At 35.1% G+C, this 72,089-nt stretch overlaps 5 protein-coding genes across 6 annotated transcripts; 3 read left to right on the top strand and 2 right to left on the bottom strand.

Moving 5' to 3' along the window:
• The first annotated feature begins 10,400 nt into the window (after positions 1-10,400).
• On the top strand, positions 10,401-14,321 carry LOC136219846 (uncharacterized). The gene is made up of 2 exons (XM_066007403.1): positions 10,401-12,208; positions 14,184-14,321. Exon 1 carries the CDS (start codon positions 10,537-10,539, stop codon positions 11,674-11,676), a length of 1,140 nt encoding a protein of 379 aa, XP_065863475.1. The 5' UTR covers positions 10,401-10,536; the 3' UTR covers positions 11,677-12,208; positions 14,184-14,321.
• A 5,073-nt stretch (positions 14,322-19,394) lies between these two features.
• Positions 19,395-20,984, bottom strand: LOC136219847 (uncharacterized). Its single transcript, XM_066007404.1, has one exon. The coding sequence runs from the start codon at positions 20,824-20,826 to the stop codon at positions 19,654-19,656; it is 1,173 nt and encodes a 390-aa protein (XP_065863476.1). The 5' UTR covers positions 20,827-20,984; the 3' UTR covers positions 19,395-19,653.
• Positions 20,985-30,141: 9,157 nt separating this feature from the next.
• Positions 30,142-39,188, bottom strand: LOC136219848 (uncharacterized). 2 transcript variants are annotated; one of them, XM_066007406.1, is made up of 11 exons: positions 38,888-39,188; positions 37,945-38,109; positions 37,733-37,851; positions 36,993-37,067; positions 35,031-35,124; positions 34,865-34,924; positions 34,459-34,524; positions 34,278-34,376; positions 32,035-32,079; positions 31,232-31,275; positions 30,142-30,604 (listed from the first exon to the last, which is right to left on the bottom strand). In XM_066007406.1, exons 1-10 carry the CDS (start codon positions 39,008-39,010, stop codon positions 31,252-31,254), a joined length of 870 nt encoding a protein of 289 aa, XP_065863478.1. In that variant the 5' UTR covers positions 39,011-39,188; the 3' UTR covers positions 30,142-30,604; positions 31,232-31,251. The 2 variants fall into 2 exon arrangements, with proteins under 2 accessions (XP_065863478.1, XP_065863477.1); XM_066007405.1 differs by having other exon boundaries at positions 31,232-31,334.
• A 17,301-nt stretch (positions 39,189-56,489) lies between these two features.
• Positions 56,490-58,452, top strand: LOC136216724 (F-box protein FBW2-like). Its single transcript, XM_066003280.1, has 2 exons — positions 56,490-56,888; positions 57,866-58,452. The coding sequence occupies exons 1-2, from the start codon at positions 56,548-56,550 to the stop codon at positions 58,377-58,379; spliced, it is 855 nt and encodes a 284-aa protein (XP_065859352.1). The 5' UTR covers positions 56,490-56,547; the 3' UTR covers positions 58,380-58,452.
• Positions 58,453-64,408: 5,956 nt separating this feature from the next.
• Positions 64,409-65,822, top strand: LOC136216726 (F-box protein FBW2-like). Its single transcript, XM_066003282.1, has 2 exons — positions 64,409-64,743; positions 65,161-65,822. The coding sequence occupies exons 1-2, from the start codon at positions 64,409-64,411 to the stop codon at positions 65,672-65,674; spliced, it is 849 nt and encodes a 282-aa protein (XP_065859354.1). The 3' UTR covers positions 65,675-65,822.
• The last annotated feature ends 6,267 nt before the right edge of the window (positions 65,823-72,089 follow it).

Below are 72,089 nucleotides of genomic sequence, written 5' to 3' on the forward strand. Positions count from 1 at the left end.
AAGCTGACAATTGGCGCACATCACGTATGTCACTCGCGTCTTCCTTATGCCTTAACCTGTTTGAGGCACACCCCGTGTGTTACCATTTTCTGCATAGCATGCCAAGGTTCAGTTACGTCTACGTATTTGTATCTTGGGTTTAAACTAACCATTGACCCACGCCCCATATGTGGTGGTCTCGTCCCGCTTGCTTCTAGTTTAGGACACACCCTCTATGTCGGTTTGTTTCAGGAAACTTGTGTTTCCTAGAAAGGCGATTCCCTGCTATCAGTATCGTTACCAGGTAAACTATGGACACATGCCCCGCACGTCTCCATCATGGTCTGTTTAGGTCTCGGACATACCATGAGCGTCACATCAGCCCGTGTAACGACCCGTATCTTCGAAGTACGTCATTACAACCGATGATGACAGTCCCTAACATACACCTCATACATAGTCGCTTATGTTTTTTTTAGATCGTGAGTCATGTCGATGCACCAAGTATGTCATCCCCCCACTCATGTCGCTACCCCTCGAATGTATCTACACGTCACGGATATCATCGGGGTACACTCTCATCTACCTAGCGTCCTAGAGAATTTTACTCATCATGAGGGTCGTCTCAATCTCACAAGTGTCAGTCGTGTCAAGCGTCATTCAACATTGTACATCTTGTAAAGTATTGCAAGGTAAACTTACAGGGTTCGTACTAATGTGTGCATAACAGTTGAAATGGTTTAAGGCATTCGCACTTCCAAACAGGTAAGTTAGCACAGACGATCGAAGTGCTACCGACGACTCTGGTAAAAAAAAAAAAAGGAAAAAGAAGGGGTTTAGCTCCAGTCAAATCATGTTTATGTTGTAAGAAATAAAGCGCAGACCACGAATCATGCATAAATCATACATCCATCTATAGGAGGCACAAGTAGATAGCTTTAGCATTCGCATCGCACGTGCATTGCATCATCAAAATTCATAATGCCTAAAAAGCTCCACTCACCGATCCATTCTCTTTCCTTGTTAGAAACCCAACTCATGGCCCAGTCCAGTAATTCAAACCACAATCTTGAGAGCCGTGTGCAAAGGGCTTTAGCCAAATACATCTTTTCTGATGAGTTCAAACGTGCTCTTAATGATCCGGAGAATACTAAGCATGAGGGGGTTGAAAATTCCCAAGAGATGATAGGAGATTTCAATCTCAGAGCAGAAATCGAGCGAGTTCTTCCCGATATCCTTGCTTCAGATGAATTCAAGATAGAGCTGAAAAGGTTAGTCAGGGAGGTCCTGAGCGAGTCACTGGTTGCGGAAATCCCGAAAGCTGCTGTGGAGAAACCTATGTTCCAGCTCACGTCACAGGTTAATCCACAAACATTCACTCCACCAAAGGTAGTCTCACACCATATTTCACGAACACAACAAGATCCACACCATCGGGGACATGAGATTACCAGGGTTGTTCGCCCTCCGTCGCCCACTCAGTATAGAAGGGAGGGAAGAGAATTCTCCACTTTCACTCAACCCTTGTTTGAAGTGTTGGAGGGTCTACGAATGCATGACATACTTCACCCTCTACCAGCCATGGGAGGTCAAACCACTGAATTAGTCAAACGCAGGGGCTACTGCCACTTCCACCAGAAATATGGTCACGAAACAAGCACTTGCATGAGGTTGAAGCATGAAATCCAAGATCTCATCGAAGCTGGAAAGATAAGTGATCCAGATCCTTCTCAACAGATGAAGCCTTCGACTTGTTCCTTGAATGGCGAAGTCTACAACGGATCAGGATAATCTAAGGAAGAAGTTCCCGAGATTGAGGACACTTATGAAGTAGGAGAATCTGAAGCTTCTTGAAGTAGCATGAGAGAGAGGAGTGCACTTGTAGTCTTTATCTTTGTCTTTTATTTTATCTTCTATTCCACAAGATGTTATTAACCTCCTTTTGAATTCAATAAAATTTCGTTTCCGCAAATTTATCCTAAACATACGTACTTACATTTGATATCTACTCAATTGAGATATTCCCGCTTCTATCATGGCATGGACGTAAGCTCTAGAATATAATTATTGCTCAGTACTTAACCATTGAAGAGAGAAAATTAAGAGAGTAAAAAAAAAAAAAAAAAAAGCAAAATAAATCATGAGAAACGATTCCCTGACTCTACGATGATAAGTCGGGCATAGACCCATCAAACGAAGGGTTCTCACCGGCTTTCTCCAGAAAGAAGATTGAGCGACAATCAACAAAGTCCAAAAGAGAGAAAAAGAAAAGAAAATATGGAGCAAGCAACAAGCCCTCAGAGCCATACTTGCACTGAGGCACCGACAAAGATTTCTCCCCCCAAAGGGGGACGCAAGTACAGGAGTGCGCCATTCAGAACGAGGCGGGGGCAACTAACCTATCAGCGATAAAGTATTTTGTTCCAGGATCAACGAAAGGGTTTAGACCTATGATGACTCAAAGTTAAACAAAGAAAGAAGAAAAAAGAAAAATGATGCTAAAAAGGCCCAGGGGCAAAGTCAAGTCAATCAGAAGTAAAAGAAAATAAATCAAAAGCTGACGTGATTAGCCAAGAGGCATCAAGGTGGCAAGAGCGGTTGACATTGTCCAACAAATGTGTAATCAAATGTACGAGAGAAGTTCACTGTAACGAAGAAAGATCAAATGCGTAGTCAAATGAAGCCGAAGGCGGCGACAAAGTTTAGAACTTTAATCAATCTCGAGGGAACCGAGGAATCCTTCTCATGAAAAAAAAGGAAAGAAAATCCCGATAGGTTGAAAATCCGCAAAGGACGACCTATAAAACAATAAGGGACACCCCAATAAGTGAAAACCCCACGGGGCGCTTATTTAAAAATTCCGGGGACAAAAGGAGAGAGTTAAAATAACTGAAATGTGAAAACCCGAAAGGGCATACTTCGGTGACAGTGGTTAATAAACTGAGCAGTAAACAATTCAATGTATATTTGCCAAGTGCTTTATTTAAGCTAGACGGTTGCATTTGCAATGAAAACACCCGCATCAATAGACACCCCATCTCAACTAAAGTCGCCTCGACACCCATGAACCGATCCAAAATCTATAAAAAAAAACAAAAAAGACTATTCTTCTCTCTCATGCTCCATGAAGTTTTGTTCCTCTGCTCCTCTGTTGTCCTCTCAAGAGTCAAACTTCGACCGAAGCAACTACTCCCGAACGGCAGTATCCCTAGCTTGAGCGCACATGAAATTTCACCTCGAGTTGGCAGGGGCATGCGCTCGTATCAACTTCTAACCCACACCAAGACGGTAACTTCAATCGCGGGCACGACCATACAATCAGATCACCATCCATCTCGCTGCGGAAGCTTCTCCATTAACGAAGGCATCAGGCATGAACTCATCATCAAATGCTCAGCATAGAAGTGGCCCGTGGATGTAAACCCCCTGCGCTATCCGGTATCATTCACAATCAAGAAGGAAAAAAAAAATTGAACAAAAAGGTTGGATTGAAAACCTCAAAAGAGGCGATCCAAGCAAAAGGAGAGATAGAGAAAATTGGTGAGATTTAGAAAAGATGAATTGAAAACCCCTAGGGGCAGTTCATGCAAAAGGAGAGATAGAGAATATCGGAGAGATCCCGTTGAGTTGAAAACCCGAAAAGGGCAGCTCAGGCAAAAATTAGGGAAAAAATGAATACGTCAAACTCTGGTTAAAAGCGAGAGCCCCTTGGACACGAGCTCATCAAGACCAAATCCTCATCCTTACAACCCTTAGTTTCAAACTTAACCTCGCCCTCATCCTCGCACTCCTTGGGGACGGCCTGAAACATCATTTCTCGATCTGAAGCTCCAAAAATCCTCCAAGCCTATGAAAATGGAATCCATCCGAGCATCTCATCCACATGTACATAGCTTGCATTCCCACATGTCCATACATCCATATAAAGCAAAACACATAGGCCACACGTATGCACATTCAAACACGCGCACGGTCACCTGCATACGCACATATAAGTGTTTACATGCATCCATAGGTTAGGCTACATCCACCATCTCTATGCATCGCTACATACCTCTCCTTGACACAAGCTCATCAAAACCAAATTCCCGTCCTTATAACCCTTGGTATCAAACTTATCCTCACCCTCGTCCTTGCACACCTTGGGGATGGCCCGAAGCATCATTTATCGATCTAAAGCTACCAAAATCCTCCAGCCTATGAAAAGGGAATCCATTCGACCATCTCATCCACACATACATAGTTTGCATACACACATGTCCATACATCCGCATAAAGCAAAACACATAAGCCACACTTATGCACATTCAAACACACGCACAGTCACCTGCACACACACACATAGGTGTTTACACGCATCCATAGACTAGGCTACATTCACCCATCTATATGCATCACTACACACATGCGGTCGATTTAGAGACCGAGGTTGCCTTTGAGCCATTTTGCCTGCGGTCGATTTAGAGACCAGGGTTGCTTTTGAGCCATTTTACCCGCGGTCGTGGACTAGGGTTGCTATTGAGCCATTTTGCCTGCGGTCGATTTAGAGACCAGGGCTGCTTTTGAGCCATTTTACCCGCGGTCGTGGACCAGGGTCGCTTTTGAGCCATTTTACCTGCGGTCCTGGACCAGGGTTGCTTTTGAGCCATCTTACCCGCGGTCGTGGACTAGGGTTGCTATTGAGCCATTTTGCCTGCGGTCGATTTAGAGACCAGGGCTGCTTTTGAGCCATTTTACTCGCGGTCGTGGACCAGGGTTGCTGTTGAGCCATCTTACCCGCGGTCGTGGACCAGGGTTGCTTTTGAGCCATTTTACCCGCGGTCGTGGACCAGTGTAGCTATTGAGCCATTTTGCCTGCGGTCGATTTAGAGACCGGGGCTGCTTTTGAGCCATTTTACCCACGGTCGTGCACCAGGGTTGCTTTTGAGCCATTTTTACCCGCGGTCGATTTAGAGATCAGGGTTGCTTTTGAGCCGTTTTACCTGAGGTCGATTTAGAGACCAGGGTTGCTATTGAGCCACTTTACCTGTAGTCGATTTAGAGACTAGGTTCCCAGAAAGAGCGCCCGTCCGCGGCCGATTTAGAGGCAAGGACAGGACAACCAAAGTAAAGATCGAAGATGAGGAGGGAACTTGCGACGTGGAGATCATGTATTTCTCCTCCCACTCTATATGTGTCTTTTACTGTAATATATTTACATTGCATGTGTTGCGTTAGCAAAAAACGTTTTCCAAAACACACACATCACTGTCAAAATAGAAAAGTAGGGGCAACTGTAGACACCGAGTCGGAGGACCTGTGACGAAAACCTGAAACAAGACAGTTGAAGCGGTTGATTCCGGAAGTTTCGACAAAAAAATAATAAAATAAATAATTTACGGTGGGTCGCTGTTGTTGATTGGATGGCTCGCGAATTCTTAGTGGCATGGTGCGAGTACTTAGCGGCGGTCGGCGCGCGTTCGACGACAGTCGGACACCCGCTTGACGACGCAAAGCGCGCGCTCGACGCCCGTCGGACGCACGCATCGAACCAGGAATAGCACGCGCTCGACGTCCGAGCAATGCACGAGCTTGGCAGCGCTTGACGCGCGCTCGTTGGCCACCGGACATGTGCGCCCGGCAGCGGGGAACACACGTTCGGCGATCACGACGCGTGGACGCCCGACGGTGCGGAACGTGAGCTCGACGGCCGCATGGAGCGTGCACGCCCGGCGGCGCGAGACGCGCCCTGGCGGCCGTTGGACGAGCGCCCAACCGCGTCGGGCAGACGCCCAACGGCAGTTGGGCGCGCACGCCCAACGCAAGGTTGGGTGGCCGCCCAACATGCTTTGGGCGGCCGCCCAACCCCCTTGGGCGATGCCTGATTTTACTCGGGCGTCGCCCATTTGTCCGGGGACCCGTTTGCCTATAAAAGGTACGGATCCCCATGCATTTGGGGAGGGGGGGATTTCTTGGAGCCTTTCTCACTCTAAACATTTTTAGAGAGAGAAAGTGAATTTTTTTTTTGAGAAAAATATTTTTTTTTCTCAAAAATTCCGAGTTTCCTAAAGTTAAACTTTTACTAAAAAATATAAAAAAGGAAGATCGCGACTCGTGGAATCGATCGGCTTCGACTGTCAGATACCGAATTTAAGGTATTATCCGAGGACTAGACTCTTTTATTTTATTTTATTTACTCTCTTCTTCTATTTTTTTATGTGATAGTTTCTTTATTTGATTAGTTATTTATTTTATCACGTTTTATTTAATTAGCGTATTTATTTAATTTTTGTTTCGTGTTGAATAAAATTCGGTTTTGTTTTAAAATAGAAAACCTCGTTTTGATATCCCAATACGAACCGTGATCCGATAAAAAGGTAGTTCGGGTATCGAAAACGTTGAAATTATAAGTTTCTAATTTAAAAGAAATTTCCAAATAATGTTTTAAAATAAAAACATCGTTTTAGGAACTTCCGTTATTGACTATGATCCATTTTTGGTAGTTCGGAAATCCAAAACGATTGAATTAGATTTAATTTAAAGCTTTTGAATAAATCTGGAAACAATTAGAGTGCTGCTGTAATTTGCCATTTCTGTCACTAATTGCTGTTTACCTACGGATTTGCCGTCGGTAAATCTGCCAAAACGCAAAAAATGCCATTTCAGTCCCTTTTTCTCAACTTCTAAGCTTTTAATCCTTAATATATATATGTATAGTTATGTAATATATGTGTTTCAAACTATTTTAGATGTTTAGTGTATATAATTATTTAGGATGTTTGTATATCATTCTTTATTTAATTTTTAAAACATAAGTATATATATATATATTTGTTCTTTTATTCATTTGAGTTATATTAGATCCTATTTTGAAGATTATTTACTTGGGCATTTTGGGAAATAATCAATAGATATTAGTATATGTTATTTTTTGATATTTAAAACTATAATAGTTATGTATATATGTAGTTTTGGGATATTTGGGTTATTTTATTGGTTATTGAATGAAATTGTTTTGGGTAAATGTTAGGTTCTTATTTATGAGATTTATTTACTATTTTCACATCTTTAAAGTATAAATGTATTTTATCTAATATTTTCATATATGTATTATATAGTTTCCTTTTATTAACTTTTATTTTCATATTCTCTTTTTGATTTAAATGTATATATATATATGCTAGAATTACTTTATTTATTCTTTTGGATCATTCATGGGTCCATGTTTCAAATGGGCTTTATTTGATTATGAATCTTGCTTTAAATGAGTTTATTATTGTAATTATAATAGGTAGAGAGAGTCCATTAAATAAGAGGGGAAAATAAATCAAAAGAAAGAGAGTTTTCAATTTGATTATTTAAACTAATGAATTTTTAGAGGTTCCTAATGTAAATAAATGGAGTTGTTTTTTGTTAATATTTCAAATCGTTTCCAAAACACCACGTTTTAAAACCTTAATCCGTTCCAAAGGCGGATTAAGTGAACATTGTAATTAAAATCGCTTTCTTTGTGAATAATAGAGTTTTTGAATCATTTTCTTAAAGGATTTGTACAAAATAAAATTGACTTGTATGTTTAACCACGTTTTCTTAACTAAAGGTTTTTGTCTCAAACGTTTCCAAAGCACTTGAGTCGCTCCAACGGTGACTCGAGTAAACTTCACTAATCGGGGTTTTAAAACGCACCTAAATCGTTCCAACGGTGATTAAGGTACGAACCATGTAAATAAACTCGTTTTGGGGAAATAAGTTAGTGTAGAATAAACACACGGCATGACATTTAAATAAAGTTATAAATAAATCACTTCTTTCTTCCCCCTTCTCTGTGTATGTATAATATAAATAGGTGATTCTTTACTAATATAGCTTTCCAATAATATATGCTCAAAACGGTTTCTGAAAAAAGAAAGAAAAGGTTTCAAATGAATTTTAAACTTAAAGAAGTATACGATTAGTCCGTTATCGCCTAACATGCTGAGTAGGAGGCCGGTGGTTCATAACCGGGCGATGTCGGGGTGCCTAGTAGCCTTTCTCCGGAAAGGAGCTAGCCTTCTCGGCTCGTACCTAAGTTTCCCGAACCCACACCGGTCTCCCGCAAGGGATCGGTGTTCATTTTCCCCTTCGTGGGTGGCGACTCTTCCATATCTCCGAGCTCCGGTCCTGCCGAGCAGCTTGATTCCACGATCGGTTGCTTTTGGCGCCAATCACCGCTTACGTCGCCATGAGGTTGTCCACCCCCCGGTCCGCCCGGGAGATTAGGTCACGGCACCTCGTCTAACAGCGACCATCATTCTCCAGCCGTTCGGATGTATTTGCCCAGGGCACAGATCATATTCCTTCAGCACTTCTACAAAAAAGGGCAGGAGCGGCAGCCGCATCCCCGATTCTAACTGCTCCTCGTAAACGATCAGCTCATTTGCGCCACCCACAGAATGGGCTCTATTTTCTTCGCCCAACGCAACCAATTCGTAGGGCTCTCCGAGTCGGTACACCGCAGATATCGCCGGCAGGTCTGCTGAGACGATTATACTATAGGCATCTTTGATCGAAAGGGATTCCGGCCTCTTAGGACGCTCGGCTCTCTCAAAGAGCTTACCCTCGATACTAGAAGTCCCAAGAGATCGAGTCCACACCCTCTCGCGCATTTCCTCATAAATCGCGGTAAGGGGCCGCTCCGCAGTAATCAGACCCTCCGGCACAACCACTACCACCTCTAGAACGCCGGCAGCAACGCCTCCGGTAGGACGCTCGACGGTAGGCGGCGGGCGAACAACGGATTTCTTTCTTTTCTTCGCCGCACCGGCCACTGCGCTATTTTCACTATCCTTTTCCGCTCGCCTTTTTCGCGATACCGTTCGCGTCCGCGAAGCGTCTCGAAGCGTGAAGTCACCAGGGGCAACCGGCGGCAGTCTGCTTAGGGCTCCCCGTGAAGAACCCTCTGACATAATACCCCTCCCCAGAAAAGTCGAAATAAAGCAAAGAAAAACGCAAAAGCCAAGGCCAAGAGATTATACGACAAACCTTAGCAAAAGTTACGATAAACTCTGACGCGAGGAATCTCCCGAAGAGCAACAATTATCGGATGACCGCCAAATATTCAGTGCACGGGCAAATGAGGGCAGGTCGACACGATCGTAGAAGAAAGACAGAACCCACAGGAAGCAAAAGCAGACAGAAAATTTTTTCTCAGAGAAAATTGGAGAATGAAATAAAGAGATTTCATCTTACCTCTTCTGGTATTTATAGCTGGGGGGGGGGGGGGGTAAAAGGCGCCGACACAGCTCATTTTTGCAATAAATTCTTACGGCGCATGCGGGGGATTTAATTACAGATGCAATTAATGCAGCGCTACAAACAAAAAACGCATGTAGTAATCCCAAAGGTTTCTTCCAGATTAGTCCGAAGAGCCCTTCTTACGGTTGTCCACCATTTATCTGGGCGAGAAACAGAGGCAGTCCCGTATCTTCTCGCATTAAATACTCGACTTAACTCTTCGGTGGGGGGGGACTACTTGATTCGGGATATGAATCAGGGCCTGAGGCCCAGGAGGGCCCAAGGCCCAGGCACCCTCTATAAATACACAGCTCATATTGGGAATCGAGGCGGGTAACTCTTTCTATCTCTTACACAATTGATTAATAAACGCTCTTGAGCTACTAATTGTCTTGCTCGTCGGAGTATCCGCAGGGACCTTTCCCGGCGCAGGGACGAGCAATCGGCGAGCCAGACGTCATCACCGAAGGCCAGGATCACTGTGTTCGCATTCCTAGATTAGTAAGTAAGCATAGCCTAACCCCGTTATGTTAAACAAATATTGATGCTATTTTATAAATTAAGCCTAAATTAATACTTCAAAAAAAATCATAATACCTTATCCCTAGACCTAGCATGGGCCGATGAGCCCGCCCAGGTCCAGATCCATTTAGTCGGGCTTGGACACATAAAATTAGAGTCAGGTCCATCCAATCCAAGCCCAAACCCGTATAAGTCCGTCAGAAACTAGGCGAGCTTGGACTATATGAATTTACATTGGTCCGGCCCGGTCCGATATATATATGTATATATATTATAATTTATAAATATAAATTAATTATATTTTTTATGAGATGATATATATACTTACCTTAGAATTTTTCCAAACTTATTATGGTGTTGTGTGTTTTATTTTTTTATTAAGAAAAGTTGGTATTATTTTTAATTGTATTTTTTTTAATATACAGATGGACTTGTACGGACGGACTTGGGATTCATATTTTAGACCCGAACCCGACTCAATTTATTCCTGACTAGGCTGAGTTTGGGCTCGTCAGGTTTTATTAGAAAACCCGACAGGCCCGGCCCAGCCCCAGATGTAGTGCTGCCCGTGCCTTTGACAGATGTGGGAATCCCATCAAAACGACGTAGTTTTACTCTCTCTTCTTCTCTCTGAATTAGGGTTTTGCTTTCTTATTCGTAGTTTTGAATTTCTGAACTTCATCTGCTGGAATTGGAATTAGAATTGCATTTTGGGTCGAGGCTTGTCTCCAATCTCGAGCAAAGGTCAGGTCTTCTTTCACAATCTTCAGTTTAAGGTTTATCATGTTTCAATTTCTCTCCAAAACGCTTCTCCATTCTAGAAATGGTTCCACTGTCGCACCTCATAACCCATCAATGGTGATTTCATTTTCACTTAGATACTTCTCAAGTGATTCTGATAATCCAAAAACATGTGGATTATCTCCAAAATCAGCTCTCTCAGCTTCTAAAACTCTCCAATTGGAATCTTCCCAGCAGCCTGATTCGGTTGTATCCTCCTTGGAAAAGTTTGGATTCTCGAAAATTCAAATCTCTGATATGATCAGAAAGTTCCCTAAAATGCTATGTTGCCATCCCGAGAAGACCATTTCCCCCAAACTTGAGCTCTTTCGCTCTAGAGGAGCTTCAACCCCTGACCTTGTAACAATCTTCACTACCTACCCCTGGATGTTCAACATAAGCTTAGAAAATAGGTTGGTTGGTAATTTCAATTTTTTTATTGACCTATTGCAATCCGAATATAAAGCCATTGAATTGATTAAACGAAATGCTCGTGTTCTAAATACTAATCTTGAAGTTGCTCTAATTCCTAATATAAACACTTTGAGAGAAAATGGAGTGCCTGCATCAAGAATTTTGTGGTTAATTCATATTAGTTGGGTAAGTATTGCAACAAATCCAGTCAATTTTGGAAAGATTTTGGAGGAAGTCAAGGAAATGGGATTTAATCCTCTGAAATCACAGTTTGTTTTAGCAATCAAAATGTTGTCAGGATTGAGCAAATCGAAGAGGGATGAGAAGGTTGCGATTTTTAAGAGGTGGGGTTGGTCCGATGAAGATATAATTACAGCCTTCAAGAGGTTCCCATCAATTCTCTCAATCTCCGAGGATAAGCTAATGGCCGCGATGGATTTTTATGTCAACAAATTGGGTTTACACTATTCAGTCATCTTGAGTTGTCCTGCACTACTCGGATACAGCTTGAAGAATAGGCTCATTCCAAGAGGTGCAGTTATTGAATTTCTGTTATCCAAGGGTCTGGTCAAATTGGATTCAAGCATAATTAGTTTGTTCACATATTCAGAGAGGCGTTTCTTGGAAAAATACGTGAAATGTCATGAGGAAGCTCCTCGTTTAATTCAGCTGTATAACCACAAGTTAAATCTTTCCGATACAAGAAAATGTGGAGAAGATAAAGAATGACAAGGTGATGCAAATTTATGCCACTGCTTTTTCTGCGATTCTTGATTGAATTCTGAAATTCTCAGTGAAGTTGGAATCTACAACATTGAAATTCTTGTCTACTTTTGGGAAATTCATCCTGTGGAGTAAAGATATAAATTTGTGCTGCTTTTTTTGTTATAAAACTACGGAACCTTTGTTTTGCTTGAAATGGCCAAGGGATGTTCAACAAGGTCCCCTGAATCCTAGTTAATGCACTTTTGAGGGTCCTTGGATATTGAAATCTTTGCAAACTCTTGTATGCATTGCTTTCAAATCTTTCAATTCAATTTCTTCCTCAAGTTTTACTGGATCAGTGCCTTTAATCCAAACGAATCAGGTGCCAGAAGCAGCCCGGTTAACAGTTTGAAGTAGCAAATGAAGGTTCCGACTGCTGAAGTGCAAGGAGAGGCAGAGCAAAGAGCATTTGCTTTGGCATTAGGCGAGAATAGGAATTGAAGTTGGCTCAACATTGTAATGGAAGATGCAGAGACTGAGAAAATGGCTGCCTGAGGTTTTCAACTATCCTCTCAATTTATAATTTATTTATTTATTTTTATTATTAGATAGTTGATGATATGCATTTAAGTCATGATGATCCTTTCTTTGAACATAAAGATAGTAGATGTGCATTTAAATCATGATGATTGTTTGTTGCTATTTCTTGGTTCCTCTGAAACATAACATAGAATGTTTCAAACTATTTTTGTTATCAATTTCTTGGAGAATTATGTTAAATATCTAGTTTTGGCATAATGAATTCTGTAACATGGATGATTAAGTTCATGCTACATAAATAAAGAGTAAAGTAAAAATAAAAACATGTGGTTTGGTACATTTAGAAACGCAACGGCAGTTTCATAGTTAAAAACTTTTAAATTGGAGTCTGAGGTTCACGCTGTTAGCAAAAAAAGTATATGGCATCCGAATCCGAATTTTAGCTTGATATCAGCTCTAGAATTTCGGTCTTTAGGATTTGCCTGGAGACAAGAGGTTCATTAAGAGGAGTTGTTAGCCATGAATGGGAAGAGAAAAGTATATGTAGCTTTTGTGATTCACTTCCCATGGTTTGATGCTTTGAAATTAACCAAAAATAATAAGGAGAAGATGAGTTGCAGTTTAAAGTAGAAGAGACTTTGAATTTATAATGAACAAAAACATAAGAAATTTACATATCATTTTGCTTGATAGATACCTAGTCGATTCAACTTGCACCTCAACGTTTGATGACATCATAAACTTTCAAAACATCCTTTTTGTTTCTCAACATTGCTTAAATTGTCGTGGTAGTATTGCGCTGCGTCATTAACAGTTTAAGCAAGTTGACATGATGGAAATGTTTTTTTTTTCTTTTAAGAAAGTTGAGCTAAGAGGGCGAGCCTTGGCGCAACGGTAAAACTTTGTTGTCGTGTGACTGAGATGTCATGGGTTCGAGTCTTAGGAGTGGCCTCTTGCCAAAAAAAAATTGGTAAGGGAAGGCTTGCCCCCAGTACACCCTTGTGGTGGGACCCCTCCCCGGACCCTCGCTTAGCGGGGACGCGTAATGCACCGGGCCGCCCTTTTTAAGAAAGTTGAGCTAGCAGAAAGATCGTTTTAATGAAATTGAGATGATAGTCATTTGAAGCTAAGTTGAAGTGCAAAAATTCTATTGAAAGTTTGGAAGATCATTAAGCATTTGACTGCAAGTTGAAATTGAGCCCATTGGTATATATTTGTATTCAATTATTGTTGTATAGTAGAGGGTTACCTTCTATTGGAGATGTCATCTTCATCAGCTTAAAATGGATTAGTATGTTAGTAAAGTGTAAAATTCAAAGGACAATAATGTTCAGTTTAAAATTAGGAAAGAATTGAGAGATCATGTAATTTACTTGACAATTATAAGGGTTAATACACATACTTACCCTTATATTATCACGGAAAAACAGATATGTCCCTATATCAACTAAACTCACAAAACTATTCCTAAATTTTTCACAAACCTGCAATTATATTCTAATCTAATAGTTTCGTGAAAACACTTTGACTCATCATGACTCAGCACTCCCAATCCCATCCGTAGCACAATGGTTAAACCCAACACCCAACGTGGCAGCACCATCTTTAAGCCACATAAAGACAAGAGTTTCCTCCACTATATGACCGATTTTGGAGCTTTATCAGTGAAATTAGAATCAGATAACATCTCGCTCTTCTTCCTTAACCTCCTTCAATGGACTAAATACTCATACTGATCTTCCTCAACACCAACACCATTGATGATGATGATCCACACAATAAAGAGGAATCAATAGTTCAACTTTAAACTCTCTCAGAATTGTTTCCAAGCACCTAATCAAAACATATTAAGGAAAGAGTAACTACACCTTCATGTTTTTCAAGGTGTTTGTTCTTTTCACTTAAAAAGGCAAATATCACCAAAAAATTTACACATGATTGATTCGATCAATAATTTTTACTGAAATTACTTTTTTTTTTTCAAAAATCAGAGAAACTTACTTAACCAAATACGGAATCGAGAATAAAAACTAGAGCAATGAAGACACTGAAGGACCGGAAAGATTGCGATGGCTTCTAATCTTTGCGCATTTGTGATCTCTTCGTGCTCCACACCGTGTTCTATGGCCTGAAGGATGTTTCTTCGCTCTGGTATTGTCGATGGCAGTTAGGAGGGCAACGAGTGATGCCACTGTTATTTAGTCCGTTGAAGGAGGCTAATGAAGAAGAGTGAGATGCTTCTGCTGCTGTTTCTGGATACAAGGAAAAGATGAAAGAAAGGAGTTGTCCAGAAAAATTCCAGAATCTGTTTGGTTGAGAGTGAGGTAGATTAGAGAGAAAAGCAGAAAAAGATGAAAAGGAAAAAGAAGCAATTAAAACAGAAAGAGACACAAAGAGAAGAGAGAGAAGTGATGGCTGAAAGTAAGACTATGAGAAGGGATGACACCGTTAATGCCAAATAAGTAAGTCTGTTAGATTAGGGTATAATCGCAGGTTTGTGGAAAATTCAGGGATAGTTTTGTGAGTTTATTTAATATGAGGGCATTTCTATTTTCCCGTGATAATACATGGGCAAATATGTGTATTAATCCCAATTATAATTATTGCAACGAAAGCTCGTTTTTAACAAGATATTTATTAAATATGAAAGTAAATTTTTTTTGAAAATGAAATATGAACTAATACAAATTCTAAACATAATTTTTTTTGAAAATGAAATATGAACTAATACAAATTCTAAACATAAATGGACTTTAATAACACAACCTGGGTTTAATATCTCTTTAGCTCCTATACTTGTCTAAAAAAAGTTAACTACTTCATGTATTTTGCAAAAGTTCATTATGACATTTAAGCAAGTTGAAAGGACTATTCAGAACATTTTGAAAGTTAAAAGGAGCCAATCAAAAGTTTAGGACAAGTTCAAAAAGCGTATAATGGAATGAAGGGAGTAGTTAGTACAGTAGTGTTCACATGGACCCTAATGACCACGGTGAATTTGGTCATTCACCGTTAGATGTGGGCTGATTAAAATCCTAAGCTGGAGATTCAAAGCATCCTAATACTTAGATTTAATTAACCTGTGAATGATCAAATTCACATGGTCATTAGGGTCCATGTGAAAAATACTGGTAGTCAGTATATTAAAATAACAATAACATCATTTATACGATCCTCAAATCTGCAATCCCCATTTCCTTTTACAAGAATAAATTGCTAGCTGATGTTACTCTTCAGTTTGCTCAGGAAATTTTGGAGAACCGGATCCTCTAAGACTAATTGACAAACACGTGTTCAAACTGATACAGAAAGAGAAAGCTATTAAATGCAGCTTCTTAATAGCAAATCAATTAAATTAACACATATCATCCCACCATCCTTTGAACCTTGCCTACTCATAGCTCCCATTTGTATAGTGTTTTTAGGATCGTTTTAGATCGTTTTTCCTTTGTTTCTATTTAATTTCAGTATCGTTTTATTACTTTTTAGTTAAAATTAGAAATTTCCTTTATTTATGGCATTTTTGGTGTTTTCATGGATTTCCAAGGACCTTTCGTGCATTTCCGAACCAGACCCAAGCCTATTAGAGCATTTCCGGATTATTCAGGGACCGTCAGAGCACTTTTGGGATTCATCAGTGACCATTAGAGCACTTTTCGGAAGCCCAGGGACCTAAACGGATAAAAGCCGGAGCAAAATCGCCCCTTTTAGGACCTATCTCGTCGAGACAATAACTGTCTCATCGAGACAGGCCCTCATATCGTCGAGACAAGACGAGACGAGGCGGGGCAAGGCGCACCAGCGCCTTCCCCCTTGCTGAAATTCGCGGATCAGGGCCCAGAAGCCCATTTAAACACTTTGTAAATGCCTATTTTACCTGGAGACATTAGGTTTCCTCCCTAACTCTATAAATAGGGAGCTAATCCTAATCTTTCAGGGGGATTAGCCATTCAATAAATCGGAGAGCCGTTAGAGCTTTCTCTCCTCCATAATGTAGATTTTTAGCTTTCAGTTTTATTTTCCTTCTTTCTAGATTAGGTTTATTTTTAGTTTTTATTTCCTTCAAGAACGATTGATGGGGGAAGCGCTTGATCTTCTATTTTGTAATTGGAATCGACAAACGGGTTCTAGATTTCTTCTCTCTTTCCCTTTTGTCTTTTACCTTTATATTCAATTGAAGCTCTTTTCCATTATTCATATTGCTATGATTGGTTTGTCTATGAACCGATCCCCATCCAATTTGGGATGGGGATGGAATTGATTGTATGAATATGTATGATTAGGGATTTAGGACCTTTGATTGATCAGTTTATGCATGCTTAATGCCTAGATATTGTTAGGAACAGAATTTATGCTAGAATGAACATTGATAATGATCAACTAGCCTGTTTATGTATATAATGTGCTTAATGCCTGTGACCCTGACATTAAATAGGATTATAGATAGATGAGAACCTGACCACGGAATCATCTATACCGAACTTGTGTAAATTTGACTTCGCTAGAGACCACTAGGAATGAAGCTTTGTGGCTGGGCTACGGCTTTAGCCTTAGTTGTTAATAAACCTAATGCTTTGCATGACCTAGGGTATATGCCTAATCAAGCCGTCACCCGAATGCATGTGAATAGGATAGACGAATACTGATCTCATTTGTCTTTCACTTAGGACAATTACCTTCAAATCACTGGTAAAATATAACTCTGAACTCCCTAAACACATACATAGGATTTAATCAAAGGATTCCTCAGCATAGATTGTAAACCTTCTACCCTGTCAATTGTTCACTTTATCTTGTTATTGATTTCAATTTAGTTAATTAGTTATTCCAAACCCAAACCTTTATCCAAACTCTCTAAACAATTAGATCATTCTAGGTAGATTTGCTAGTTGTAACAAATAGTCTTTGTGGTTCGATCTCGTGCTTAGCACAATATTACTTGTTGCAATAGGATACACTTGTCCTATTAAATGCTACTTTACGAGCATCACCTACAAGGTTCATATTGCAAAACCAGGAGTTATTCACAAAATCCCAAGTAGCTTCTGGTGGTCTATCTGACCTCCAGTATATATGAACATGGCTGCTGAGAGGTTCCTCAAGAAGCTTTGTTGAAACTACCACTTGAGCAGCTAGTTGCCTCTTAAGTTGAGAAATATTTCGATGAATTGAGGATCCTTCAGACATGATCCTTTCTAATCCTGTCTATAAGGCTCTATCTTAACAAAAACCTAAGCTCCCATATTGAACTTTATGCCAGTTATGTGCAAATCAGCCAATGGTGTCATTTGTGATGCAGTGTGAAAGTTGGTGTTATACCACCATTATGCCAAAGATAGCCATTTAATCCATGCTTTAAGATTGTTATTGGTCATAGATCTGAAATGTTTCTAAACATCTATTAACCACTTTTGTCAAGCCATCAGTTTGAAGGTGATAGGTTGTAAATAGAGGTGGCACTCGGAAAGGAATTATCCGAAAACCACAGGTATCTAAACCGACGGAAATGGGAAATAACCGTAAAAATTGGGGATGGGAACGGGAATTTTTAATAATTAAATTTTTGTATATATAAAAATAAATATTATTAATTTATTGGGCATGGGGATTCCCCGAAACCATAGCAAAACCGTATGGGGAGGGGATGAGGATGAAAAAATCCTCGAATCATTTAATGGGGATTCCCCGAAACCGTTCCGTAAACATTTGGGGACTTAGTGGTAAATGCATACCCGTCGCGCCCCGTTGCCACCCCTAGTTGTAAATCGTAGAAGTTCCACTTCATGTAATTTAAAGAGTTCAGTCTAGAAAGAGCTAACAAATACATGATCCCTGTTGGTAACCCATTTAGCTTAAAGATTTTATCTAAGTACGCTTGTGCCATAGACAGAGTTGTATAAGGATGACTTAACCCCGCATACTTGCTCAATATGAACAACTACCCTTATGCCTTCCTTCCCTCCTGATTTTGGTAAGCCCTCTACAAAATCCATGCTGACTTCACTCCACACATTCTTTGGTATAGGTAGTGGCTGTAGAAGACCAGAGGAACTCATATTTTCAGGTTTACATGTTTGATAAGTGATGCAATTCCTGATATAATTTCGTACATCCTTTTCCATTCCCTTCCCATGGAAAAGCAACTGCAATCTCTTATGAGTTCCCTCAACAATGGAGCTCTGTTGCTTAGTGAACATTTCTTCAATCATCAGTTCCTGCTTCTTACTGTGCTCGATGAACATGTTCTTTACCATGGTTTTGAGGTTATTCTCAATTTTTTTTTGAGCTCCTGAGATCGAGTTCCATCCGCCATTAAGTTTGGATATGGTGGGGTAAACCACACAGGTAAGGAAAGTTGCTCTGATACCAAATAATACTTGATAAACTTCTTAACTAGAAATGAAAATATACGAGAATCTAAGGAAGAGAGAGAACTTTTCATCTAATTGTATAATAAAAAACGTACAGGGAAGGACAGCTTATAGCCATTGCTGCCTTGGGAAGAGGAAGGTTAATTGATAAACACGTGTCCAAGCCGTTACAGAGAGAGAAAGCTGTTAAACGCAGCTTCTTAATAAGAAAACACGAATCAATTAAATTAACACATATCAGGTACAAACTGCAGTTGTTATGGTTTTTGTTTTATGAGGAGCATATCTTGGCCTCACTCTTCTAAAATCAAACATTGATCTCTACAGTAGTTAAATGTAAACATATCTACTAACAAACCCCACAATTAATGGTGACTCAATTTCCAGCAGCAGCTCCTGTTTCTCCCCCTCCTCAAAAGCTATTACAACTTATGATAGACAGACTCAATTTGAATAGACTAATGGCCGTAAAGACGATACTTCCTTATTTCTCAGATGATGATCTTTAGTCTCTTCCACATATTTGAAACTCTAAATGTTTTACACATTCACATCTCTGAATTGTTCACTACTAGTACTTGTACTGCATTTATTCTGTTCAAATTGTTCATTCTATCTAACTTCTAATCGAGCTAAGACTTTTTAATGCTCGTTTAGTTCTACTTTTGTCATTGTTCACTCCAAACAAACAACGAGATAAACTTGTTTTTAGTTAGAATTGAGATACGACTGTTTCTAGCGCCTAACGCCTACCAACAACAACATACATCAAACAACTAGATGAACCAAACAGGCCCTCAGAGTTTGTCAAAGTTCATACTTAAAAGAACCTTGAAAAACAAACATTTGACTTTCAATTTCATCCAAATTTACATGAAATTGGTATATAATAAAATAAATCTTTGGAATCCAAGTTATTCTGATTCAATGTGTATTAACAATTACAGTAACTGATAAAGTATCTAACTGTAGTAGTATCAATAACCCAATCACTTGAAATTCAAGCAAGGAAACCTCTAAAGGACATGTAATTACACAAAGAAACAAATGATCATATACCAAATAAATGCCATCATCATTGTATCAAATATTAATGATTACCAGGCTCATCATCTTCATCCTCTATATCCCAATTCAAGTCTTCATCTTCCTCTTCCTCTTCCTCTGCAGCATTCAATCGCTTTCGCAAATCTACTAATCTACTGGTGGAAGTCCTGCTTCCCATGGCTTCTTCCCCCAAAGTATCATCATTCATCCCAATTTCTTCAATTTCATCCCAACCAAGGTCTTCCTCCGGCGAGGATTGGGTTGAAACCACTGTCAAATCACTATCTTTACAAGAGTCACCATTATCCCCCTTCTCCTCACACTTGACATCATCCTCACTCACATTTTCCATGGCATTTTCAGACCTTCCAATGCTAATATTGTTTTGGCTAGATTGGCCTTGTGGTGAGGATTCAACTTCATCATCGAAATCCCATCTTAAATCCTCATCTTCACCAGAAATTGCTCTCTTAACAAGCAATGCTCTGGCCTCCTCTGCTTGCTTCAGTTTATGTAATTTAAAGAAATATCTACTCCAAAACCCTTCATTATCTACTCTACTAGGTACCACTTCATTATAGATTTCTCGAATAACCCCATTTTCACTAAATAAACTATCAATCTCCTCTCTTCGCTCTTCTACAGAAAAAGACACTAATCTCCATTGCTCATACTCCATTTCATTCTCTGGTTCGGTACAGTACGTATTCAAGTCGCATTGTAAAGCATGAACTTGCATATCAAATCGACTGTACCGTTTCAAATTCAAAGATTGTTGATTTCCATCGGCAAATTGTTTATCAGAAGATTCTGCATCATCATAATCAGGAGCAAGAAATGAGTCCCTACCATGAGAGATGATCTGAGAGGTGGATTTCCACACAGTGGCTCCTATATCATCGATTGCTTGCCCGACGGTTTCAAGCGATTCCTGCGCGACGGAAGCACCGACCTCGAGCGAACCCGGGAGGTCCTTGACGGCCCGGGAGGCTACTTCCCTAATCACCGATGTCTCCTTTCGGATACCGGATCCGAATTCCTCTAGGTCTTTGCGATAGTTTTCGATCATGGACTCAGATTTCGTGGCCAGGGTTTGGATCAATCCGCCGAAGGACCACGTCGGATTAGGATCGGGATTCTGGGGGCTATCGGGTGAGGAATCAGGTGAATCGGGCGGTGTAGGCTCATCTGCGAAAACGGAATTGAAGAAATTCATTGGAATGGAATTAAAAGGGATTAGAAAAAGATTGCGCTTTTGTTATCGGCGGGGTTTTAGAGATGGAAAAAGAAGAAAGAAGAAGAAGAAGAAGGCGGTGGCTGTGGCGGAGGGAATTACCCGCCGCTGATCAAGGAATATTCTAGTTTTTATTTGAGGTGTTTTTCGAAAAAGGAATTATTTATAAAAAAATTCCAATTTTGTACGGGCAAATAATTTATTAGTCCCACTTTTTTTTTTCGTAACACTGTTCTCTTATTTCAGAAAAACACAATATAAGGCACTATCTTTTCTCGATATTAACCATTTGGTCCTTTTATTTATATTTTTAGATTTTTGACCGAACATTTTTAGCTTTTAAGACTCCCACAGTATAATACAAAATGATCATGCTATTCTGTTATTTTTTGTTTGTCTGTTTATACCAAATATAATGGTTAAAAAAAATAGACAAAAGGAATAAATAGTTAATATTGATAAAAGATAGAGATTTTATAATGTGATTTTCAAAATAAGGGGACTAAACAGTATGTTAGATAAAAATGAAGGGTCTAATAAATTATTTACCCATTTTGTAATTATGCGTCTTTCAGTTGTGTTTACATGGATCCTGTTGACCACGGAAATTTGATCATTCACCGTTAGATCTAGACCGTCTAGATCTAACGGTGAATAACCAAATTTTCGTGATCATCAGGGTTCATGTGAACGCAACTTATGCAAATCTAGAGAGTTATTTTTTTTTCAAGGTTAAACCATATCCATAAATTAAGGTGCTACTTTATTGAAAGAAAAAAAAAACATAAACAAAATAATCATATTCTGTCGATTTAAATGTGATCAACCTTTCCATTAAAAAAATTGTAATCTCGAAAACTTGAAATTTATAACTAATTTTAAAAGGTTAGCTCTTTTATTATTTGATACATTTTACAAAGAGTAATACTTGGTAACTATTTCACACATGCTGAGGCTATGGCACTTCGGGAAAGCATTCATTGGATAACCTCGTTATCTTACCAAGCTGTTCACTTTGAGATTGATGTAAAAGGAGTTGTGGATAGCATAGCGACCGAAGGTCGGGATGATTCAGAGTATGGAAATGTAATTCAAGATATTAGAGGGCTTTTACTTATTTATTCTGACTGTTTTGTGTCTTTTGTTTCTCGATCGGCAAATGCTGCAAGTCATATTATATCCCGCTCGGTCCATTCCAATACTGATCGGTTTGAAGTTTTCCAAGTTCATGTTTTCCTACTGGAGGCTTTTGTAAGGATTCCATTTCGATTTAATCAATATTTGATCTTTTATTTTTAAAAAAAAAAATACTTGGTAAGTATTTCATAAAGATTAATGAATTCAAATTGAGTTAATGATGAAATATAAATTTAAAATTGAGGTAGAATACTTTTTCAGGAATAAGGTGTAAAAATAGTTCTAACGTTTACATTATGAGTAATTTTACCCTTAACATCTAAAATGATGTAATTTTACCTATAACATTGGCAGTCAAGAACAAATTTACCACTAACGTTGACAAGTTGAGTCAATTTGAGAAATAATTCATCAAATTATCTTTCCGATCATGGATTTTGTCATTTATACTTCACATGTACATCATTTTATCACTCATTAGTAACAGATAACAAACATATGAATAGATGTGAATTTTCTAAAAATAAAATAACAGGATATATTGGTTTTTGTACGAGTTGAACAAAAAAGATTCTCATATTTCACCGAATTTATAAATATTAATATCCAAACTATTATTAAATCATAAAAAATATGAAATTTTTTTAGATCAAAATATCTGTGTTCTATAATAATGTCAGAAATTGATCCAACTTACCATTATTAGGGGTAAAATTGATCTCTGCTGCTAGTATTAGGGATAAAATTATACCATTTGAGACATTAAAAGTAAAATTATTCCTGATTATAAACGTTAGGGGTATTTTTATACCTTATCCCATTTATTAAATTCACTAATATATAATAACTTTCGTGAATACTATTTTGCAGCCATTAATATTCTCCTAACACATAAAATATTCGTTAATGCTGTTTTTTACGAATAAATCCTTTAGTACCGTTGAAATGAAAAGTCGTCTTGCTAGCTTATGGCCTCCGAAAGGGGATATCCATAAACTTAAATGGAGCCAAATCACTTCATTTTTTTAGTTTTTTTATGAAGTTGATCGTAATGTCCAATATAAAATTATTGGGAAGGGTATAGAGAATACACTGAAATATTATCTATTATCAGTTTTGATCACATGCACCAAATTCACTTGCTTATTAAAGTGCATGTAAAAATTCCTGACAGTTTGCTTTTGTTTTGAGACGGTCTACTATTGATAATGTTCAAATACCCTTTGCAAGTCTTCATTATATGAATGACAAGAATAGAGATTAAGAGGGTGAAGTTGATCTAAAAATTGTCATCAGTAAAACATATTGATTGGGGGTTTTTAGAAGCTGTTTTAACGGCATGGCTTTTAATGAAAAATGTGTTGGGTGGTTGATGCTTTGTGTTGAAATAATATCATACTCAATCTCTGTAAATGATAATTTTATTGGTCTTACTAACCCTGGTTGTGGGTTTAGATAAGGTGATCCTATTTCACCTTATCTTTTTATTATATGTTCTAAAGTGCTGTCTAACCTGATTCTTACCTTTGAGACTGTAAATGAATTCTATGTTCGTCGTGTTTCTAATGGTGCTCCTAGTGTTTCTCATTTACTGTTTTTCAATTATAGTTTTCTTTTCTTTAAAGTTGCAATGGAAGAGATTAAAACAATTATGGAGATTGTTGCGAATTATGAGATTACGTCTGGTCAGATCATTAATCTCCAAAAGTCTTAAAGTTCGGTTGTAATTTTATTGGAAAGTCAACATCTACTCCTAGGTTTTTCATTTTCTAGATAAATCTCCACTAATATCTAGATTTTCTTTGTTGATCTTTTTGTACACCGACATAAATGAGTGGTGTAAAATCAAGAGTTCCAACTATAAATAAGTGAGAGTTTAGCAAAATAAGTGTAAGAGAAAATAAGTGAGAGAAACAAGTTAATGAGTGTATGAATAAAAACTTATGTGTTGGTGAGAAAGAGTGAGTTATAATATAGAGTTCTTAATTATATTAATTTGATTCAGTGTTAGTCCTCCAATTTATTTAACAAGCGGTATCAAAGCGGACGGTCAGGGACCGGTACGTGGTGGAGTGCAAGCAAGCGGTCAGGGACCGGGAGTCGAGTGCTTCGAAAGTTCACGATCTGGGATCGTGGTGGTACGAGATATTTTTAGCGCGCAGTCCGGGACTGTAAAAATTATTGGTCGGTGTTACTTGGTTAATTAAAGGAGAAAACCAAGTTGTGATGGCAGACATGTCTATCTCGGTAAGCACTCTGGAAAAACTCAATAAGAATAATTATAGTACTTAGTGTACTCGTATGCAATTTTATTTGCTCGGCCAAGATTTATGGGAGACAGTTGGAGGTAATGACACAACACCTCCGATGAAACAAAATGACCTTAAAAAGTGGAAGGTCAAGTGTGGTAAAGCTATGTATGTTTTATCAATTTCGATGGAGGACGATTTGCTGCAACGCATCAAGGATGCTAAAACCCCCCCAAAGAAGCATGAGACACTCTTGCCGGGGTATCTGCAAGAACGAACGATGCCAAGCTCTAATAACTCGAGAACGAGTTACTGTCGGTCTCGCAAAATGACATGACGGTGAGTCAATATTTTACTAAAGTTAAAACTTTATGTAAAGAAATTTTAAAATTGGACCCTACAAATAAAATTACTGAAACAAGAATGAGAAGAATAATAATCCCTGGGGTGCATCCCGAATTTAACGCGCTTGTCACGGCAACCCGTGGATGGGCTAAAGAGCCAAGTTTAAATGAATTAGAAAATACATTGGCTAATCAAGAGGCTCTAGACAAGCAAATGTCTAAAATCTTAGTCAATGATGAAGATAAAACTCTTTTTATCAATAAAAAGAGCAAGGATCCAAAAATCATGAGATCGAAAAATGGCGAAAGATTCAAAGAAGGATGACAAAAAAGGCAACAAGGGGGAGCTCACCACAACCACAATCAAGCGTACGAGAAGACACATCGACACAAGAACGATCAATGCTATAATTGTGGCAAAAGAGGCCACTATGCTCGAGATTGTAGATACAAGAAAGCATAAGGAAATGCTGCAACATCCACACATGCTCAAGATGAAAGAGAAGAAGATTGGGACTTCGAGGCTTCATGTGCAATTATAGAGCCAGTGACATGTGATACAATCATGCCCTCCAAAGAAGATGCACAAGATGAGTTAGCACTTACCACTGTAAGTAATAAATTTATCAATTACAATAATGATTGGATAGTAGACTCTAGATGCTCTAACCATATGACTGAAGACAAGGAAAAATTATCAAGCATGATAGAGTATAAAGGGGAACGAGTTGTTGTTACCACGAACAACTCAAAACTACCAATCACACATGTTGGGAAGACGATGGTCGTGCCTCGATACAACTCTAAGGAAGTGCAATTTGAGAATGTATTTCATGTACTTGGGATGATAAATAACTTGATATCAGTGTCGCAGTTGACATCCTCAGGCAACTACGTGGTATTTGGTCCGAACGACGTGAAGGTGTATCAAATTCCGAGGCTAACAAGCACACTGCTTATGGAGGGAAGAAACTTGATTCTGTCTACTAATGTCAGCACAAACAGCCTATATAGACAAAGCCAGAAAGAACGAGACAACCGATCTGTGGTATGCATGCTTGGGACACGTGTGCTATCATAAGTTGAAGGTGATGATGAAGAAGTCGATGCTCAATGGACTTCCACAACTTGATGTTCGAGAAGACATTGTATGTGCTGGATACCAGTTCGGGAAAGCACATCAGTTGCCGTATGAAGATTCTCAGTATCGAGCAAAGGAGTCACTCGAGTTGGTGCATTCTGATGTATTTGGTCGTGTGAAGCAGCCATTAGTCAGTGGTCATCAATATATGATAACTTTTATTGATGATTTCTCAAGGTACATGTGGGTGTACTTTATGAAAAACAAATCAGAAGCATTTCGCAAGTTCCAAGAGTTCAAAAAGAAGGTCGAGAAGGAACTTGATATGAAGGTCCAATGCCTTCGCACTGACAATGGAGGATGGTATACTTCACACGAGTTCTCAAGATATTTGCAAGACTGCAAGATTCAACGACAACTGACTTGTCCTAACACTCCAAAACAAAATGGTGTAGCAGAAAGGAATGACAGACACCTTGCAGAGATATGCAGGAGTATGTTACACGCGAAGAACATTCCACCTCGGTTATGGGCAGAGTGTATGAAGACAGATACAGATGTTATCAACAAACTACCACAAGGACCACTTAGATTCATTTCACCCTTCGAGAAGATATGGAAGATCAAACCCACTGTAAGTCACTTTCGAGTTTTTGGTTGCGTATGTTATGTTTTCATTCCTGATTATTTATGCAGTAAGTTTGATAAGAAAGCAATAAGATGCATCTTCGTGGTTATGATAATAAAAAAAAGGGATGGAAATGTCGTGACCCAACAATATGGAGGTATTATACTTCAAGGAATGTGGTGTTTGACGAAGCTTCATCCTGGTGGTCTCCTCATAAAGTTGTACTACCCGATTCAAAAGAAATTGAGGACAAATTACAAGAAAAACTTGAAAAGGACGAGGCGGCTGAAGAAATCACTCAAGAAGTGGAATCGGTAGAAGAAAACCTCGGGAGCAAGTCATCTGAAAAGACTCAATCTCCATGGCATACAAGAGTATATCAAACACCTGAAGAAGAACGACCAAGTCAACTCGAGGAAATTGTTGATGATGATAAAACAACAGAAGAACAACAATCACCGGTACGGAGGTCAACATGAAAACGGAGATCAAATCCTAAGTACGCAAATGCGGCAGTGATTGAAGAATCAATTAAAGAGCCTGAGACGTACGAAGAAGCATCGTTAAGTAAGGAGTGGAGAAAGGCTATGCAGGAAGAAATAGATGTCTTAAAGCAGAATGAAACTTGGGATTTAGTTCCCAAACCCAAAGATGTGAAGCCTATTTCCTGCAAATGGGTTTATAAAGTAAAGGAGCGCCCTGACGGGTCAATTGAGAGATACAAAGCTCGATTGGTGGCTCAAGGATTCTCACAGAAGTATGGTCTGGACTATGATGAGACATTTACTCCAGTTGTGAAGATAACCACAGTACATGTTCTACTAGCACTTGCAACTCGTAAATATTGGAAGTTGTGGCAGATGGATGTGAAGAATGCTTTCTTACATGGCGAATTGGATCGAGAGATATACATGGACCAGCCTCAAGGGTTCGAGAGCAAGGCTCAACCAAACTATGTATGCAAGCTGAAGAAAGCGTTGTATGGATTGAAGCAAGCACCAAGAGCATGGTACGGGAAAATAGCGGAGTTCCTGATTCAAAGTGGCTACATGATGGCACCAGCTGATTCTAGCTTGTTCGTGAAAGCCCAAGGTGAGAAATTGGCTATAGTATTAGTTTATGTTGATGATCTTATCATCACAGGTGATGATGTTGCGGAGATCATTCAAGTCAAAGCCAACTTATCAGTACGTTTTCAAATGAAATCACTGGGAGAATTAAATCATTTCCTTGGTCTTGAAGTTGAGTGCACGAATGAAAGACTTTTCTTGTGTCAGTACAAGTATACAAAGGATCTTTTGGAGAAATTTGGGATGCTAAAGTGCAAGTCAATTACAACTCCAATAGAGGTACACATAAAGTTATGTTCCGCCGAAGGGAAGGAGTTGGAGGATGCTACCATGTACAGACAACTAGTTGGAAGCCTGATCTATCTCACTCTGACGAGGCCAGATATATCATATGCAGTAAGCATGGTAAGTCGATTCATGCAAAATCTGAAGAAGCCTCATTTAGAAGCTATTCGACAAATTCTTCGATATGTTCAAGGTACGATGGATTATGGTATTTTATACAAGAAATGAGGAAAGTATGAGGTGCGTGGATATTGTGATGCTGATTACATTGGAGATCATAACACAAGACGTTCGACTACAGGTTACATGTTTAGTCTCAGATTAGGACCTATATCTTGGTGCAGCAAGAGACAACCTACGGTTTCAATGTTAAGTACCGAAGCAGAGTACAAAGCAACAGCCACAGCAGCTGAAGAATGTACCTGGTTGATACAATTTATGAAGGATCTTCATCAGCCAGTCAATTACTCGGTACAGTTATATTGTGATAATCAGTCAGTGATACACTTGACTGAAAATCCAATGTTCCACGCAATAACTAAACATGTGGAGGTGCATTATCATTTTGTACTAGAGAAAGTCTTATGTGGAGACATCACGATGCAGTATGTGAAGACCGAAGATCAAATTGCTGATATATTTACTAAAGGTCTTCATGGTGCAAAATTCGAACAGTTCAGAAAGCAACTTGGGATGGTAAATAAGTATGAGATCATGTAAAGTCGATGTTGAGGGGGAGTATTGGAAAGTCAACACCTACTTTCTAGGTTCTTCATTTTCTAGATAAATCTCCATTAATCTAGATTTTCTTTGTTGATCTTTTTGTACACCGATATAAATGAGTGGTGTAAAATCAAGAGTTCCAAACATAAATAAGTGAGAATTTAGCAAAATAAGTGTAAGAGAAAATAAGTGAGAGAAACAAGTTAATGAGTGTATGAATAAAAACCTGTGTGTTGGTGAGAAAAAGTGAGTTGTAATATAGAGTTTTTAATTATATTAATTTAATTCAATGGTAGTCCTCCCATTTATTTAACAGATTTGTCCAATGATGTTCGTTCGGCTATTTTGTGATTTGTTGAGAGTCCATTCTCATCTTGACACAAGTAGTTGTCTAGGCTTACCATCTTTTATTTGTATGTCTAAACGAGCCATTTTTGTTTCTTTAAATAATAACTGGCTTTGGAAAATGTTTGATAATTGGAACTTGATGTTCTTATCTAATGCATGAAAGGAAGTTTTACTCAAATTTGTAGCACGCTCTTCCTATTTTTGGTATGAGCACCTTCCCTCTTAAATTTCTGCATGATGAACTTCAATATTAGGAAGCGATCTTGATTAGTGGTAACAAAATCTAATAACTATTATTAAGTTGTATGGTGATGTTCTAATATTTTGCCACATTATCTAAAATTCTAATATTTCATCATATCAGCTGAAACTCTAATATTGTACCAAATGTGTTTTTGTTTATTGACTTTATATATGTAATATATTAGGACAAATCAAATGTTTGAATTCAATGTTTTTTTAGAGAGGACGAATACCTGATCCTTCCTAAAATATCTCATTTAAATAGGTGTTTATAATGGAATTTATAAATTACGTATCATTTGGGTAAATGGGTCAATTCTAGTGTACATATTTTTTTCCGGCTGTATAGTTTTAAAAATTAATTTAAAGAAAATATGATAGTTATATTTTAGAATCTAATTATTTTATTTTTCATAAGATTTTTTAAGGCAATTTAGTTTTTATATGTCAATTCAGAAAAGAAGATATTTATTGTAAACTTAACTTGTAATCTTGGCTTAAATAAACTTGGAGTATTAATATGAATCACAAGTTGATGTTTCTTGTTAAATTAAGTTAGTCCAAACATAACATGATTAATACCAAATGACATGTGCTTTAATGCTAACACGAATCATTTTACAATAACTTTGATCAAATATCAAGTTAAAACACCAAAATGATACCTAAAATTTCTACCCCGAATTGCATAGTCAAGTTGAAGAGCCCTTTTATCCAACTGAAGAATGGCATAATTTAATTAAAAAAATAAGGGTTTCACTAATTTTTAGATAAAGGACTGTAGTTTACTTTTTGTCAAAACGAGGATTGAGGTTTCACACTTGGATTAATACTATTAAAACTATCTTTAACGACCTTAAAATGAAAATTTTCAAAAATTAAAGTTGTTTAATGTCATATTTTCTATGGAACTACATTTTCGATTTTCGAAAATTATCTTTTTTGGAACTTTCTCTCTCTAAACATTAACTTTCTCTCTCTTTAATCCAAGTGTGAAACCTCAGATAAAAAGTAAACCACAATCCTTTATCTGAAAATTAGTGAAACCACGAGAATTTTATTTGAAATTTACCCAAAAAATAAACATAAAAGAAGTACCAAATTACGATATAGCTAATCCAACAATCCTTTTTGAAATTATATGCATGTTCACATTTGTAAATAAAGTAGAGGTGTCAAAACGGAATGATGTATCACAACAAATAACATGAATATATAATAAAAAGGACACAAAAAAATGATAATCGTGTCCAACAGATTATCTCTACAAATTGTGATATCGCGTCAAAACTTAACAACCCTAAAATAAAGCCATGATTTACACCAGTGGCCGTTGAATCCATGATCCAGAAAGAGTTTATAATACAAAGCAATCGTAGGCCACTGGACTAAAAAGGGCAATAATAATAATAGTTAACATGATTTATGACAGAATAAAATTATTACAAGCACTTATCTCTACAAACTACTGCTTTCAAGATACCCAGAACCCGGTTGTCGGAAAAGATCAAATACGATTAGTATGAATCTCAAGGCTTAACAAAACACAGATATTAGGAGAATTTAAGAATCCATATTCAACTGTCGCGTTACTTTTTGAATTTCCTTGATGATCAGTTCTTTTTCCTCTTCAAACTGCTCATCCTCGGCACCTGACATCAGAGGATGACCACAGGTGAAATTACAAAATTTTACAGACAACGGTTCATTAATTACTCTCCACGGGAAAGCCTATGCAGCAGTAAGAGGATGAATTGAGGTCAAAATAGGCCTAAAATTAACAGGCGGATCAATTTAGCGCAAAATTGAATTTTAGGTATCAACTCAATTATATACTTATATACTTGACAATATTTTTCCAAATTAGTCCAAGTACAATCAGTCTCATTTTGTGTTAGTCACGGTCTTGATTGTGAGAAACAAAACAGCAAGTCTCTACATCCTAACAAAGCATCATATATATATTTGATACTGGAAACAAAACTCGTCACTATCTTTTGAGGATTTACTTCAAGAATTTAGGGTATGGAGGGCAAGAACTTATTTTTGATATTATATATATATATATATATATATGTCCACTTTGTTAGGATGCAAAGATTTAGCATTTTGTTTCTCACAGTCAAGAGAAATACGGAGAGAGGCTGATTGTACTTGACTATTAAATATTACCAAGTTTAGGGCTGAGCTGATTTGGACTACATTGATCCCATCTGTCAACTTTAGGGTTGTTTTTTTACCCTTAATTCGTAAGAGGACATTGTTGCATTCATGGTTACCTTTTCCAACAGAAAGATTGTCAAGCAATTCCACCAATCCTGCACTGTTTTTTGCCAAAATTAATTTTACTTCCCGTGGCTTGTTAGGATTAGCAACAAAGACCTGCACATAAAAATGAAAAACTGAAAGCTGCAAATGAAAAATTTTATACTTCCAACACTTGCTGCAATATCTGTTCAGCGTTTAGAGGGCGGGCTAAGGCATACATGCAAGGAAACGGAAAGTTCTACTTTTTCTCGTTATTTTTGGTAATCACAATCCATATCATATTACCCATCAATTTAATAAGGAACAAATTTCAAATGAAAAGGCATATGAACATTTTCATGAACTGGATTGCAGGCAGATAATAGCCTTCACTACATGGTATAACTAATTGTTGGGCTTTGGAGACTTATAGATCTACTTCAGCGATTCAACTTGAGGAGTATAAATATAGCCTCTTTCTTTGTAATTTGTATCTCTAAAATCATAGTAAAATATCCTGGCTTGGTAGTGCCCCCAGACGTAGTCATTCAAATTGAGTGGCGAACTGGGTAAACAATTCTTGAGTGTTTGTTTGTGTTTCGTTTATCGTAATTGCATTAACACCTAACACTAATTTGGGCCTTTTGGAGTCAAATCGACCTATGTGCTCTATAAATGATAGGGATCTAGTTGCAATAGAATTGCACCAATGTGAAAGATAAGGGATCAAAATTTCAAGATGAAAGTATGGGGAAATGGCAGTGTCCTTGCAACAGAAATAGTCAGGGTTTGATTAGCTACCAGAATAAGATGACAAAAGAAAGTTAATTCTAACCTTGAAAATGTGGAAAGCTGAAATCTGGATATTTTTACTCGAGTCCTGCTCAGACAAACAAAACACAAATAGATAAAGAAAAGGGTCACATTACAGAAAAGGGTCACATTATGCGAGTAGGTTATCATAAACGAATAAAGAACATCGAAGGGGAAGTAAACTAATGAACTACAAAACAAAGTACATGCACAACTGATAGACAGTTACCAATTTGAAATTTGTAACATACCAAGGAAGCAGACTCAAACAAACCTTAGTATCTTATCTGACAGATAGAAAAAGCGCACAAAGCTCTCATAGCTATATTGAGTATGTAAATATAAACACAAAGATGAGAATTTCTAATGCCACAGAACAGTCAAGAAGTAAAACTAGATTCCTGTTTATAGAAAAAGTTATCTGCATCAATCACCTTCTCACTAGAACCAGACTAAACCATTTGCATCCATAAAACAAGTCAAGCGTCACAACTCACAATTAAACAGCTGCCTAGTGCATTCCATGCTAAAAGTGACAACTTCTCATATATAAAGCATTCACCAACCAAAAAAAAAAAAAGCATTCATGTAATAACTATTATTGCAGACCACATGAAAAAAAGGACAAATTATGCGCTAGAAGTGATATGAAAACCAGCGGATACAAGCTTAAAAGTGCCAATTCTCAAGAGATTGCAATGTGCTTTTACATTCATGGATCACATAAATAATGGATGAGTTTCGTCAATAGTGTACAACTTTGCCCCATTTCACACTTTGGTATACAACCTTCACTTTGTCTCACACTTTGGTGTACAACAGGTAAAGTTGACCGGTCAACGCCTAGTCACCATGCCACCTCATCATTTTTCAACTCCTAGAAAATTAATTGTCTCTTTTACCCCTCTTCTTCTTCCTTACCCATTTCTCAATTTCTCTCTCTAACTCCTCTCTCTCTCTCTCTTCATCTTCTTCTCTTCTTCTTTCTCTCTTAAGAACACCAAAGTATTTCTTTCTTTCTCGTCCTCTGCAATTTCCATGGCCTTCACCAGATTAATTGAAGTCAAGCGATTTCAGATCTTGGACACCCTAAAATTAGTGTCTTTTGGCTTTCATTTCAATTTGGGATTTTTGGGGTTGCTGATATGTTTACACTCGTCGGATTACTGGAGTTTTTCCACCGGGAAGCGCCGTCCGAGATGAAATCTTTGTCGATTTCTTTCACTTTTCTTTCTCTGTCGTTTGGGTATTTTTTGAGCAGTGTTTTGGTTAATTTGATTAATATGGTGACTGGGAAAATTGCTCCGAGTAAATTGGGATGGTTACATGGTGATGATATTAATCGGAATAACTTGAATTTTTTCTACTGGTTTTTGGCTGTTCTTAGCTGTGTTAATTTTGGGGTTTATCTCTTGACTGTTGAAGAAGAAGAGGTTAAGGAAGAGATTGCAGGTGAAAATCAAGTGAAAGTGGAAAATGAAAGTGAAAGACAAGTTGTTTCTTCTGATGATCAGAATAATCAAAAGGTTGAAGAAGATGATAAACAAGGTTGATGACAATTTTGTTTTTGTTTTGTTTTTAATTCATAAATATTGTTGGTTTTGTAAGGTTTGATGTTGGTTTTTCGTTGGATTTCGGTGGTAATCGGCTACTCTTAAGAGAGAAAGAAAGAAATAATTTGAAGAGAGAGAAAGGTAATTTTAGGAAGAAAACCTAAATGAGGGTGTTTTAGTAATTGCATATGTGGTGGGTGAATTTTTTACTTTTTGACCGGCCAAACTGCTGACGTGGCGCGTACAAGTTGTACACCAAAATGTGAAATGGCGCAAAGGTTGTACACTATTGATGAAATTTACCCCATAAATGATATATCTTACCTGTTTATAAGAACAAAAATAAAAAGACAAGCAAAGCTGATTATGAAAGAAGGACAAAGACAATTATCTTGCATGTCAAAATTACTTTGAAGCAATTGCAAATTTGCAATTATATATTTTCAATCGCATAAAACCAATAAGTTCCAATTCTCAAACCAAAGCTTCAAAAACATCAAAATTGGAGAGATCTTGGTTGAAGGCATTTAGCTTACGTTCTTCTTATCTCTTTGGACTTTTCTAAGCTCGATCAGAATTCTTATTTAACTAGTCATTGGCATGAATCACGATTACTTCACAATATCCATGTACAACATAACATGCTCAGTTGTTGCCTCAAACAAAATAAATCCAAAACAATGATGAAAAAAATGAGTGGAAATGAAAATACCTTCAGCAATGTCATCATGATTTTCAAAAATCGAACTTCTAAAATATAGCGCTTCATTATATGAGAACATGGAGGCTCCAAAAGGAATTCCGAGAGAAGCTATAACCATTAACATGATAACGTTTACTTAGCAAAAGAACTGCTGCAGAGAAAATTCTGGAAACTTACAGCAGAAACTAACCTTTAATGATTGCCTTCTTGTCACATAATTTGGAGATGTCAGTAGTTTTTCATACATATCAAAGAACTGGAACAACATTATCTTATCATGTTAGCCATCTTCTACAGGAAACTGAATAGAATAAGATAAGTAGCAAAAGCAATTGTACAGAGAATCATCTTTCATCATCCAAAAAATAAAGGGTGCAGAAAAGTAGTAAAGAATTGCATCGCTTTATGATAATATTGTCATCCTTCACATTTAACTGCATCCACTTAGTAGTAATAAAAGAGGCACCTTACAAAGCAGATCTTTTCCTGTATATAATTTGACCAACACAAATATATACCAAATTCTAAACAAAGATTCTGACTCTGTCTATATCTATATACAGAATCACACCATAAAAATCATAATTAGTGAGTACCTCATCATAATGAGCAGTGAGATATTCTGCTACCACAGTACCGTGTTTAGTAAGCAAATCCTGCAAGCATATACGTAGAGAAATGTAAAGTATGCATAACCAAAGGCTTAAAACCCAACAGGTAAACATAAAAGAATCTAAGAACTTGCAAACTCATAACTCTGACCTTGAAAGTAGAGAAAGCATCAGAAGCAACATCAAAGTTCGGCAACTCCACAAATTTAAAAAACAACACAAAGCTTGTAGACTCTAATATGTACCTGAAAAAACACTACAAAATTACAGTGTGAAAAATTAAAATTTTATAGTCTTGTAGAATAAAGCATGCTAAGCATATTTCAAAAGAAATTATGATTTCATCACCAGTCTAACATTCAACTGTTTGATTGAACAAGCAGATAGAAAATTTGATTTTAGGAAAACAGGAGGATAACAATATCAATCTCAGTTGAGCTGTTCTAGCCAGTCCTATCAACGAATTTCCACTGACCAAGAAAACATGCACTTAAAGGCCAGCCTAAATAAGTAAATTCTATGTCTAATATCCAGTCTTACAGATATTATTTGTTTATTTGAGCAGCAAAAGGTGTTCCATCAATCAAATTAGAATAGCTTCCAATTAATCCAAAATAGGAAAGATAATTTACGAGCACATTGGGAGGAAATCTTATACCAAAACCAGATCTCATGCAAGAGCAGTCAAGTCCTTGTGCCCAAAAACAGCACATAATATAGTTTAGTAAATAATAAAATAACAACCAATGCTGTGTAAAAATTATCAGCATCTCAATAGGAAGAAAAGCCACAAATGTGCAAGGAGATAATGTATTCAAGCATAATATTTGTTGAAGGCTGCAGATTTAAGTTAGAAGCCCAAAAAAAAAAATAAGAGGAGAAACCCAACATGAACAAGATGTAAAACATAGGAAAAGCCACAACAAAAGACTATTACAATAATAAATACAAAGCACCAAAAATTTAAAAAAAAAAAAAAAATCAAAAATTGCAATGAAATATAACTACAAGGGACCAAGTCCTCCAACTCTTGACCAGGCTCAAAATAACCTTTTTTTTCCCTTATAAAAAGAGCTTTTGTACAGTACTAAAACCAGAAACACCACACCAAACATGTGGATGTGCTCATCAAGCTAATGCCCCTCAACTTTTTTTAATGTTCCTCCAACCTTCCAGAAGTTACATCACCAAACCAGGCATATAAGCAACTACCAATAATCAAAGTAAAACTCAGAATTCTATGATGGCAGACAATGTGAAAGTTAAGGATCTAGAATCCTCACTCATATTCACATAAATAAAAGCACTAATCTAACATTCCAAAGACATATAAACAAACTTTTGTTAGCTAAGAAGTTAAAAGATAAAGTGACAGAAAGCATCTACTTAGACTAGCTTACACGAGTTATTGCATTGCAAACAAGCTATAATATTGAAGCAACGTAGGCTCAACTTATTCAAGTACAACCCATAAATTTCAGATAATGGCTTCAGCCCACAACTCAACCTCAGAAACACAGAAAGGAGCTACACTGATATCAATCTTCACAACTAGCATAAGCACATCTTGAAAATCATAAGGATGCATCAATAAATTTTTATTATCATGCAACCGAAATAAGATAAAATGGCTGATGACAAACATACACTCAAAAAATTAGCCACAAGAGAACTATAAACATACAGTAACAAAATAAGGCAAGGCAGCTAACTTTTGATGTAGTTCCCTGCAAAATCAACTTAAACCCTACAGGTTGGGGGCTCAAGATGACAAACCTTTTCTACATAATGGAATCAAGCCTCAAAACCAAGGAAATAATCATGATCCAACAGAGTCAAATGGTTGCTAACTTCGATGATGATAAAGGTGACATACAAGAATGCAACTACTTAAAGATTTATGAACTTGGAGCATAGAAACTATGCCAAAATCAAGAGAAAACCAAGAACTACCCCAACACATCTGCTATAGAGCTTTATTCCAAAAAGTATATACATATCAAGTATAAAGAACAAAGTTTCTGTCACATATGCCATGAACTTGAAGTAACATCATTAAGGACTTGAAAGAGGAGAAAAGAAAAGGAAATTGACAAACAGTTTGATCACTTACTTTGCAAGCGAAGGAAATTTGATGCACTCCCTTAGCATAAGTCCACAATTCAAGGCAATTTCCTTGTTATCATAGCTGTTTCCAAAAGACAACAGTAAGTTTCATGCAATTTGAGTTTCACAATCAGAAACCAATACAAGAAATCAATCTCTTTTTCTCTGCTTTGCAAACAATGAAGTAACTGCATTTCTTCACCTTTTAACCACAGTTATTCTAACTCAGCTTTCCAAAAGATAAATGCATCAAGGTAGAAATACTAGAACACAAGTATTTGGAATTTTTGAACTTCAAATGGATGGAAAAATCTTTACATATCCTGAAAATTACTCAGCATGTCTCTTAGATATACTCATTTAGGATTGTCAAAGGCCACACACAGTTATTAACTTAAGAAAAAAATAATATAATGCCCATCAAACAATGCATGCACAATAACAGTGTGTATTTTTGTGGTTAATATTTCTTGGAGTTATCAGGATTGAGCTAGTTGGACTTCTCTATAACATAAACATTTATAATTTGTATGACTCTTGGACTTCTTGTGATATCATAAAACAGTTTCCAGTTTTGGAATGTTCAAAATGTTGCTCCTACCTCTCCGCATGTAATACTCAGAAAGGCCATCAAGTCAAGAAAGACCCAAAGTAGAAAGAGACACACATGAAAAGCTCATCTGATACATAAATAATATTAACAAGAGCCATTGGAAGAAGGGGGGAGGGGGGATTATGTAATCTTACCACACGACAAGAAAGTCTAGTAATTCAAAATGGTTCTCTATGTATTCTACAGAGAAATATTTGGAATCAACCTTTTGCTTTAACAATATGGACCAACAGTGCACCAAATCCTTCCTCGCCTGGTTTAAATAGACAATGTACATCAAATTAGTGTATGCATTGCAAATACACTGATAATGCTTGTTAAATTGCAAGGAACAGTTCAAACTCACTTCCCACCCCAAATTAGGTAGTTTGTGAATCATAAGAGAGATAACATCCTCTTTACAAACTTCAAGAACCAGCTGTGAAACTTGATCTGGATTTGGTTCAACCTCGCTATCACCACAAAGCATACATCTCACTCCGGAAAGATTTTTCTCAACATCTTCCAAAGCCTGAGGAATAAAACATAGTTTACAAGAAAGAAGTTTAAAATCTTGAGTACAGAAATGACAAAGCATCAATAACGGACTCCACGGGTTTTCAGTAATAACAACACTCAAGGTCAACATCAGTAATTAATAAAGCTAAATGAAACAATATATAATCTCCATGACCATTTAATTACCCTCCCTGGGCAATGCTGCTCCTAACATATAAAGGCTCTTATCCACAACCTTGGAGACCCAATAGTAAGACCATAAAAGTCGTGGGCCTGCAGCCAAGAGATTGCCAGATTGAAGCATAAGAGTAACCATTCCATAAAAAAATACTGAGATCAAAACATGTTTATTGCTTGTTAAGTGACCAATCGACCACATTACATAAGGAGAAATGCACAAACGCCACAACTGCAGCCGCGCAACAATATATACCATCAGATATGAGTCAGCCATGTATTTTGCAGCTCTTGTCTGAGCTCTTTGGAGCAGCTAGTTCTAAATTTTCCACAAGCAACCACTAAACAAAATAATGATAAACAGTAAAGACATCCCTAGTACCCTTCCCTTCCCTTCATTTTTTCAGGGTTAATTCATTACTGATCCAATAATCCACCTAAACCGGCAAAAATTACAATGGCTAACTGTTCTAGAAGCAAAATTGCAAGAGCTTTAAAGCAAATAATCGCATTCAACCAGAAATTAAACTATAACTACATCAAATTGTCAACGTAAGGGAGAATTGAAAAAGAAAACAATAAGTGAGATAATAAGAAAGCGAAAAAAAAAAAACCTTCTCAAGGGCTTTAACTTCAACAACAGTTTTGGTATCAAGCGCCATGAGGCTCTCCTTCAATGATTTCACCACCTCTTGCGGCGTCTTTGGCCGAGAAGGCTTGAAGAAAGAAAACGACATGATGATGACCGTCGATCGATCGGAGTTTTTGTGATGTCACTGAGTTTCCTTTCCTCTCTATATACTCCGCTTTCACTGATTTTGATGATTGCTATTTGCTTTCTGAAATTAGCCACAATCTGCAGAAAAAAGCAAAAGCTGTTTGGTTTTTTTTTTGTTTCTTTTTCTTTTTTATTATTTTTTGGAATTAACTAATTTGTAATATTGATTATTCGTTCGGCTGCAAGTTTATAAAATTCCTAAAAATAATTGGGTTAAGGTGAAAAAATACCCCTAACGTTTTGGGTCAGGACCAATTTTACGCCTAACATCTAAAATGGTGCAATTTTACCCTTAACGTTGGTAATTTGGATCAATTTCAGACACTATTATAAAACAAAGATATTTTTGTTCATTATTTTGCACCAATTGCATATCAATTCATTCTAAAAAAAAGGATTTCATGGTTTTTGTAATTTAATAATAGAATTGGAGATTAATATTTATAATTTCGGTGAATTTTTTAAATTTTTTTGTCTAATTCGTACAAAAGACAGTATATATTTTTATTGTTTTTCACATCCCAATAAATGTTTATGATTTGTTACTGAGAAAATGACGCACATGTGAAGTGTAGATCATAAGATTCATGACCGAGAAGACAGTTTGATGAATTATTTCTGAAATTGACCCAATTTATCAACGTTAGGGGTAAAATTGTTCTTGGCTACAAACGTTAGGGGTAAAATTGCACCATTTTAGACGTTAGGGGTAAAGTTGCTCCTGACCCAAAACGTTAAGGGTATTTTTGCACCTTAACCCAAAATAATTCAATAATCGTATAGCATCTATACATTTATTACCCGGATAAGGTGAAAAAAGAAAAAAAACACTCCACGAGTAATTTTTCATTTCACTACTAATATTAGAGATAAAATTGTACTCCTTCCGTTTCATATTACATGTATTTTTAGAGAGTTGTATAGAAATTAAGGATATTGAAAAAAAATATTGTTGCCCTTTATTTATTGATTCGAATATTTATTTATTCTATAATAAGCCATTATTCTAATTAATTTTCGTAAATTTGCCTTATATAGCAAAAAAAAAAGATGACTTAACGTATACTGATCATATAAAATGACATGTAATATGAAACAAAAAAATATCTCTAAAAAGTCATATAATATGAAATGGATGTACTACAATTTTAGATGTTACAGTGTTATAAACATTATAACGTTAAATGTATTTGTTTCCCCTTATCCCTTATTACAAAACCCAACCCCATCAACTGTGTTCCAATAAAAAAAAATCCCTCCATTTTTCCAATCTAACCCTTACAACATTTGTTCTCAATTTTTCCATTTTAGCCCATTAAAAAAACACCATGTTAATTCTTGGGAAAAATAAAAATAAAAAACATGTTGTTTGACAATAAGTATTCACTTCCTTACAATATATAAGCCAGTGTTTCACTGTTATGTCCTTAATTATTTGGAACCAAAATTTATGATTATAAATAAGTTTAGACCTAAATAAATAATTTAGATTATTTAATTAATTTTAATCTATTAGTAAGTTTATGATTAATTAACTAATCATATATTTATTGTAATTAAAATTAATAGTTCAAAAAATTAAAGGGATAAACTAAAGGCTAACTGTGGTTATGTGGAGAATTGAAAGTTATAATACAACACGCATGTTTTAATTTCAAAGCAAATGAATGAGAGTTCTTAACCATGATGAAAGTATGATAGTTATTGAATCAAGTAGCAGTACATGGAAGCAGTTATGTGAAAATATGATAGTTCTTGAAAGTGGGAGAATACGTAGAAAGAGCAGTTGCAAGGAAGCAGTGTTATGGCCCAAAGTCTAAGATTGAGTTATGGGTTAATTGGTTACTAGACTCCAATTTAAATCGCATCTCTTTTTCTTTGGTTTTCTACCTTTGGAACCTATGTTGCTAATAGATGAGAATCATTATACAGAACCTCAGACCTTCGTAACTTTTTTTTTTATGAAAAGGAACTTAAATGATGTCCTTTCAAACTTCATTATATAAAAGAAAAAAAATACAACTTTCTACCAAAAGAAACTGCAAAGAAATTGTCAAATAACTAACTAAATTTACAGCAGTGCTTAAAACTAAAACACACCAAAATAAATAGCACGTTTTAAAATTAAACTGTTCCTTATAATGTGAGAATTAGTTCCTGGGGGGGGGGGGGGGGGGGGTAAGGCCTTATTTAAAAAAAATTCCTTTAAAGGTTGACTTGTTTCTTTTAATACTTAAGATTTTTCACTTAGTTGTTAGCACAGTGATATTGAGTGAGGTCAGATACAGCTTTAGTTAATCAAGGACTAAGACTGCTTCTAACATTGAGCCAGGAGATAGCATTAGACAATCTATTCCTGAGCTCAGCACCAAATCACACAATTCAGTATATATTCAGTTAAGTGTTTCACTAGGGACAATAAAGAGCAAGCAGATAAAGAGTTAAGGGTTAGAGAATGTTACTCAGCAGTTTTATCCTGGTTCGGCCTCCTGCATACATCCAATCCCTAGAATCATTCTGAGCTTTAATCAACTACTAAGCTCTTTTGGGTAGAGCACAAACCCCTTACAATAGTCAGCGGGTATACAGAGTACCTTCCTCTATATCCTATACTCAACACTTTTCTACCACTGAGTGCTAAAACCGAGCAACTCAGTGTCCCATAACAATCTTAGAATTGATAAAGGTTTTTGTTCTAAATACATAGAACACTTTGAATGATCTAAAATCTAATCTTTTACACAAGAGTAAGAATGGGTGTAAGATTGCTTTGCTTTGCTTTGGCACAGAACTTCAAGTAGGAATTTGGTCAGTGTTTCGACTTGGTGAAGATCTGCATCAAATGAAGCAAATGAAAAGTCTATTTATAGTGACACCTTGAGCCTTCTGTCATTTCAAAATTCAAAATAACCGTTAGAGGGAAACGGCTTTACTGTCCCTTTCACTCCTCAGTGCTCAGTGTCTTCGGCCAGTGAGAACGTAGTCTTTTCTGTCTTGATCAGTTCTTCAGAAGCTTTTGGTGAGTACGCGTCAGGTTGTCTCTCTATTTATGGTAAAGATTTCTGGACACCGGAACGACAACTGTTCTGGCTCAACTAAAGCTTTCCATATTTGGGTAGCCTTTATCTCTAAGTTAGCTAAGTCACTTCTACTTTGTTTGTTGTGTGTTGAACTCAGTGACTTCATTGTGAAGTAGTTAGCAAGTCTTCTGGATCCTTCTTCTTGATGACTGAGTTGGTTCACAAATTTTGGATCTGATTGGTTGGGCTCTGACCTTGCTTAATGGGCTTTGGGCCTTGGTCTTAATTTCTTTTACGCTTATGGATTAAATACTCAAACAACACTTGAACAAACACATTAGTAACAATTAAATCAAAGCATTTAAATTTAATATAATGGAATATCTTAACTTAGGGATTTAATTCTAATTTAAATAATTTTGTCAAATCAACATCATTGTGGAAACGTGTTTCAATATAAACCACACTAAAATTAATCCACGACACACACACACACACAAATTAAAGTTAAATAAATAACATCCTATTTCAATTTATTGGGTCTATAACTTTGCTCTCCTCCTCAATATGGAGTTTCCCCTTAAGCAAAAATGAAGGGTCTTGTTTTTGCATATGAACAACATCAGCTGGAGAAATACCTTCCCAGTGGATTAGATCACGTAAGTTGCGTAGTTTGATAATTATGATTGCCATTAATCGTATGGATAGAAACCTTACTATCATGTTCTTGATTGTTGTTTCCTCTCTGTCTAAATCATCAGACTCTTCTATTCCTTCAATCAAATATAAAGTTCTTAGCTTGATGCTCTCCACCTCTACTAGAAAGTTTCTTGATGAATTATTATTTAGAAAAATCACATTTAACAAATAGAATTCTCCAGCCGAAAATCAGAATCTGACACTTCAATCTGAGGCCGCCAATATTTCCTCTGTTCATACAATCGAGCAAAATTCATTTCTAAAGTAAGGGTATTTGATTGATGCAATTCTACCTCCACTACAGTATAGTCTTATAATTGGCTTTATTCAAATTAAATTGAGTATATCCCTTCATCCATATCCCTTCATCCACCATACTTGGCTCCGGGAGCCAACAAGATATACGAGAAGATCCCCCTCTTTGAGCCTGAGCAACAAGCTAAAGTCCTCACTCCCTTTTTAATGTATGAGTATCAGTGTGAAATATGTTATCACAAAATCGTTCTGTGTGACCTAAGATACCACAAAGGAAAGAAAAATTGCAAAGTCTCTCATATTTAAACCGGAGAAAAACAGCTTCCGAGTCCGACCTTTTTATTCTTTTACATCATTTCAGTGGCTTTCTTACATCTAGAGATACCTAATCCGATTAAACTTTAATCTACGAGACCCCAACTCATTTGTAGCATCATATTTAATGAAGCTTCCAATAAAGTCTCCTATTTGTTTGCCTACAACTTCCGAGAAACAACCCAACGACACTCCATACACCTACACCCAAATATTTATCTTCATAAGTTCCACTTGTTCCGGATCCTGGCCAGCATTGCACTCACTCAGAACTAGCATTTTATTGTCAAAAGACCAGGGCCCTCCTTCCATCAAACAGTCTCTATCAACTCTATGAAAGAATTCAAACGAGAGCAGGTTCGTATTCACTGCAATATTTCAAACGCCTTTCTTGGCATCCATATGTTTGTCATTCGCGATTTCATAGTAGAAAAGTTTATCGATCGCTCTGTCAGGAACCTACCAATTAGCACCAATCCACTTATACTTGCCACTCTCTCCTGCCCAATAGCTGGAAAGTCGAAAGGCACGTCCTCCTCCTCGGCGAGCGATATTTGAGTAAAATAATGCTCCATGAAATTACCGAAAAAGCAATATTCCGAAGGAACTTTTCAATAAAACAAACATATGCTACAAGGACATAAAGCTCATCTATCATAATAGTCGCACAAGCAAGCAAACCATAAAAACTCGAGGAAAACTCCAGCCGCACGCGTGAAAACACACAGCATCATAGAAACATAGCAGTACCACACGCACAGAACGACATCAATATTTCTTCCAAAAAAACGTCAGCGATAAAATGTTAAGAGCAAATCAATGTATCTAGTCGCAAAAAAAAAGCCCTAACTCCCACGTGAAGGAGAAAATATACCAGCACATTAAAAAATATTATTTAAAAACTAATTTAATATATTATTTAAAAAAGGCCTAATACACAAATAACCCCCTGAACTTGTCCAAATATTGCAACTGCTCCCCCGAACTTTCAATTGTAACAACTTACCCCTCAAACTTGTCCAATTGTAAAACATAACCCCTCAAACTTATCCAATTGTAAAACATAACCCCAAATTGCTGACATGGACTGCAATTGAAGAAACACATGAAATACAAAAGTTGCAACGCTCGTGGAGTGTGATAATCAGATCTTCGGCGTGATATGAATCCGGGAAAACATTTTTACGGTTGCTTCAAGTACGGGATAAAAAAATTCCCAATATGGGGTTATGTTTACAATTAAACAAGTTTAAGGGGTAAGTTGTTACAATTGAAAGTTAGAGGGGGCAGTTGCAACATTTGGACAAGTTCATTGGGTTATTTGTGTATTAGGCTTTTAAAAAATAAAATAATAAAATTTAATTTAGAAAACACCTTTGAGTGTATTAATTTTAATTATTAAATTATAATAATATTATAATATTTATATGTTAAAGATGAATATATGAATCGTACTAACCAAAAACTAGTTAGTCTTGAAATTTTTGACTTCATTGTGAATTGAGAATTAACCTCTAACAATTTCTAAATTAATTTTATAAATATTATGTAATTGTATCATTGTCAAGTATAAGGTGTTTGGTTACTTATTTTTTTTCTCATGTTTCCACTTTAAAATGAAGAGTTTTAAGTGTTTGGTTAGACACCTCTTGTTTACCTTATAGCCGAAAAGTAGTTTTTTACAAAAGCAGGATTCATGCTTTTTGAAAAATCAATTTTTTCCAACAACAAACAATAGATAAACCAAATGTATCTTAAACCTTTACCTTTTTACACTCAATCTTAATCAACTTCTCCCAAATTTACTAACCTGAAATTCAAATTCAAACATTTAGGCAATTAAACAATTAAAACATTTAATAAAAAAAAAACTTAGTGCCCAAATCTATTACACCTATTTGACTTTATGGTGAATTTATAAGTGTGTTGTTATACCTAGCCTCAAATTCCCACCCCTAGCCCTGTGAAATGACAAAAATACCCTTTCATGAGTTAAGGGTGGGAAAAAGCTATTTTTTTTTCTCTCTCGACACTTGGGCGTGTGGCTATCACGCCTCACAGTGTGGTCGGGCGTGATAGCCCCACGCCTCACCGTGTGGTCGGACGTGATAGCTACACGCCCGACCACAAGGTGAGGCGTGGGGCTATCACGCTCGACCACAGGGTGAGGTGTGATAGCCACACGTCCGACCTCACGGTGGGGCATGATAGCCACACGCCCACGTGTCGGGAGGAAAAAAAAGCTATTCCGCTATTGAATTAAACCCGTAAATACCTGCTACGTAAAAAAAATTAGTCCGTTGTTGAATTAAACCCGTAAAAAAATTATTCCGCTATTGAATTCAACCCGTAAATACCCGAATTAACAAAATAAAAATTTAACTAAAATTAACAAAATAAAGATTTAGTTAAACTAAATTAAACAAAATAAAATTTACAACAACTAAAATTCACAACATAAAAATTTAGTTAAACTAAATTAAACAAACTAAAAATTACAAAAATTTAATTAAATTTAACTAAATTAAAAAAAGTAAATAAATAATTGCCCATAAACTCATCGTCATCCTCACCCTCGCCATCACCACGAGCTGCAGACTCTCGCAGTACTCGGACTACCACCTCCAAATAGTCCTCCTCAGAATCGCTATCACGATCTCGGTCATCATAATCCGCCGCCGCCTCTACTCCACGTATATCGGGTTGATCCACAATCGGACCCCTCCGCACCTGTTCCGCCGCAGCCCCTCTCCGCCTACGACCCGATATATCAATATCACGTATTCTCGTATGTCGTGGTGTATCCTCCTCCTTGTCCATATCTAGACGACGAGCAGATGACGGGACAGATTTCTCCCCGATAGTAGGCCGCTTCGTCTTCAAAATTACACTAAATTAATCTAAAAATTTAACATATAAATTATAATCAAATTAATATCAAAATTTCACATATAAATTAAACCCCAAATTAATCTAACCATTTAACAATTTAATTAAAATGTAAATATAATTTAAAAAAAAATTCAAAAAGCCCTCTAGCGTATGAACATCACGCCCGAACCATAGGTCGGGCGTATGAACATCACGCCCGCACCATAGGTCGAGCGTATGAATATCACGCCCGACCTATGGTACGGGCATGAGGCTATCACGCCCGAACCACAGGTCGGGCGTGATGTTCATACGCCCAGCTGCAATTTCGGCGTTTTTGAAAAATCGCCCATAGATTCCACTTTTAAGCTTAAATCAAAAAACAAAAACGGTAAATCTTATTATTTTCGCTTTCCCTTTACGGTTGTTGTTACGCTCCATGTTTTTTGGTTCACAAATTAGTCCGGATTTGATCAAAGAGTGTGTAGGGTGTTTGAGAGGTTTTGTGTTTTTTCAAATTTTGGGTAAAGGGTAGTTCGGTCTTTTCATGGGGCTAGGGGTGGGAATTCATGGCTGGGTATAGTAATTCACATTTAGAATCCACCTCTAACAAATTTAAACGGATAAAGTGTAAAAATACCCTAACGTTTACGGTTAGGAGCAATTTTACACTTAACGTCTAAAATGATAAATTTTTATCTCTAACGTTGTTAAGTTAGGTCAATTTCAGATATTATTATAAAACACACATATTTTATCATTATTCTGCAACAATTGCATATCAGTTTGTTTTAAAAAAATTCATTTTTTATATGATTTAATAATAGAATTTGAGGTTAATATTTATTACTTCGGCGAAATATTTTGAATTTATTTTGTCAAACTCGTAAAATATACATTATATTTTTTAATTCTTTTTTCACGTCTATGTTTATGATATATCACTAATGAGTGATAAAATGACTCATAGACAAAGTGTAGATAATAAGATTCATGACCGAAAAGACAGTTTGATAAATTATTGCTAAAATTGTTCCAACTTGACAACGTTAGGGGTAAAATTGATCTTGACTACCAACGTTAGGGGTAAAATTGCACAATTTTAGACGTTATAAGTAAAATTGCTCATGGCTATAAACGTTTGGAGGTGTTTTTACACCTTATCTCAATTTTAAATTTTACAATGGTTAATTACAAGTAGATGGCATGTGGTTATACAGAATTGTAGATGGGTACATTTGGTATTTTTCTTTACAAACGTAATCTTGTGGTTTGCAAAATTTTGTATTTTTTTGTACTTGGCCAAATTCGTTCGAAAACGACCTCAAAATGAAATTTTTTAAAAATTAAAGTTGTTTTGTATCGTATTTACTATGGAACCATATTTTTAATTTCTTCTCTCTAAATTTTTTTAAGAATTAAAGTCCATTTTTTCTCCCTAAACAATAACTTGCTTTCTCATAAAAAACAACAACACTTAAATGACCTCAAATCTAAAAATATAAAGAATTAAAATTGCTTAAAATATCATTTAACTCATTAAATTTTTCGCTTCAAGATTGTTATCGATCAAATTCTAACAAAATGAACCAAAATATAAAATTTTACAAATCACATGTATCCATCTGCAAATCCACGAAATTACTGGACATGTAATTAACCTATTTTACAAATATTATAAATACTAAAATGTGTACGTTGTCACTTAATAATGGTTAACATTTAACAAAAGGAAAGACTTAATAATAATGGTAAATAAAATTATAAAAACAAATATTACAGTGAAACCTCTATAAATTAATACTCGATAAATTAATAAACTCTTTAAAATAATAATTTCTTCTGGTCCCGACTTGGGCCAGTTCAAAAAATGATCAATTTTAATAAATTAATAAGATAATAATTTTCTAGAACAACCTTTTATTTTTATTTTTTTGGTAGGAAAAGGAAAAGAAAAAACAAAACAGCCCAAAAAACTAACCCGGGATTAGCCTCGGAAAGCTAACCCCCACAAGATCATCAAAGAGTAAAGAACGGAGGAACTCCGAAGGAAGCGAGAATGTTGAAACCCCCAACATCATCTCATGGCCTTCTGCAGCTAGGCGTTCAGCAACTCTGTTCTGCTCTCTGTAGATATGTCCAAAGCTGATAGACTCGAAGAAAGGGCATAATCTCTTGATCCTTTTTACTAAATTTTGGTTAACCAAACACACAGCTCTGTTATTGGTGATGAAGTTAACCGTCTCAAGGTTATCAGATTCCACCAGAAGCCTTTTCACACCCAGTCTCTTGGCAAGCCTAATCCCAGAGAAGATCCCCCAGAGCTCAGCGGTGAAAGTAGAGCCCATTCCTAAATTCTGGGCAAAGCCAGATACCCAGGCACCACCATCGTCTCTTAAGACACCACCAGCCGCAATTCTGTCATCCACACGACAAGAGTCATCCGTATTCAGCTTAATAATCCCTTCCCCAGGTCTACTCCAACCCACTAGATGAATCACATTCTTCTGGACAATACTAGAAGAATTATCCTCTCTAAAGATATTGATAATAGTATTGATTTTTTTAGAGAAAAAAGCAAGCAGATTAGGAGGGATAATAGCTCATTCTCCAAAAATATCAGCATTCCTGCAATGTCATAGCTCCTTCTGGAACAACCTTTTATAAATACATTCTATTATTACCTCTATAAATTAATAATTTCTCAAATACATATACGAAATATATATATATATATATATATATATATATACTTAGGATAATTTAGAAAAAATATGAATCTATAATATTTTGTTTTTTCTTGAAATTTAAATCTAGTTGAATTTCATCTCTAACTATTCTCAGTGCATTCAAAAGTTCGGACGTATCCTTGTCAAATTGTAACAAAAAATTGTAAAGAGTTGATGATGCTATAATTGTTTCCTTTCTTGTGACTGGTTTCAAATGTACCGAATCATTTTCAGCTTCATCCTCAATTAAATTTCCCTAACGCTCGACACAATTTCTTCTAAACTTGAGCATTCATTGTTTTCACCTGGATAATCAATATTTGATTGGCATCCATTGGATTGTGGTAACCAAGCTGACCAATCATTCCCTCAAGTTCATGAATGTTTTAAGTGGTTGCTTCCTCTAAATTCGTTGTGACAGATTCATATAAGAAGTCTATTTTTGGTATGATTTGAAACAACGTTCCATATAAATTTATATAGTAATTCATTAACTATGATACGTTGAATATTTTTAAAATAAATAAACTTTCAAGTTCAATTAACTTATATAATGCACATTTAATCTTATTTATTCATTAATTTTAGACAAAAACTTTATTTTAAATTAAATTAGTAATTTAAACTTTATTTAAAAAAATTAAAATCACTCTATAAATTAATAATTATTAATTTATCCATTCATTAATAACTCTCTAAATTAATAAATTCTGTGGTCCCAATATTATTAATTTATAGAGGTTTTACTGTATTTGTTTTATCTTTCTTTATAGTGAAAATTAAAATATTAGAATTGTTTTTGGAAACTTTTAATTGGAGGGATAAACATAAAAAAAGTCCAAAACACCCTTGTTCCTCTAGAGTCGGTGGAGTTATATGCATCTCAACCATTAATTACAAAATTAATGGATGAGATTTGATTGATAATAAATGACTAATTAAATATTAAAATTTATCAATTAAATCTCATCCATTAATGTTGCAATTAATGGTTGAGATTATAACTCCATCAACTCTAGAGGCTTTTCAACTCTAGAGGATCCCTACCCCAGGTGTATAAAAGTGAGGGGGAATAGGAAGAGGCTCTCCTCAAGAAAGAATACTTCACACAAAAGCTACTCAAAATACAGAAGGAGAAAAAGAGTTTCTTTCTCCATTTCAGCCCTAATGGCAAATCTGAGTGCACAAAAGAAAGAGCGGTCTTCCTCTTCCTCTTCCCGGTGGGACGAGCTGAATCCGGAAATACTAGCTCTCATACTCGTCCAAATCACGATAAAAGATAGGGTTGGACATGCTTCATTGGTGTGCAAAAATTGGTTAACATGCGTTTCAGGACCTTATTGCTGGTCTGAAATCGATATCCAACTCTGGTGCGAGATAAGGAATCTTTCGGTGGAAGATGTTGACAGGGTGGCCCGTGAGCTCATAAAGCGTGGTAGAGGTTCATCTCGGTTGCTGTCTGCTTACAAGTTTGGAAACCCCGGCTTCGCTTATGCTGCTAACTTGTGGTATGATTATTGATTCAAAATGTTTTCCTATTTCTTCTGATCTTTCATATGAATAAAAAGATTGATAGGTAGGAAAGTTTACACTTTTTTTTTTTGTATGTTTGTAAACAAAAATCCATTTGATTTCAGATTTAGACTAATTTTGGGAAATTTCAGAATTTCCTTTACTTTTATCTTATTCTTTTCCATTTTTGCCTAATAAGGAAATTTTACATTTTGAATTTATCTGTTTCCTTTTGTGTAATGGGAAATTTCAGACTTTACTTTTCATGTTTGAATTAACATTTTTTACTACTAAGGAAAAGATACATTCTGAACTTTATGGATTCATTCTCTTGAACATATACATGAATTTATCTATTTTGTGCAGTGGGAAAAATCTGAAGGTGCTGAAAATACCAATGAGCGAAGTGACAGACAAGACGGTGAAAAGACATGTTGATTCGCTAGTGACTTTGAGTGTGCTAGATATTAGTTATTGTTTGAAGATCACAAGGAAAGGGATTGTGGAATTTGGGAACAACCGTAAATGCCTAGTCGAACTCAAAAGAAATATGTGGCCACCAGAAGTGAATTCTTGTGTACAAATTGATTTCAAGGCTAATGATTGTGAGGCTATGGCGATAGCAAATACAATGTCAAGTCTAAAGAAACTCGAGATGTGTTATGGATGGTTCGGAGATTTGGGTCTTGATGCCATACTCAATAAGTATGTTGGAAAGTGAACTTGGGTGATGATCTTTTGGTTAAGACTTCGAAGCTTGAGTATTTCGTAGATCCTCTTAGTGATGAATATATTAGCTATTATGACTATGGCAATGATTATGATGATGGCGATGATGATGAAAATTCAGTTTCTTATTAGTCTTAGATAAAAGGTGGATAAGTTCTTGGTATATTTTGATTAGTAAGAATCGCAATTAGTAAGGATCACAGTTATGATATTTATTTAAAGGAAGAATATAGTGATATGATAGTTCTTGTTATCATTTTAATGCATTTTGTTTGCATTAGTTAATTTGCTGAAACTTGTGTTCCTTTTGAAAATATTTCCAAGATTGGGACAAGTTTGATTTTCATGTGATAATTTAGTATTTATATTAAAATACACATGTAGGAAAAACATTACAAATTAAAAATTACACATTATATCACTTCGAATTTAATTTCGAATAATTGAATAAGCCAATTACATTTTAATAACTCAACACCCTTCAAATTTAATTAGTTATATATATAAGGTTACATTTTAGTTATTAGAACATATTATCCAAAAACTTACATTATTTAATGTTTATGAAGATCATAAAGATAAAATAGTTAAAAAGATAGCTATATAAGAATATTATCAAAGATGGAACAAGTTAGATTTTTAAGATAATTGGCTAGAAAATATAACATTTTTAAATAATATATTATTTAAAAATGTTATATTTTCTAGTATTTATCTTGAAAATCGAACAAAGCTATTTATTTAAAAATGTTATATTTTCTAGCCATTTATCTTGAAAATCAAACTTGTTCCAACTTTGATAATATTTTCAAAAGGAACACAAAAAAATCAATAATTTCAGCAAATTAAGTTGTGCAATAAAGAGCTAATTACAAATCTAGCCAAATTAAGAGGAGCCTTTTACATATCTAATCCACTTTACTTCCATCTTACCAAATTAGACACTTTCAACCATTTTGGACAAAATTACCCTTAGTTCTATTCAATTATCGATCTTCTTCTTCTTCCGCTTCTTCTTCTTCTTCTTCTTCTTCTTCTTCTTTGTTTCAACTTCTTCTTCGGTTCATCTTCTTCAATTTCTGATACCAATCATTATCGATTTTTGAGATTATTAACGTATTATGTTCAATTTCCCGTAGAAATTGTATGTTTTTAGCTTATACGCTTGCTTTTCTCGTTGGTCTTGCCTCTTTCTTCATCTGTAATGGTATCGTTTCAATTTCCTCTATTTTCCACAATTTTTCTCAATTTTCCTCTATTGATGTCGCATTTGTGACGGAATTTATCGCATTTTGTCACAAATGCGACAAGAGTTGTTGCATTCATCGCAAATGCGACAGCTCTTGTCGCATTTGTGACGAAATGCGACAACTCTTGTCACATTTGTGACGAAATGCAACAAATTTCGTCACAAATACGACAGCAATGGAGGAAAATTGAGAAAAATTGTGGAAAATAGAGGAAATTGAAACGATACCATTACAGATGAAGAAAGAGGCAAGACCAACGAGAAAAGCAAGCGTATAAGCTAAAAACATACCATTTTTACGTGAAATTGAACATAATACGTCAATAATCTCAAAAATCGATAATGATTGGTATCAGAAATTGAAGAAGATAAACTGAAGAAGAAGAAGAAGGAGAAGAAGCGGAAGAAAGAAGAAGAATCAGAAGTAGATCGATGATTGAATAGATGGTAATTTTGTCCAAAATGGTTGAAAGTGTCTAATTTGGTAAGATGGAAGCAAAGTGAGTTAGATATGTAAGGTCCCTCTTAATTGGGCTAGATTTGTAATTAGCCTCCATTAAAATGGTAAGTATTGTAGCTATTTTTTTCTTGACTCTGTCTTTATATAAGGTGGAGATTCAAAATATTTTACGGCTTAGATTTAATAAGCCTATATCTAACGCCGAATAATCAAATTCACTTGGTCATTAAGATCCATGTGAATATCCCTGCAAGAATTTATGTATCCTTTATTTTGGACTAATCAGAATCTGTATTCAAATATTCATCATCATCATTGTCTATGTCAATAAAAGAGTCTATAAAACAACTCAAACTTCAAACATTTATCCAAAAGATCACCATCCAGCTTCACTTTCCAATACCCTTCAATGTTAAAATATGGAAGAACCTTACAATTAATGAGCATGGCTTCGAGACCAAATTTTCCAAAAGATCCAAAACAAATCTCAAATTTCCTTAGACTTGACATTGTATTTGTCATCACCAACCTCATTATACATTTCTTCAAAAGAATTCACTACTTGTGGTGGAGGCATAACCACTATTTTAAGGTTCAACTGCGAACTAACCATGCATCTGGTCTAGTTATAAAGCTTTTGGGTCAACCCTTTAAGATTCGGGTACACGTATAAATGCCTAATTGATCTGAGAAGAAACATGCCACCATTATGATAATCGGGAATATCAGAATGAGAAAAAAGACTCGAAAAAATAAGAGAGAACATGATTTTGAATTTCATTATCAGCTTCCAACAGATTATCTGAGCTATTCCTCAACATCCAAATATGATTCATCTTTCGTATCGCTTTAACGCATGCATTATAAAATTTGAAATTTTGATCTCCTCATGTCAACTAGTGAGCCTTTTCTCTTTGGCGCTAAAAAATATCTTCGGTTTCAAGTAAACGATTCAATGATTTCTAAGCCTCAAATTTTTTTTTTACCGAGTCTGGTTCCGTTCTATCTCTCACGGACACCAACACCTTACATCGGCCTAACTTCTTTGAAAAAATTTATGTAAATTTTTGATGGATTTTCTAAACTAATTAAACAGGCGGAAAACTAAGTTTAATCAAGAAAAACTTTTTTCTCGAGGTAGAGAGATGTTCCCGTTGATTGAGCTGCAAAACTATAAATGATAGCTTCTCTACACCACATACGTAGAGACGATCTGGAAAACCTGTGTGCTAGCACCCAAACAAATCTCTAAACCGAAACAGACCTTGGTCGAATCAAAGGGGATGGGGCGGCAACTTGTTCTTGAGGGAGAAAGAGTCTGCATGGGTAGCTTCAGTATTTTAGAGGCCTTAGCCAAATGTTAGTGGTAAATTTTTTATTTGCTACCAACACTAGTCGGAAAATTGCACAATTTTAGACATTAGGATAAAATTTCTACTAACCGTCGTTAGAGATATTTTTACACCTTATCTTTTTAATATAATATTTATTTGATAAATTTAAATGAACAAAAATCAAATTTAAGTAATTCTGGACTAGATCAATAAAAAACTAAATAATTAGGAGAACAATATCATTAAAGAAATCAATAAGCGGTTTATCCCTCCATTTTGGAACAAAAATAACGAGCTTTGAATGGGTTACACCGTCTGCTAATCTGGAGATCATGGACCTTTTTTGAAATGAAAATTTGGAATATCTTCTATAACAACCACGAATTCAGTAGTATCATAGATCTTTTTTGAAATGCAATCCACTACCCTTTTGACATTTATTTCGAAATGAGCATTCTAAAAATGGAATGAAACTGTCCAAAATATCGTGTCACGCTTCAGCTAGAGAAACTTGAATACTACCTGCCGCAAAAAAGCTGTAACACACAATGAAATTGTTGGTACAATCTAAAAGAACGGCTAAAATTTCAATTTTTCTAATTGTTATTTACTTTAATAATCGAGAAAGGTAGAAAGAATTTTTAGGAAATTAGGAAAAAATGGCTTGTAAAAATTCTAAGATGACATATTAGCTCCTTTAAGGTTTCTTTTATATAGGTATATATATAGATTAAATCAATTAAAACATTTAGTCAAAACAATTTAATCCCCAAATTTATAACACTAATTAGTCTTGAAAATTTTGACTTCATTGTGAATGTAGAATTAATCTCTATTGGTTTCTAAATTAAATTTTACAAATATTATGAGATTGTATCGCTGTCAAATAATCAACTTCTTCTAAATCTATTCATTTGACTTGAAATTCAAATTCAAATATTTAGAGTCTGTTTGGTATATTATAATGCAATGTAATATAATCGATATTGCAATTTAATCATATATATAATGGAATGGAATAATGATTTTATTACCATGTTTGGATTTTAATAAAATTGATATAATGAAATTATTAGTATTACATTTATATTAGTTGAATGTAATTATTTTTCATTTTTTTTCATTTTTCTTATTTTTTTACATTTTTTGCATTTTTTTCGTGTTTTCATGTTTTTTCCTGCTTTTTTTTCATTTTTCAGCTTTTCCCATTTTCTGTTGTTTTTCTCATTGTTGCTCTTTTCCGTATTCTTATTTTCTCATTTTTTGTGGTTTTTCTCATTTTTCGTATATTTCGTGTTTTTTCACTTTTTTCTTGTTTTCATGTTTTTCGCCTTTTCCCATTTTACGATTTTTGTGTTTTTTTTACCATTTTTTGCATTTTATCTCGTTCTCGTTCTCTTTTTCTTTTTTTGCATTTTTTCAGTTTTTATTTCATGTTTTTTTCCGTATTTTGCTATTAGTAATAAAAAATACAATCGTAACGAGGATTTATACTTATTTTGTTTGTAATGTCCATTACATAAATTTGTAAAAAAAAATGAATAGTGTATATATGTATCTATTGCGATAAAAATGATATGACTAACCAAACATGGTAATGAGCTTCGATTATAACGGGCATTCCATTACAACAATACCAAAAAGAACCTATGCAATTAAATCAATTAAAACATTTAATAAAAAAAACTTATATGTCCAGTCTTCAAAATATTAACTTCATGGTGAATTTAGAATCCACCTAATCAACTAAATTTTACAAAATACTAACGTGTACCCTTGTCACTTTTTTTTTTTGAATCAGTGCTAATTTTATTTAGTAAAGTCTGCTGAAAGGAACGAATACAAAAATGAAGGAGCACAAGCCCACTCCCCACGATCAGACATAGAATTGGCCGCTCTTGCTAAACAGTGAGCCGCACAATTCGCTGAGCGTTTTACAAAAGAGACAGAAGAATTACCTAGCTCTTTTAACAATAGAATACACTCTACCATAATATCTGAGAAATAAGAAAAAGATTTGTACCCTTGTCACTTAATAACAAAAGGAAAGACTTAATAACTGGTTAATGAAATTATAGAAACAAACATTTGTTTTATCTTTTTAGTCAAAATCTAGAATTGTTTCTGTGAACTTTTAATTGGAGGGATAAACATTACAATACAAAGTCCAAAATACCCTTGTCAGGATTGTAACAGGTGTATAAAAAGGAGGGGGAATAGGAAGAGGCTCATAAAAAAAAAAGAATACTTCCCACAAAAGTTAATATATAGGCTTAATACAGAAGAAGAAGAAAAAGAGTTTCTTTCTGACATTTCAGCTCTAATGGCAAATCTCGCTATGCAAAAGAAAGAGTGGTCTTCGTCTTCCTCTTTCCGGTGGGAGGAGCTGAATCCGGAAATACTAGCTCTGATACTCGTCCGAATCCCGATAGAAGAGAGGGTTGGACATGCTTCATTGGTGTGTAAAAATTGGTTAGCATGCGTTTCAGGATCTTATTGCTGGTGTGATATGGATATCCAGGACTGGTGCCAGAAAAGGAATCGTTCCGTGGAAGATGTTGACAGAGTAGCTCGTAAGCTTATGAAGCGTAGTAGAGGTTCATCTGTGTTGCTGTCTGCTTACAATCTTGGAAACCCCGGCTTCATTTATGCTGCTAACTCGTGGTATGATAATTGATTCAAAATGTTTCCTTATTTTTTCTGCTCTTTCCATGCTTAAAAACGGTACCTTTTCTTGTTCTAAACATAACCTATATGAATAAAAAGATTGATAGGTAGGAAAGTTTACACCTTTTTTGTATGTTTGTAAACAAAAATCCATTTGATTTCAGATTTGGAGTCATTTTCGGAAAATTTACATTTTGAATTTATCTGTTCCATTTTGTGTAATGGGAAATTTCAGACTTTCCTTAAGTTTCATGTTTTTTTTTTTTTTTTTTTTTTTTTTTTTTTTTTTTTTTTTTTTGTTTTTTTGTAAAAGTGTCATATTTCATTCCATAGAATCATAAAGTATGAATACAGCACAATAAAACTTCCCACCCATACAGGCTATAGCCAGTATAAAATCCACAAAGGGAAGAAAATAGACTACAAAGAGCAAGAAAAAGACTACAAAGAGTAAGATAAAGACTACAAAAAGCAATAAAAAACCACAAAGGGTACAAATACAACAAAATAGAAATCATATACTTCTCGGAAGTCGAATCCCATTGAAAAACAGATGAACCTTTTCCGCTCTTGCTAAGACCGAAAAAAAAATAAACGATAAATGTATAGCTGACCGGTGTAGATCTGACGGAAAAGTGATACGAGAAGGTATATAAACTTCAAACTAGAAAGAAAAGATAAAACTGAAACTAAAAAAACAAAACCTAAAATATAAATGAGAGGAGGAAGAAGGAAGACAAGCTTCCTCCTTCCTCCTCTAAGAGAACCTGAACAAAAGGAGGCGAGGCGGTGACGGTGGTGGAAGCTTGAAAAAAAAAGGAGCAAAGGGGAAGAAAAATGGTAGAGAGAGGAGCCTCTCTCTATAAATCTTAGTTTCATGTTTGAATTAACATTTTTTCCTAATAAGGAAAAAATACATTCACTTATGGATTCATTCTCTTGAACATATACATGAATTTATCTATTTTGTGCAGTGGGAAAAACCTGAAGGTGCTGAAAATGCCAATAAGCGAAGTGACCGACAAGATGGTGGAAAGGCATGTTGGTTCGCTAGTGAATTTGAGTGTGTTAGACATTAGTTATTGTTTGAAGATCACAAGCAAAGGGATTGCGGAATTTGGTAACAACTGCAAAGGCCTAGTCGAACTCATAAGAAACATGCCGTCACCGCTAGAAGTGAAATCTTTTGGAGAAACTGATTTCGAGGCTGATGACTGTGAGGCTATAGCGATAGCAAATACAATGTCAGGTCTACGGAAACTCGAGATGTGTTATGGGTTGTTTGGAGATTTGGGTCTTGATGCTATACTCGCTAATTGTAAGGCTCTTTCGCATCTTAACATTGATGGGTGTTGGAAAGTGAACTTGGGTGATGATCTTGTAGTTAAGTGTTTGAAGCTTGAGTATTTCGTTGATCCTTTTATTGATGAAGACATAGCCGATTATGATGACGACGAGGATGATGATGAATGTTCAGATTCTTATTAGTCTTAGATAAAAGCTGGACAAGTTTTTGGTATGTTTTGAGTAGAAAGAATCACAGATATGATACTTAAATAGAGATAGAGTAATGAAAAATATAGTTATATATGGTAGTTCTCCGTATCATTTTAATGCATTTTGTTTGCATTAACAAGTTAATTTGCTGAAACTTGTGTTCCTTTTGAAAATATTTGCAAAGGATCAGTTTGATTTTCATGTGATAATTTAGTATTTAGATTAAAACACATGTAGGAAAAACATTGCAATTTAAAAAATTACACATTATATCACTTTGAATTTAATCTCGAATAATAAATCAATTACATTTTAATATCTCAACACTCTTCTCAAAATCAAATCATAATAATACTTTTTCTTTGAACCTGAAAGAGACGTTTAAATAGATGATGGATTTGCATCCATGTAAATAATGTTCACAAGCCACTCTGGCACAACAGTGGAAACAAAATCGCTAGCATTGGAACAGGCAAGCCTAGCTACCAAATGAGCCGCACTGTTCGCTAGGCGAGAAATAAAAACTAATTTAAAAGAAGGGGTGGATCTTAGCAGGGCTCGACAATCTTCTACAATCATGCCAAATTCAGAAATGTCCTGCTTTTCAGAGTGAATAGCATCTACCACAGCCTTAGCATCAGATTCAAATATAACAGCAGAATAACCTAAATTAGCAATCCATAACAAACTTGTGCGGATTGCAAGAGCTTCAATGACACTTGGCTCTTTAATGCTTGGGATAAGACTGCTACTACAAAAAAGAAATGCTCCCCTTTCGTCCCTAATAACCGCTCCCATGCCACTGCTCTCCAGTTCATTGAATATGGCCCCAAATCATAATAATACTTCATTGTTGGTTATGTTTTATTTTCAAAAAAAAATAAAAATCTACTTTAAATTACAATCATTAAAACAAAAATCATATCAATTTAAATGTCATGTGAATAAAATTAAAAAATAACTAGAAATATTTTAAAACTAACTCAAATAATTTGTATATAAAAGATTAGAGTAAAAAGAATTAGGGTGGCGTTAATCATTGGATTTTGTTATAACAATAAAAATTAAATTGCTTTTTTATGATATCCTTCTATCTTCTTGAGAATTTTAGTTTATAAATATATAAGGTTACATTTTACTTATCAGAATAGATTATCCAAAAACTTGCAATTACAAATCAAATTTAAAAGAAATAAATAATTTATGTTCATGAAGATGATAAAGACTATACAGATTTTGATTAGTCTTAGTTAATTAAGAGCTCGGTAAGTTTTTGGTATGTTTTGAGTGGAAAGAATCAGGGCCGTCTTAAACATTTTTGGGGCTCCATGCTGAATGAAAAATTGAGACCTATTCATTAAAAAAATTAATACTTTTAACTTAATTTTTAACATAATAAATATAATAAAAATAATTAAATTAGATATTGTATAATAATAATAAAAAATTTGGACCCTTTAAGACTCTTAAAGCGTTAATTTTCTGGATAAGTTAACATCCACTTAATTTTTTACATAATAATTAATAACAATAATATATTTAGATTTCTATAATAAAAAAAATTGGACCCTCTTAAATTTAGGGCCCTGTGCGGGAGAGCTCATTATACACCCTTCTGCTACTCCCCTGGAAAGAATTACACAGTGATATGATACTTAAATAAAGATAGAGTAATGAAAAAAATAGATACATACTACTTATCATTTTAATGTATTTTGCTGTTATTGATAAGTTAATTTAGTGAAACTATTTATCTTTCCAGTAGTTTTCACATGTACCCTGATTACCAAATAAATTTTGGTCCTTTATCGTTATATCTAGAAAATTCTAGGGTGGAGATTCAAAGGATCCTAAAAAGTAAATTTAATCAATCTAGATCTTATGCTGAATGACCAAAATTCATTTGGTCATTAGAGTCTATATGAACACTACCGTTATCTTTCTGCGTTCTTTGAAAAACATCACCAAAATTGGGATAAGTTTGATTTTTAAGATAAATGGTTAGAAAATATAATATTTTTAAATAGTTATATATAATAAAATATTATATTTTCTAGGTATTTATCTTGAAAATCAAACTTGTTCCAATTTTGGTAATATTCTCAAAAGGAACACAAAAGATAAATAGTTTCAACAAAATGAATGTAGGATAGATATTTGAATGCTCACTCGGGTTAACGGGGGGTCTGCTAGATCGACATTATCGAGTAGCACCCTTTGATGAGAGATATGGACAAGAGGTTTCGAGAAAACTAGTGTTTTCTGAATTATATGAAGCCAGTAAGCAAACGGCAAATCCGTGGGTATTTGAACCCGAGTATCCGAGAAAAAGTAGAATATTTGATAGAAGAACATGGGATCCTTTTGAACAGCCTGTTATAATAGGGCAACCCTATATCTTGAAATTAATTCATCAAGTTGATGATAAAATACATGGACGTTCCAGTGGACATTATGTACTTGTTACACAACAACCCCTTAGAGGAAGGGCCAATCAAAGGGGACAACGGGTCGGAGAAATGGAACCTAACCATACATGCCTCCCAATTATACCTTCCAAATCGTCCACACTAACAATCCATCCTTCTCCGCCAAAGGGAGATTTTAGTAAATAACCAAAAATAACTCTTGGGTTAAGGGTCAAGTTGGTAATTTTTCTTACATCTCCCCTCCGGAATACTAAAAGAAAAGAACCTATACCTAGCAAGATTAAGTGAATACCTAAAATTGTTGTCATTTTATTTCTATCTTTCCATACATAACCAAAAAAAGGAAAAGATTCTTCAAAAGTCTCAGGACACTTCACAAGTGGTTTTCTTAGTGTTTGATTGATTCCAACTGATGATCAGGTTGTTGACATTTTGACCAAACCGCTTCCTAGTCTTCGCTTCAATCGATTACGCTCTCGGTTGTTGGTACTACCTCAGTATCGGCTTGAAGGGGGTGTTAGAGATAATATGGTAATTATCTCTAAGATAATTATCAATATACTAATAGAGTTGTAATTATACTATAAGTCTAATTAGGTCAGTGAAACCTAGTTGGTTTATATGTCTATACCTTTCATATATATACAATTGATCTATGGAAACCCTAATAAAGGGAATCATTCAATCATCTCTCTCTGTTTCGGCCCCTCTCTCTCTCTCTAACAGTTCAACTTATATCACTCTCGATCACCCTCTTCCAAGTTTGCTTAGGTTTTTCCCTACCCCTCACCATTACATCCATTTGCCACTCCTCAATCCTCCTAACCGGCGCATCCAGCGCTTTTCATTTTATATGGCCAAACCACCTTAGTCGGGTTTTCCTCATTTTATTCTCAATAGATGTAACACTTACTTTTGTCCTAATTATTTCATTACTCACCTGATCCTTTCTCGTATGACCACACATCCATCTCAACATACGCATCTCCACCACCGACATCTTATGAATGTGACAGTGTTTCACTGCCCGACACTCTGTACCATATGACAATGCAGGTCTAATTGCCGTGTGGTATAATTTTTCCTTCAATCTATTAGGCATGTCAAAGGTCATAAAGGAAACTCGTAGCACTCTTCCACTTCGACCAACCAGATTTAATCCTGTGAGCAACATCTCCATTTGCTTCTCCATCTGTTTGAATAATAGACTCTAAATACCGGAAGCAATCCAAGCCCTGGATAAGTCTCCCATCCAGGGTGATTGTCCCTGCCTCCCTACTCTTATCGCCGCTAAACTTACACTCCAAATATTTCGTCTTACTTCGGCTCAACTTAAAGTCTCTAATTCTAAAGTTTGGCTCCATAGTTCCAACTTCCTCTCCACGCCTTCTCTCGTCTCATCAACCAACACCATATCATCTGCAAACAACATGCACCACCATGGTATACCATATTGAAGTGAATTGGTTAATTCATCCATAACGATGACAAAAAGAAATGGGCTAAGTGTGGAACCTTGATACACTCCAATTGTAATAGGGAACTCTTCAGTCTTTCCAACACTGATACGTACACTCGTGCACACTCCCTCATACATGTCCTTTATGATGTCAATATATTTCCGCGAAATGCCTTTTCTTATTGAGACCCACTAAAGTACTTCCCTTGTACCTTAATATGAATATGATTAAATGTGAATAAATAAATAAATAATATACTATCTATTGTATGAGTTGGACAAAAAAAATTCGTCGAATTTATAAATATTAATCTCCAATTCTATTATTATATCACAGAAAATATGAAATCTTTTTTAACGAACTAATATGTAATTTGTACAGAATAAGGAACAAAATATCTGTGTTTTATAATAATGTCGGAAATTGACCCAACTTGCTAATTAGGGGTAAAATTACTCTTGGCTGCCAATCTTAAATGTAAAATTGCACAATTTTAGACATCAAAGATAAAATTGCACCTGGTCGTAAACGTTATGAACATTTTTGCACCTTATCCCATTAAAATATTTATTCAAAAAAATTTAATGCCCAAATTTATCACACTTAACTAGTCTTGGAAATTTTGACATATTATAAATTTAGAATTAACCTCGATTTCTAAATTAAATTTTACAAATATTATGAAATTGTACGGTTGTCAAGTATAAACCTTTGCCTTTTCACACTTAATTTCAATCTTAATCAACTTCTCCCAAATTTTCTACTTGAAATTCCAAATCAAACATTTAGGTAATTAAATCAATTAACATTTAATAAAAGAAAAACTTAATGCCCAAATTTATTACACGTAGACCCGTTTGTTTTATACTCCCTTTGTCCCATTATATAAGTCGTTTTAGAAAGTGAATTTTTTTCCAAAATATAAATCGTTTTGGTTTTTCAATAACTTTTAGTTTAGTTTTTTGGTCCAAACATTAAATATTTTTGTTTTGATCTATGTGTTTTTTAACATTCCAATGTTTATTCTCCAATAGTTACATGACAGAATTTTTTTTACTTAACCAGTGCAAATTTGTTAATTTGACTGAACATTAATGGTATTTCTTAATCTGTGTGAAAATCTCTAGAATGACTTATATTATGGGACGGAGGTAGTATAAGGTTTGGTGTTGGAAAAAACTGATTTTCCAAAAACCAGGGATTCACTGCTTTTGTAAAAGTCTACTTTTCATGTGTAAAATGCAAATATGAGGTTACAATGTGCTTGAAATGATGCTTGATGACATGGAGAGTGCTTGAAAGAGTGTCTTGCATTGGAATAACAAATGTTGCTTAAATGATTATATGAATGCTGCCAATTTTTGGCGCTCTTACTTTTTCTTTTTTTTAACATAACAAATGATTTTAGTTGCCTAGTATTTGGTGGAGTTTTATGACAATATTTATTATTAAAATAAATTATATATAAAATAATGATTTATAGGACCATAATGATAACTTTCAGAGGTTCTTAGCATTAGAGTCATTTTTATAAAAAAAAAAGTTATTAAAGGTGACGCGGATGAGAGAAAAAATAAATAAATATATTTAGACACGGTGTGTTAAGTTTTATCAACTTTGAAGAGTGCTTACATTCCAGATGCTCTAACCAAACATTTAAAACTCTAATTTTGAAGTGAAAAAGCAAATAGAGAAATGAAAAGTAGCAACTAAACACCTTTAATCTTCTAAATTTTGACTTCATGGTGAATTTAGAGTCCACCTCTAACAAATTTTAAACTAAATTCTTACAAATATTACAAATACTAAAACATGAACCGTTGGTTAATTTTTATTTATTTAACAAAAGGAAAGACTTGATAATAATGGTAAATAAAATTGTAGAAACAAACATTTGTTTTTCTTTTTAGTCAAAATTTAGAATCGTTTCTGTAAACTTATAATTATAATTGGAGGGATAAACATTACAAATCAAAAGTCCAAAACACCCTTGTCAGGATTCTAACAGTTGTATAAAAGAGAGGGGGGAATAGGAAGAGGCTCACAAAAAAAGAATACTTCCCACAGAAGTTAATATATAGGCTTAATACAGAAAAGGAGAAAAAGAGTTTCTTTCTGCATTTCAGCTCTAATGGCAAATTTGGGTCTGCAAAACAAAGACTGGTCTTCCTCTTCCCGGTGGGAGGAGCTGAATCCGGAAGTACTAGCTCTCATACTCATCCGAATCCCAATAGAAGAGAGGGTTGGAAATGCTACATTGGTGTGTAAAAATTGGTTAGCATGCGTTTCAGGATCTTATTGCTGGTCTGAAATCGATATCCAGGACTGGTGCCAGAAACAGAATCGTTCCGTCCAAGATGTTGACATGGTGGCACGTACGCTTATGAAGCGTAGTAGAGGTTCATCTTGGTTGCTGTCTACTTACAAGCTTGGAAACCCCGGCTTCATTTATGCTGCTAACTTGTGGTATGATAATCGATTAAAAATGTTTTCCTATTTTTTCTGATCTTTCAATGTTTAAAAGTGGTTCCTTTTCTTGTTCTAAACATAACCCATATGAATAAAAAGATTGAAAGGTATGAAAGTTTACACCTTTTGTATTTTTGTAAACAAAAATCCATTTGATTTCAGATTTAGACTAACTTTGGGAAATTTCAGACTTTCCTTTAACTTTCATCTTTTTTTTTTTTTTTTTCCATTTTTGCCTAATAAGGAAAATTTACATTTTGAATTTATCTGTTCCATTTTGTGTAATGGGAAATTTCAGACTTTCCTTAACTTTCATGTTTGAATTAACATTTTTTCCTAATAAGGAAAAAATACATTCTGACTTTATGGATCCATTCTCTTCAACATATACATGAATTTATCTATTTTGTGCAGTGGGAAAAACCTAAAGGTGCTGAAAATGCCAATGAGCGAAGTGACCGACGAGATGGTGGAAAGGCATGTTGGTTCGCTAGTGAATTTGAGCGTGTTAGATATTAGTTATTGTTTGAAGATCACAAGCAAAGGGATTGCAGAATTTGGTAACAACTGCAAAGGCCTAGTCGAACTCAGAAGAAACATGCCGCCACCGCTAGAAGTGAAATCTTTTGGAGAAATTGATTTCAAGGCTGATGACTGTGAGGCTATAGCGATAGCAAATACAATGTCAGGTCTATGGAAACTCGAGATGTGTTATGGGTCGTTTGGAGATTTGGGTCTTGATGCTATACTCACTAATTGTAAGGCTCTTTCGCATCTTAACATTGACGGGTGTTGGAAAGTGAACTTGGGTGATGATCTTTTGGTTAAGTGTTTGAAGCTTGAGTATTTCGTTGATCCTTTTATTGATGAAGACATTGCCGATTATGATGACGACGAGGATGATGATGAATGTTCAGATTCTTATTAGTCTTAGATAAAAGCTGGACAAGTTTTTGGTATGTTTTGAGTAGAAAGAATCACAGATATGATACTTAAATATATAGCTAGATAGAGTAATGAAAAATATAGTGATATGATAATTCTTGTATCATTTTAATGCATTTTTCTTGCATTAACAAGTTAATTGGGACAAGTTTGATTTTCATGTGATAATTTAGTATTTAGATTAAAATACACATGTAGGAAAAACATTCACAAATTAAAAATTACACATTATATAAACTTTGAATTTAATTTCTCATAACCGAATAAACACTTTAGGTTCATGAAGATGATAAAGACTATACAAATTTTGATTAGTCTTAGTTAAGAGCTTAATAAGTTTTTAATATGATTTGAGTGGAAAGAATCATATATTGATATAATATTCTTTATGCGGACCGGACTGGCCGAGCTTCGGCTAGAATGATCAGTATCTAGCTCAGTTTTTCTCTCCTCGCTTTCTTGTTTTCGCTTTTGTTTTCTGTTTGTTTGCCCGGGTTTGTATGCCTTCCATTCTTACAAAAAAAAAAAAAGATAGAGTAATAAAAAAGATAATTATATAATACTTATCATTTTAATGTATTTTGTTGCCATTGATAAATTAATTTAGTAAAACTATTTATCTTTTTTTGCGTTCCTTTGAAAAATATTACCAAAATTGGGACAAGTTTGATTTTCAAGATAAATGGTTAGAAAATAAAATATTCTTAAGAATATTTTATTTTCTAACCATTTATCTTGAAAATCAAACTTGTCCCAATTTTGATAATATTTTTCAAAGGAACAAAAAAAAAAAAAAAATCAGCAAATTAACTTGTTAATGGCAATAAAATACATTAAAATGATAAGTATTTTATAGCTATTTTTTCATTATTCTATCTTTATTTAAGGGTTAATTATAAATAACTAACCTGTGGTTTGATCGATTTGCGATGGGATATCTGTGGTATTCTTTTTGCAAACACATGGAGGTTGGAGGTATGTGGGGTGGGGAAATTTATGCAGGTGAAGAAAGAAATGTTGCTGTTGTTGATGAATCTAATATGTTGGAAAATGATTTAATGGTGGGTGCTGGTGGATTAATAAGCAGAAGGATGAATTTGGGTAATTTTAATTACTTGAATTGTGATGATCTTGTATCTAATTGCTATTTTTGGAAGCCTCCAGTTGTTAGTTGTTATAAGCTTAATTGATGCAGCGTTTTCCATTAGAAATTATAAAGGTTCATTTGGTATGGTGGTTAGAGATTCCAATGGTTTAGTCTCGGTATCAGGTGGGGGTCCAATTGGTAATACTTTGTCGGCATTACATGCAGAGCTGTTAGCGATATTCGCTACGTGTGGTTCGTGATTGTGAATTTCATGAGATTTTGGTAACTTCTGACTCTGTTTCGGCTATTCAATTGCTTAAAGGTGAACAACGGCTTACAAATTGGCTAGGGGTTATTGTTGGTGATATAATGGAGTTGGCTCGTGCCTTTGTGTCAATTGAGTTTGTTTTTTAGAGACGCCAAGCGAATTCTGTCGCACATAATTTGGCTGCTTGGACTAGTTCTCTGTCTCACATGGAAATCCTTATTGAAGATTTTCCAAATTGTGTTTCTTCTTTTATTCAGAACGATTGTGGTTCTTTTGTTTTTTAATATAAGTTTTCAATTATAAAAAAAAACCCACTTATCCTATTTAATAATTTGTTAAAAAAACAAAAAAAACCATTAAAAACAAAAAAAAAACATTACAAATGTGAAAAGAAGGAAAAATGAAATACGAAAAGACCGGTAAAAACACTAAAAAAAGTGAGATGCAAAATAGTAAAAAAACGAAAAAATTTTGAAAAAACGTGGAGGGCATAAAAAATCAGTAAAACGTGAAAACTGAGAACTAAAAAGACGTTAAGATAAAAAAATGTTTAAAACTGTGAAAATGTATAAAACCATAAAAACATGAACAACAATAATAATAAAAATGAACGAAAAAACGTGAAAAACAATAAGAAACATGAAATAGGGAAAAATGAAAAACGTTTTATTTTCACGTTTTTTGTTTTTTTTTATTATTATTCTTCGCCTTTTTATCGGTTTCATTTTTTATGGCATTCATTTTTTTTCATTTTAACCATTTTTTCTATGAAATCAAATTACATTATTTTTATTAATAGCAAAGTATCTGTATTCAGGGGTGTAGATAGGGGGTCGGGCTCCTCCTGTCGTCAGAATCACTTTGACCTCAGGTAGTTTCGGCCATTATAGGGGTGTTGAATTAACCTTTTTAAAATAGGCCTTTAAGTGTTAGGCTTATCCAAAATTCAAAATTTTAATATTTTTGGCTATTAGGTATTCACTAAATCCAAATTTTTAATTCTTTTGGGCATGTTAAGCTTATCTAATTCGAAATTTCTAATTTCTTTTTGGCCTATTAGGCCTCCCTAAATCCAAATTTCTAACTTTTTTTAGTCCCTCCTTAAATCCAAGTTATTAATTTTTTTATGGTAGGCCCTCTCAAATCAAAAATTTTAATTTTCTTTACATGTTCGACCCTCCCTAAATCCTTTTTTTTTACACGCTAGGAATCTTAAACAAAATTTAGCTTATTTTGAGAAATTGTACATTAATACTTTAAAAATTGGTTATTGACAACTCAAATTATAACACGCATATATACAAAAAAAAATTGAGAAAGTTCGATTTAGCAAAAAAAAAATTTTTACGAACGCACGTGTAAAATCATTCCCTTCAACCGAATTATCATGTATTCGCTACTGTCTGTATTTTATAATGATATTTGAATATTGACCAAACTTACCAACGTTAGGAGTAAAAGCACCACTGTGCCATAACACCAGCCTCCCGCAATAAATTGATCTGGTATGGCACCTAAGGATGCCCCTGTCCTGCCCGCTCCAAATAGCATATGCAATATGTCCGAGGAAGCTCGGAATCACAGTACCATCAACTGGACCCCCCAGGACTAGGGCCTTCACGACCCAGTCGTCTTCTAGAGTACTCCTAGAGCGTTTGCTGCTACCTGAAATTATAGTACACAAATTACATTTGAATAAGAAGTAAATCACATAATAATAATAACTAAATTTAGTTAATACAAGAATAAATATATAATGTAATTTCAAATTTCTTACTAGAAGAGGACCCTATAGCAGAAAAACGTGTATCTGGACCCCTCGTCACTATGTCAGGGGGTACTGGGACAGTATCAACCCTCAGAGGAGGCATAGAGTCATCTACGTCCATCTCTACATCATCAGCCTCCTCCTGATGTCCAACACGCGCAGCGTGTGCCTTCTGGGCGTCCCCTATCAATCTATGCTAGGTCTGAATCCTGCGAGCGGAGGCAGTAACAGCACGATTGGATGTATGCCGGTGTCCAGAACCACCGTTAGAAATGTCAGCCTGTAAATTAACAAAGAAAGCAATTAACTACATATCCAAGCTCTAATAAGTTATATATCTGAAATTTACTTTTTACATTAATAATGATAAATTACCAACATATTATTTCCAAGCTTCAATTCAATGTTTTCAAAATTTTTTATTATTTCAGGTCCGCCAACAGGCGTCCCGACACAAAAAAAAATTTAAAAATTAAAAATACCCGAAATTGGCCTGGGAGGGTGACTCACACCACCTGTCCCGGGTCAAAACGGGTGCGGCGCACCAGTCGACACTAGGGCCAACTGGTGCGCCACAAATGTTTGGCCCTAGGGCAAAACATGTGCGCCACCGTTTCTCCACCTTAGGGAGAACGGGTACCGTTCCCATTTTCCCTAAGGGGGAAACGGGTGCGCTATCTGTTTCCCTAAGGTAGAAACGGGTGCGCCGCACCGTTCTACCCTAGGGCCGAACGGTGCGACGATCCCGTTTCTATCTTAGGGAAAACGGATATATAGCTCATTCGTTTTCCCTATGTGCCAAACGGGTGGCACACCCGTTCAGGCTAAAATCAAAGACTTCCTTCTCCGATTTCGGAGACGGAACTCGTGTTTTTGAACAAATTTTAAAAATAAAAACTTACCGGAATACCCATGAAGCCTTTTCCCTTCCTATATTTTGGTGCCCTGATGATTTATGTCGGATTTTTTAAAATGCAAAAAAACTTGAGAGGATTTGAGAGGTTTGGGAATTTTGGATGGAAATTATGAGAAGGGCATAAATGTCGAAAAGGATCAGTAAATAGCAGTTCACTAAAATTATTTACATTTAAGTTATGATAGTATGATATGTTAGGATTTAAAATCATATATAATGATAAAATACATTAAAAAAAATATATTTTAATAATTATAAATAAAAGTTGAAATATGATTAATTTTTTCAATTTTAATTGAAAAATTTACACTTTTAAAAACTTATCTATAATTATATTAAATAATAATTTGAATTATATTAAATAAATAAAATTATTATTTTTAATATATTTTAAACATTAGAATTTATAAATTAAAAGTCTAAAATATATTTTTCAGTGTCTAATTTTTTAATAGTAAGGGTTTAAATTTTTATAATTAAAGTATAAACATATATTTTATTTTATTTATCATATATTTAACAATAAAATAATATTTTATTTTATTTTAAATTAAATTAAATTAAAGTCCACTGTGAGCTTTAGTCCATTATGAAGAACAAAATAATAGAGAAATTTAGATGGAAAATTATATAGAAATTAAACTATTTACAATTATGTCAAGTCATAATTTTGGATTATGTTAAACTAGTAAAATCAGTACTTTTAATATATTTTAAGGATTAGAATTTATAAATTAGAAGTTTATAATATATTTTCTAGGGTTTATGATTTATGAATTTAAGTCTAGAATTTTTAAATTATGGTGTAAAATCATAATATATAGAGAATAATGAAATATTAAGAATTAAATTTAATGATATGACTTAGTTGTAATTTTATACTTAATTATGATCATGTATTTGACCCAATTTAGATTAGGCCGTTGATAGCCCAAAATAGTTTTAGCACCCCAACCCATTTTAAGAGGGTGTTTGTTTCAGCTTTTCGGAGGTGTGTTTAGCGTTTCACTCCAAACCGCAGAAAATATAGCGTTTGGTTAGGTTTATATAACCGCAGCGTTTAGCATTTTCTCTGGAAACTGCAGCGTTTCACGAAAAGCTCCTATTTGGAGTTTTTCATAAACAGCTGTTTGTAGGTAGTTGTTATTGACAGAATTATCCTTTTTATTTCTACAAAATATGTTTATTCTTTAACATTATTTATATTTCTACAACATAATTACCGGAAAAATAAGGTTTTGTTGCGTTCAATGAATTTTTTATTTTTTATATAGATTATTTTTATTAATTTGTGTAACATATTTTTTTATTTTATAATAGGATAAGGTGCAAAAATACCCCCAACATCTATAGTTAGGAGCAATTTTACCCTTAACGTCTAAAATTGTGCAATTATACCCCTAATTTTGGTAGCCAAAAGCAATTTTACCCATAACATTGACAAGTTGGGTCAATTTGAGAAATAATTTATCAAATTGTCTTCTTGGTCATGAATATTGTTATCTACACTCACATGTGCACAATTTTATCATCGTTGGTAACAAATCGCAAACATATAATTAGACGTGAATTTTTTTTTTAAGAAAATAAAAAAATATTGACTTTTGTGCGAGTTGGACAAAAAAAATTCCAATATTTCATCGAATTTATAAATATTAATTTTCAATTTTATTATTAAATCACAAAAAATATGCAATCTCTTTTTTAGAACTACTGGTATGTGCAATTGGTGTATAATATGAAATAAAATATCTATTTTTTCTAATAATATCTGAAATCGACCAAACTTGCCAATGTTAGGGGTAAAATTGCTCTTAGCTGCCAGCGTTATGGGTAAAATTGCACTATTTTAGACATTAAGAGTAAAATTATTCCTAGTTGTAAACGTTATGAGCATTTTTTCACATTTTTCCTTTTATAATTTTATCGTTGATTAATTTAAAACATATCCATTTTAGACATTTTAAATCCGAACAGCAACAGTTCAAAATAATTTTACCAAACACTAGTAATTAAACAGCTAATAACAAACAGCTAACAGCAACAGCTAACAGGTTACTGCAACTGCAAACAGCTAACAGCAACCGCAACCGCAACAGCTATTAGCTAACAGCTGAACCAAACAGACTCTAACAAATACTAAAGAACTAAGTTCTATTTACATAGAACTCATATCCACTCTACAAAATTACAAGATAATCAAATCACAAAATTTTATCCATACAAAATCAAAGCTGATAACTTAATTATGAAAATGTCATTTAATCAATAAATCCCTTATTTTTAGGATAAATTATCTCTTAATAATTAATAAAAGGATATTATAAATAATAACTACCAAGTACACACATGAACTTCT

Source organism: Euphorbia lathyris, chromosome 2, assembly GCF_963576675.1.
Source record: "Euphorbia lathyris chromosome 2, ddEupLath1.1, whole genome shotgun sequence".
Classification (NCBI taxonomy): domain Eukaryota; kingdom Viridiplantae; phylum Streptophyta; class Magnoliopsida; order Malpighiales; family Euphorbiaceae; genus Euphorbia; species Euphorbia lathyris.

Bases quoted from the DNA above. Each gene is read 5' to 3' on its own strand.
- LOC136219846 (XM_066007403.1), top strand. From the start codon at position 10,537: ATGTTTCAATTTCTCTCCAAAACGCTTCTCCATTCTAGAAATGGTTCC.
- LOC136219847 (XM_066007404.1), bottom strand. From the start codon at position 20,826: ATGAATTTCTTCAATTCCGTTTTCGCAGATGAGCCTACACCGCCCGAT.
- LOC136219848 (XM_066007405.1), bottom strand. From the start codon at position 39,010: ATGTCGTTTTCTTTCTTCAAGCCTTCTCGGCCAAAGACGCCGCAAGAG. The intron at 35,125-36,992 runs GTAAGTGATCAA...GTGTTTTTTCAG, and splicing joins AAATTTCCTTCGCTTGCAAA to GTACATATTAGAGTCTACAA. The intron at 32,080-34,277 runs GTATTTTCATTT...TTGTCTGAGCAG, and splicing joins TCATGATGACATTGCTGAAG to GACTCGAGTAAAAATATCCA.
- LOC136216724 (XM_066003280.1), top strand. From the start codon at position 56,548: ATGGCAAATCTCGCTATGCAAAAGAAAGAGTGGTCTTCGTCTTCCTCT. The intron at 56,889-57,865 runs GTATGATAATTG...TATTTTGTGCAG, and splicing joins ATTTATGCTGCTAACTCGTG to TGGGAAAAACCTGAAGGTGC.
- LOC136216726 (XM_066003282.1), top strand. From the start codon at position 64,409: ATGGCAAATTTGGGTCTGCAAAACAAAGACTGGTCTTCCTCTTCCCGG. The intron at 64,744-65,160 runs GTATGATAATCG...TATTTTGTGCAG, and splicing joins ATTTATGCTGCTAACTTGTG to TGGGAAAAACCTAAAGGTGC.